Source organism: Urocitellus parryii, chromosome 3 (assembly GCF_045843805.1).
Source record: "Urocitellus parryii isolate mUroPar1 chromosome 3, mUroPar1.hap1, whole genome shotgun sequence".
Lineage (NCBI taxonomy): Eukaryota > Metazoa > Chordata > Mammalia > Rodentia > Sciuridae > Urocitellus > Urocitellus parryii.
In genome coordinates, this window is record NC_135533.1 from 141,001,156 (window position 1) to 141,072,334 (window position 71,179).

The 71,179-nt window shown below is 51.4% G+C and overlaps 1 protein-coding gene across 1 annotated transcript; it reads left to right on the forward strand.

Annotated features, from left to right (window-relative positions):
• Nucleotides 1-2,746: 2,746 nt before the first annotated feature.
• Nucleotides 2,747-44,828, forward strand: Tbx5 (T-box transcription factor 5). Its single transcript, XM_077795562.1, has 9 exons — nucleotides 2,747-2,800; nucleotides 4,460-4,639; nucleotides 6,420-6,514; nucleotides 8,608-8,727; nucleotides 9,495-9,642; nucleotides 12,935-13,087; nucleotides 20,265-20,356; nucleotides 34,559-34,785; nucleotides 44,254-44,828. Exons 2-9 carry the CDS (start codon nucleotides 4,493-4,495, stop codon nucleotides 44,826-44,828), a joined length of 1,557 nt encoding a protein of 518 aa, XP_077651688.1. The 5' UTR covers nucleotides 2,747-2,800; nucleotides 4,460-4,492.
• The last annotated feature ends 26,351 nt before the right edge of the window (nucleotides 44,829-71,179 follow it).

Sequence of the window (71,179 nt, forward strand, 5' to 3'; positions counted from 1 at the left end):
TCTTGGTTCTATTCGTGTCTTATGGTCACCACCCCCATTGCCCCGGAGAGCACGGGATTTGTTTATTTCTTTATTTATTCCCCGGGGCCGAGGCGTCCGGGACTGGTGGCCGCAAAGATCCAGGACTGAGAGACGAAGATGGAGAGAAATTAACCTCCCGCCGCTGCCCCCCAGTCAAGCGTGACAGTGCGCGGGCCGGTTGCGTGACTCATGACGTCTCTGAGTCCTATAGGTGCAGCGGCTGGTGAGATAGTCCGTATCGCCTGGTTGCCTCTTTATTTTATTGGGGTATGCCTGGTAATAAACAGTAATATTTAATTTGTCGGAGACCACAAACCAACTACGAGCTAGGAGGTGCCGTGTTCCTCTTGACAGAACCTAGAAGAAGGCCTGGCCTTAAAAGATTTCTTTTTTCGGGGTGCTTTCAAAGTTCTTCACCTGAGCCCCTGCCTCAGGGAGGCGTCCCTGCTGCTTTCTGGAAAGAAGAGGTGGGATTTTTGGAGGTAAGTGTGGACCTGGCGACTTGGGATGGGGGGATAGATAATTTCCTCTGCTGGCGGATCTCTGCTTCTCACCCAATTTCTGTCTTGTTGGGTGCCCCCACCCAGCTCTGCTGCTGTTCCTGAGCAAGATAGGAAGGCACCCTCTTGCATTTTGCCTCGGTGTGTCACCTGGCAAGAATGGATTTCCCCCCCACCGGGTTTAAAAATCCGATTTTGCCCAGTGGCGGGCTATAGCTAAGCTCCAGGAACGAAGTGAATCTGGCTGGGCTATTACTTGGGGGAGTCCAGATTTTTTCCCTCTTGGGAAGGGCCTACAGATTATTTATGGGAATTAATTTCATCCGCAAATCTCTACGAATTTAAAGGGATTGGAGAGATCTTTCTGGATTTCCCCTTCCTTCCAGCAGAGATGTAGAAACTCAGGCTCATTCTGATAGCATCGCTGGTGTCCACCCTTGGCCCGAGGTTGCCTCCTTAGCCTCTGAGCTGACATTCTGGGAGAGCGAAGGTGTTTGCACAAATAAACAAATTGCCTTAGCCAAGGTCTATTTGAAAACAAACCCCGAAGGTGGAGAGTTGCTTTACTCCCAAGTTGCCCCACATCTAGGGTTGGACAGTCCACTTTGGAATTTTGCAGTGGTGACCTGACCTGGGAAATTGGCAGAGCAGTCACAGAGGGCCATACTACTGCTGGTCTCTGGGTCATTTCTGCTCCCTACATCCTTCTCTCCAGATCTGGATTTTTCTGGACCTGAGCCCCTAATTAGAGCCCCAAACAAGAAGAGGGCAGGCACACTATGGGAAAACAGAGGAACTGCTGACATTTCTTCCAAGCACCCAGACTTGGTGCCCCAATCTGGGTCTGCTCACACGGAGACCTCTTGTGTTTACGCTTCTATTGGCCTCTTCAACTGAACCTCAAAATACTGCATTTTAGAGAGGGGCAGGGAGAGGAGCGCACGGAGATGCAGACCCAGCCAGTTTCCAATGACGGCTTGATTATGTTAATAAAACCGGGCACTGCCTTGTGTACATGTCCAGCCAGGGCAGCCTGCTGACCCTGGCAGAAGTGGGGGGGATGGAGGCTGGGGACTGATGGCGATTTCTTGGCATCTGTGATCTTGGCCCCCATCCCAGTGCACCTTCACTCTGCCTCACCCACAGTCATTTAGAGTGGGGGTGAGGAGTGGGGGGTGGGGGAGAGATGTCAGGGCAGCCACCCTGGCCCTGTCCAGCTAGGTGGGGGTCACACAGTTCTCCCTCTGAGACCAACTCTGGAGACAGGATGCAGGCTTCAGAGGCCCATCCATGGTGTGTGTGTGTGTGTGTGTGTGTGTGTGTGTGTATGTATGTATGTGCAAGTGCGCACACTTCTGGTGTGTTCAGACTCAGTTCTGTGCAGGGCCAGTCGCTGAAATTACTGTACTTCCCGGATAGAAGCGGGGCTGGGTTTACCAGGATTTGTGAAGACTTTTTTCTTTTCTTTCTTTTCTTGTGCAGCCACTGCTGGTCTAGAGCAACGGAGATGGATGAAGGTTGGGGAGGGGGCAAAGAAGAGGGGACCATTGCCAGGTCTGAGGTTGAGAGTCCTGTTGTGATTTGAATGTTCGGGAAATCTGGTGGAAAAGTGGAAAAGGTGGTGGAGGAGGGTGGAGGGTGGGGGGAGAGGGAGAGAGAGAGAGAAGGGGCAGGCAGTGTGTGGTGGGAGCTAGTTGGATAGGCAATTTCAGTACTTTGTTAGCATCAAGGCAATTCAACGTCACTGAACTCAGCAAAGTTGGCTTGTATTTCTGAGAGAGAGAGAGAGAGAGAGAGAGAGAGAGAGAGAGAGAGAGAGAGACTGACTCTGATTCTCTGAGACTCTTACCTCAAATTCCGGAACTTTAACCCTGAAAGCGGTGCTCAGAGAAGGACTTGGACAATTCCCCGCGGCTTTCTCTTGTCTCCCAACTTTCCCTCCCTGGGGGTGCAAGGGAGGACTTGGCGCTGAGGTTCTAAGGTTGCTGGCACTCCCAGAGCTGCTGTTTTGTATTTTTCGGAGCCCTTGTGGCGCCTGACAAGTCGGAGCCCTTTAGGAGAGCAAGAGCACACCGAGGAGGTGTGTGTTGGAGGTGGGCAGGCGCCGCAGAGACTCCAGCGGTGGGTGCTCCTTTGTAGGCAGCAGTAGACGCTAGGCTGGGCAAGCAGTCCCCAGCGTAAACCTCGGAGTCACCATGCCTGCACCCCCACCTCGCCGCCGGCTTGCCTGCTAGGAGCCAGGAGGGAATGTGGTGAACGCACCGGCTCCGCCGAGCGAGGTAATGGTCCCCGCAGATGGCCCGGGAGACTCGGGAGGGAGCCTGCTGGCGCGGAATCCGCTTGCAGAGGCGCGAATGGCGGACTGCAGCCTTCCCTGCGTCTTGCAGCGCCCAGCTCGCAGAGGGTTTGCGCGGCCGGAGATGCCGGGCGAGTGCAGCCCGGGAGGAGAGGCGTTGAGGCTTGCAGGACGCGCGGCCTGGTTCTGTCAAACCGCATCTTGTTCGTCTCCGCCAGCCCCGAGCTCCCCCGGACCCTGGCAAGGGCTCGCGGTGGGATTCTCTCCTGGATCCGCAGTGAATGGGAGCGTGGGGGTGGGGGGCGCCGGCCCTGCGTTCTTTTGTTGTAAGCAGGCTGCCGGAGCTCCTAGGACTGCCTCCCCCAAATCCCCAAGGCCGAGGGGAAGGAAGCTGCTTGGAGGTCTGGCCTCAGAAGCTGTCCTTCTCGGTCCCCTGTTTAGGTCTGAGCCATTACAGACCAGGGAAATTCAACCGCTTGCCTATGCTTATGCTGCGGGGACCGTCGTTTGCACTCCTTTCCCAAAATCTTGCCCTGCTTCGAGGCAGGGTGGTGGTGACGGTGGTGGGAATCCCTCCTTGGAAATGTGGAGGAGATTGGAAGCAGACAGACCCATCCCGGCTCCAACGGCCTTGTGGCTGCGATTTTGCGGGTTCCATCCTCTTACGCCTGCGACCCCGGGCCGCTCTCCCCACCGCGGCAGAACGCGAGACCCATTCAACGCCTGGAGCCCAGGATTTATGCGGGACCAATTTTGTCCCCGCCAACCCCGAGCCAGTCCTGCCTGCCGTTTCAGCGAGCCAGGCCAGGCTGCAGCTTGGAGACGCTCCTCTCGGCCTGGACGCTTGAAAAAATACCCAGCGCGGAGAGCCGAGCAAGCCGGGAGAACACGCACCCCCCGCCGGCCGCGGAGCGCTGGCGGCCGGCACCGGGTGCTCCTCTCTCTCCGACCTGCAGAGCCGCCGCTTTCCTTCGGGAGCCTTCCGTATGGCTACGTTTTAGTTTTTAAAATAAGTCTTGCTTAGGGTTGGAGCTAAGGGATGACTTTTTTCCTTTTCTTAGAGGACTTTTCATCTTAGGGCCTGTAGCTGATAAAGATGCACACGAATTCTCTTTTGAACCTGGTCTCTCAGTTTGGACATCCTTCCTCGGTTTGGGGGTTTTGCTAGAGGCGGGTTATTGCAAGCATTCTGCTTGCTGCAGATAACTATTCCTCTCTTGAGGTTTAATAAAAAAAAAATTCCGATGGCCTCCTGCAGTTTGACAAAGAAAAGAAATTCTCTAAAGGAGACTGAGTTTTTGTTTTGTTTTGTATTTGGTTGGTACCCAATGGCTTCCAAAAATACCGACCCTTATCTTTATTGGCTCTTTCAGGAGTTCAGACAAATTTGACGGGCAGCTCGCTTATCGTGGAGAGCCTGCGCAGGGGAGATGGGGGCCTCTCCTCCTCCGGGTCTGACGCGGGTCTTTCGCAAGAGATTGTGCGTGGTCAGAAAGTAATAGTAATAATAATAATAGGACTTTCTGCCGTTTCCTTCAGCTGGGAACCGAGGGGCTGGTAGCTGGAAACGGGGTCAAACTGCTCCCTCCTGTCGCTGAAGCTGTATTCTCCACTCCCCAACTCTCTCTCTCTCTCAGAGCAGAACCTCAAACGGGCACAGGGCCCTGGGCACACCATGGCTGACACAGACGAGGGCTTTGGCCTGGCGCACACGCCTTTGGAGCCTGACTCAAAAGACCTGTCCTGCGATTCAAAACCGGAGACTACACTAGGGGTTCCCAGCAAGTCCCCGTCGTCTCCGCAGGCCGCCTTCACCCAGCAGGTAAGCAGACCCTGCACCTGAAGGCCCTTTGCAGACACCAAAGCCGACTGGAGTCCCGCTGGTTTGCTGGATTCCTTCTGCGGGCGCAGGGGAGGGGTGCGGAGCCTAAGGCTTATTACGGACCCTTTTCCTTGTTATTCCCACTCAGTCCCACCGCTCTCTGCCCTGTCTCCCCAAATACCAGGGTATTCCTATGCATTTTATGATGAGATTATCTTTATGGCCTGAGGATTTTTGAAAGCTAGTTAAATTTTAGAGAAATCTCAATTATCTGGCTATTTGAGGTCAGCAAACAATAGCCCAGAGAATTCCTGGCCTGCTGCATTAGGTGTAGAATTGGCCCTGAGCGCTTTATTAAGAGCCGGGTCAGCGGCTGCTTCAGGCCGGCATGAGCGATGGCTTGACCCTTCTTTAGATCTCCCGTAGCCTTCCCCGCTGCCTAGACCCGCGCATCGCACCATTTGTCTTGCGGTCGGGGCCTGGCGGGCTAGCGCGCCCTCGCAGGCCGAGGGGAGCGCAGGAGGCCGGCCCGAGAGGGCACAGGAAGTCTCGGGCTCGCCTGGCTTGAAGCTGGGCCCCAGCAGAGGGAGGAGCCCTGCTTGCGCTCCGCGCCCTAACCCTCGGCTCACTGGGTGCACCAGGCGGCCACAAGACCGATGACGGTTTTAAAATAGATGTCACAGACCGCAAAGCGGTTGACTTGACCAGAAGAGATTCGTACACATAGCTTCAGCCTTCCTTAAATTTCGATGCCCTTCCAGACTTTCTCTTTTGTCTTCCTATTTCAGGAAAACAGGCGTAATATTTACACAGCCTGCAAGCACAGTTAGGGAAACTTAGACTCATCATCATCCTTAGTATTTTGGTACTGGGGATTGAACCCAGGGCCTTAGACAGGCTTTTAAATTAATTTATTATTATTTTAAAACTTTGGGACAGGGTCTTGCTAAATTGCCTAGGTTGGTCTGGAACTCACCACCCTGAGTTGCTGGGATGATGGAAGTATACCCAGGGCTCAGGGCTCAGAATTTTTTCTTTTCTGGAAAAGTAAATCCACTTTTTAGACAATTATCCATTGTTTCTAAAGAAAGACTTCATATCTATTTTTTTGCGTTGATTTTGTAAAATAACTTTTCGTCGAAAGTGAAAACATCGGTTTCGGCTGTTCCCCATATTCCAAGTTGCTGAAAGTGAACAGAGGGCCCGGGAAGGTTATTAAGATAGAATTTGTGTTCTCGACTGTAGCAACATATCATATAATCATAATAAATTTTTTATATTTAAAATTCCTTGTATGTTCTACCATGATAGAGGGTAAACATTTACAGGCACATGAGTTGCATATTCATAAGTTTTGCGAGTGGACATATGGGTGTCTACAAAGAATGTCCTCGGTGTTTTATTTTTTTCTAGATTGAGGCCCCCTGTTTCCCAGCTGGAAGTGAATTGAAATTGGCCCGTGGGTCCTCCCCACAGTCCTGGAGACCCCTAATATTGGTGATGACTCTCAAACTTTGTGTTGAGGACATTAGGGGGGCTGTATGACACTGGAGAATCAAGTAGTCGTTGGTTGCCCCCTCACGGCTGAGCCGGCACAGGGATTCCTGGGCGAGGCTGTAGGGTGCTCCAGAGCCCAGACAACTCTGCAGCTGACTGAGGCACTTTTCACCCTCTGAGTCCACAGGCACCAAGGCGGTGGGAGAAGCCTTCTTGCAGTTTGGGAAGAAATGTCCACTGCCACCCAAGCTTCTCACTTGCCATCTTTCTCTCATGCCTGCAGGGCATGGAAGGAATCAAGGTGTTTCTCCACGAAAGAGAACTGTGGCTGAAATTTCACGAAGTGGGCACAGAAATGATCATAACGAAGGCTGGAAGGTGAGTTGGCTGAGGGTCTGGAGGGAGCACAGGGGCACAGAGGGAGGAAAGAAGAAGAAGAAAAAATGTGGCCGGGGAGCAGGAGAGAATGGAGAGGGAGAGAGGATTGGGGTCTAGAGAAAGAATTAGCTGGGGGAGGGGGGATAAAATATTTGACTCAATTCTGGTTAAAGAGGCACATTGAGAATCCTTCCACTGGCCCTCAGAAGGATGGGGATACACCCCAAACCCTCAACTCTGGAAGCTGGGTGTTTCTTCCAGCTCATATTTAGGAAGAATAAAAAGCATGGAAGCCATGCTCTCTGGACGGATTTGTAGTGAGAGAAAGAAGAGGAAGAATGGAGCGAAGAGAGAAAGGGAAAACAGAGCAGGGCTTTGGGTTTCCTAGGTTTCGGACTGGATCCCTCGCCCCCACCCGCATCCCCACCCTCCCTGACCTTGGAGTGGTTCCAGCGTCCCACCCGATGGCCAAACTCTGAATTGTTGGATGTCTTCGCTACCTCTTCCATTGTTTATAGAACGCAGGCGAAGCCTTTGAAACTGAATCGGGGCTCGGTGGAGCTCTATACGCAGACACCGATAAACACGGCCTCTTGGCCAAGACTGGCCCCAGAGTTCCCCTTCAAAGCTCGCGGAGTTGGAGCTGGAAAAGCCAGACTCATGGGGGAGGGGACGGCAGAGTCGTGCCGCTAGCTCTGTGCCTCCCTGTGTGAGAGGGCTCCTGCCCAGGCCTGAGGACATCCCCGCCGCAAGCATCCCCGGGCTGGATGGGTCCTCCGCGCCGGGAAGTGCGGAAGGCCTCGGGTCTGTGCAGAGCGCGCGCGTGGAGCGAGGGAGGCCGGCAGGCCCACGCCGCCGGGGTGTGCGAAGGCGGAGGGTGCAGCCGATTCTGCAGACGCCGCGGTTCTCCTGCTCCAAGCCTCCCACAATAAACTGACAACCGTGACATTTATTATTATTTGAAATTAAACAATGTCGGCTCCTCCGCTCGGCCCAAGGCCGGAGTGAACTGGGAGGCGCGCGATCTGTTTATACCAGGGCACTGAGGTCCTCTTCCCAGTCCGCCGGGGAAGGAAAGCCCGGGCTGGGATCCTTTCCCCCCTAGCCCGAGCCGAGGATGTAACTATAAAAGGCCTGCGAAGTCTCCTGCGCCCCCGCCTCCAGCCAGCCGCGCTGCTCGGCCAGATAAACACCGAGGCTTAGGGAGAGGCCTCGGCTCACCCTGCCCGCCAGCGCGGAGCCAGCCCAGGTCCAGCATCTGGTCCTTTCGCCCCAGTTCAGCCGGGAGGAGCCTTGCTTCCCAGGGCGTACAACTCACGAGGCGGGATGGGAGCGTGGAGTGCGCCCCGCGCCCAGAAGTAGCCGGCACCAGGCTGCTGCGCGCAGCGGCTTTCCGCCCACCGACCCCAGGTCAGGCCCCAGCTCTTGCTGCAACCAAATCTGGATAGATTTGGAATTTCTTTGCCAAGGGCCAAGGAACGTAGACTGCCCCAGGCGCCTTGGGGAAGTGTGGCGTTTAAGAATGAATTCCCGCTGAAGATCCCGTGGGGGTCACCCACCGAGTTAAACTGGGAACCGCCCCTGAGGGCGGACAACAAAAGCCAGGACCCGGGGCAGATGCATACCCACGGGCTGCGCGTCCCTAGGGCGCACACCTCGGTGTCTATTGACGCTGCAGTCATGCAGAGATGGACCAGAGCACCTGGGCAGATAGAAGGGGGCTAGGTTTGACCCCAGTCCTTTCCTCCAGAGTAGGTGGCTGGCTCTGAGAGGAGCATTTAGTTGGATTTGAAAGGGGTCCCTTTCAAGCCTTCTTTAAAACCATTTCTCTCTAAGCAGCCACTGGTTGCTGTTTCCCCCAGGTCCCCACAGGTACCCAGGTGCCTCCTCTTTTCCCATCCCTTTGCTTTCCCCCTCCCCACACCAGAACTTCAAGGGAAACCCGGGATGGATCTCAGGGAGAGTGGAGTGGAGCCAGTTTTTCCTCCGTTTTACTTGTTTCAAGGAATTGCATTTTCCATTAAAATCTGCAGACATGCTTCTCAGAATATTGACATCAATTCCCTCTCCCCACCTCCACCTCTCTCTCCTAGGCGGATGTTTCCCAGTTATAAAGTCAAGGTGACTGGGCTTAATCCCAAAACGAAGTATATCCTCCTCATGGACATTGTTCCTGCGGATGACCACAGATATAAGTTTGCAGATAATAAATGGTAGGCACCGGACAGGAGGAGGGCAGGGAGGGAATTGGAATCCCCCACCTTGAACGAGTAAACATTTTTTAGCTCCCACTGTGTGCTCCTAGGCTTGCTCATGACTATTCTATTGCAGCCGGCTGACCCCCCCCCCCCCCCCGCAGCCATTAGTTCCCATTTGATAGACCAGAAAACTGAGGCTCAGAGGAAATGGGGCCCTCTATTGCTGCACACATGGGCTCCGGATTTTTTAAAAAAGAGTATTGTTACCAAGCCCTGAATGTATTTCTGGGGGGCATAAAACCATTTACAGTTATTTTTTATGAGTTACCTGCTTTGAACATGGCTTTTTTATGAAATTACAAAATCGGCCCGTGGCATTTTAGTTTAAAAAGGCAAGAGAGGAGAGGCCCATTCCTTGGCTCCCTGGCTTCCAGGAGTGCAGGGGCTTCAAGAGGAGGAGGCCCTCTTTGAAAGCACTTAAGGAGTTTTCAAGATTTCTTTTGCACATTCAGGCTTCCAGAACCAGCCTGGTTGTGTGCCCTGAGACACCACAGGGTCCCAGGCACGCCTGGTGCTAGGGGAACTTTGAGGTGGTTGAAGAAAGAGTCGGGCCAGGGGATTGGCCTGGATGCCTGCGCCAGGCACTCAGGGGCACCTGGGAGCCTAAAGGAGACGGGAGGGTCAGAGTGATCCCAGATGTCCCCGGCCAGTGCTTGGCAGCCCTTGCCTGGTGCAGTACCTCTGCTACCGCAGCCCCCAGGTCATGCCTCTCCTTGGTTTAGGTCTGTGACCGGCAAAGCAGAGCCTGCCATGCCTGGCCGCCTCTATGTGCACCCTGACTCGCCAGCCACAGGGGCGCATTGGATGCGACAGCTCGTCTCGTTCCAGAAACTCAAGCTCACCAACAACCACCTGGACCCCTTTGGGCACGTAAGTACCCCAGCCCTCTCCGTCCTCAGCCTCCCCGCTGGCTCTTCTCAGCTTCACGTGTCCATGATTCTCCATTTCTTTCCTCCATTTCCCCCCCTTCCCAGGTCCCTTTTTGATCTGGCTTTTGGTCTTTCATTTTCTTCTTTTTCCTCCCTCTCTCGCCTCCTCTTTCCTTCTCCTGTAGTTCTCACCTCCTCATTCAGGTTTCCCCTTGCTTTCTTTTCCTCGTTACCACTTCCTCCTCTGTCTCCACCACCCTCCTGCTCAGAGGGCCCACCCTCAGCTGTCCTTCCTGGGGGACGGTCTCCTGGGTCTGTATTTTCCTGTTGGCTGGAGCCTGGGTTCCCGGTTCTCCTGGCTGCTTCTGTGCCGCCAACCCCCGATCTTCTGCCTTTATTGAGGGTCCAGAGTCTTGGGGCTGCTCATCCCAGGCCTGGACAGTGGGGTCAGCCTGTGCCTTAGGTGCAGCGAGAGGTGGGGGCCTTCAGTTATGCAAACAACACGGACACTGGGGCTCAGCAGGGACCCAGTACAGAAGAGGCCTCACAGGGGAGCATATATTTTCCCTGTCCCCTTCCAGGTTCGGTCTCATTTTTTAAATGTCCTGGGTGAGAGGGAGGTGGTCTGCCCCTTCTCTACAGGTGGCCAGTGAAGCCATCAGAGGAGTCTAGGTTGGTTCCAAGAGGGGGACCTGGTGAATTCCCTGACAGCATATGCTGGATATTGAGTGTGCAGCCGCCCCCCTCCTGCCCAGTCAGCAGGTAGCTTTTAGGGGATTCTCAGCAGGGTGTTACCCCCTCTTCCTCAAAAGAAAACAAAGAACAAAACACTGATTCTTTTTTGGGGGGGGGGATGTCCCTAAATCTCTTTGTATTATTTCTAATGATAGAAATAATTAGATAGAACAGTCTAGGAATTCAGTGAGGAGGTCCCTGTTTGACAATTTCATAATGGGCTCCTTCACCCTGGGGCATTTGATCCTCACTGTAACCTAGAGAGGAAGACAAAAGGCACCGGGGAGTGGAGGTGACTTGTCCAAGGTCACACAGCTTGCATTTGGGATCAGGGATTTGAGGGTAGCTCTAACTCCATAGAGACTCTTTGTCCCACCAGGTTGTCTCTCCCGAGTACAGCAACTGAGGGACACGTGGTCTCCAGATTAGGGAAAGGAGGGGGTGGGGTGGGAATGGATTTGGCCATGAGGGAGCACAGTAGTGAAAGTTCAGATGAGGAATCTCCTCCTGCCAGGTCTTAGGACTCCGCACAAACCCACCCCAGAGAGATGCAGCGGCCCCCCGAGGCAGCCACAGCCCCTGGGGTGGGAAGAGGCTGAACTGCTGGCCAGAGAGGAGAAAGTCCCCTGCCCTTTCTCTGTCCCCGGGAGGGCTCCAAGGGATGCAGAAAGCGTCCAGCCAAACAGCAGAGCCTCCTTTCTGTTGAGCCTTGCTTTCTATGCACCCAGTGCAGAAATCAACTCTGTCTTTCCTGGGTGGGGTGATGGCCCAGGGTAAAGGAGTCACTCTGCTGATTCCAAACAGACATTTTATATTTCAAGGGATTCTGAGGAAGGGGGGACCATTTTGTAAAGGTCTCATGTGCATCTCCTGGCTGGGTAGTCAGGGGGTTTGGTCCGGGGAGGGGATGGAATCATGCTGGGAAGTGAGGGCTCCCCCAACCCCAGGCCACCTCCTAACTTTCCCCTCTGATTTTCTGCTGTGCCTTTGGGGTCACTCTGGGGTGGACATCTGGGGAAGGTACACAGCCCTGCCCCAAGTTTGGGGGTTCAGGTCCCTCTGAGCAGCCCCGGGGAAGCGGGAGAGGTGCTCTATCCCAAACTCTGGACTTTTAATCCAGAGCCTCCCTAATGAAATTAGGAGCCATTAGATCGCCCTGGCGTTGACGTTTCCACACTGTCCCCAGCCGTCAAGGCAATTTGGCTAAGCCGGGAGGATGGCCGCGCCGGGCCGGGGGCTGTGGCTGCCCTCGGGGGCCGCTGCGTCTCTCTGTCGCCACGCTGCCCCGGTCGGCCGGCGTCGCTATCGGCCAGGGAGGCGGCCGGGCCCGGCGGCCGGAGATTAGAGCCCCGGCCGGGTCGCCAGCGCAGGGCCGCGAGCGGCCGCCCCTCCCCCTCCGCGCTGCGGGGCCTCCGGGTTTGTCCGAAAATCCTGCCCCAGGGTCATCGAAGCAAATAATCAAAGACATTGAGACAATCCCAGTCGCTCCAGATTGTGGTCCTGGGGAAAAAAGCAGGCCAGATTTGGGGGCCGTTAAAGGCCAGCGATTCGCCCATTCAGTGGGCATGGACCAGGACAGTTTTGGTAAATATTAGTGTTAATGGTCCGGGAGCATCCAAATCCGGGCGTCATCAGGACAACAAACCCGGTTTTATTAGAAGCGATGCTCCTCGCTTGTGAATAGTCCTGGCTCCAGCAAGAACGTGCATCCAGCGGAGGTCCTCCAAGCAGGGAGACCTTCCCCTGGAAGCACCCTACGATGGGGGAGGCGGGCAGGAGGGAGAGAGAAAAAGCACATACCCCCCCCCCAAGCAGATGCACCAGCTCCGAGCCTGGAGATGACGTTGGTTGTGGATGATGAGATAAAGTTGGAGAAGGGGAGTCTCCAGGGCAACCCGCCCAGCGCTTTGATGGGGTGGTTTGCCGGGTGCTTCCTGCCCATATCTGGCTCTCCTGAGAGTCCAGGCTGCACTTCCCACCCCTAAAAGTCTCTTTATTGACATTAGTTTGCCTGTTTCACAAAGGGCCAAGATGTGAGGTCCAAGTCTCAGGAAAAGTCTCATTTTCATTCCAGTTTTGCAAAAGCTTAGTGTCCTCCTTTACATGACTAGAGGGTTTGGCTGTCCTGGGGGGTGGGTGTTTGTTTGTTTGTTGACCCTAGTCATTCCCAAATTGCTGCCCAGCCTCCCCAGACTCATTTGCTCCCCAAAGCAGACTCCCTAAGCTCCCGTTGGGGGTGTGGGAAGTGCCCTATGCAGAGAGTTAATTTATTAAGCAAACTTTATTAAGAATTCTGATTTACTGCTGTGTGTGCCTTGGGTAGATTCCTGGAATATTACCTTGGCTTTTTTAGTTGGAAATTGTCATTTTTGAAATGTTTCTTTTTAATGAAATCATTGGCCCCTTTTCAAAACAGAAGGGAAAAAAATGACTATTTTTCCGAGAGAGCCTATAGCGCAGGAGGCTAATTGGGGGGGGGGAGGGAGGGAGCAGGGATTTATCTGGAAACAAAGGGAGTTTTGATTTTCTTACAATCTCATTCTCTTTATTATTTTTAGATTATTCTAAATTCCATGCACAAATACCAGCCCAGATTACACATCGTGAAAGCAGATGAAAATAATGGATTCGGTTCAAAAAATACAGCGTTCTGCACCCACGTCTTCCCGGAGACGGCATTTATTGCGGTGACTTCCTATCAGAATCACAAGGTGAGCCCCGCCCCCAGCAGGCAGCACCTGGGACTGTCTGCTGGCTTCGTGAATATGCAGTCTGGTCCTGGCTGCAACTTTGTGCTCTGAGGCAGGCTCTCTACCAGTGTGCGGTGTGCACCTGCACAACTTCTACCCCAAAGTGCGGGGCAGGGCAGAACTGCAGCCTAAGAGTGGGGTGGTTCCTACTGCTGGATGCAGCTGTCATGCACACACACACCTGTTTGACTGAGCTTGTCATGGCTTAGATGGCCACTCACTCAAATGCCACCAGAAGGCATCATTTTAGCATGGAGGGGAAGGTGGCTGGCACTACCCTCCGTGGAAGAACCTCTTCTGTTAGAGTCAGTGTCCTCCCTTTAGAGGCAGTTCAAGTGAGGGTGGCCAGGTTGGACGATGAGGGGGGGCAGTCCCTGTGGGATGAGTGAGGGCAGGTCACTCATCTTACCTGGATGGATGTGGGGATGGCTGTGACCCTCCCCCTCCCATAGCCCCTGTCCTGGAAACCGCAAAGGCTGTGGAGCCTAGCAAGAGAGGCCAGGGGAGGGTTAGCACTCTAAAGCCTCCAGTTACCCCATCGAGGTCATTCCAGAGCAGGCTGGGTGGCAGATAATCCCCCCACCGAGGCCAGGGCTGTTAGAACAGGCTTTGGGTAATCTCCAAATTCAGGTTGTCAGTGACCAGGCCAAGCTGTGATGGATGGCTCCTTCCTGATCTTAAGGGAGAGCCTCCTTCCCTTGAAAAAAAGCAACAGCTTTTTTAAAGGAGAAGGAAGATTTTTCTGAGTCCTCTCCTCCTGTTGACCCTCCAGCCAAGGGTGAGAAACAGTGAAGTCCAAATTCCCGAGAGCAGTAGAACTATTTCAGACCAGTTAGAATCTGGCTTCTTGAAAACTGTCTCCTCTAAGGCTGTGGCAAACCAGTGTGGTCACAGGAGAAATAGCAATCAAGAAGCTGAAGCCTCACCTACATGTATAGATGCTCAGGGGCTCCCAGATCTGACACAGAGTCCAGGAGTATATCAGATCTTTTTTTTTTTTTTTTTCCAATTCTCTCTCTCTCTGAAGAAAGGCCAGGTTCATAGGGGAAGGAGTGCACACTTGAAAGTGATCTTCTAAAAACCACATCAGACCTCGGGCCCTTGGGGGAAAGATTCTGGATTCTATATAGTTATGATCTTAGGTCCCATCAAGGTCTCCCTCTCCTCTTCTCTGTTTGCAGCATTATTTATATCATAACATCACTTGCAATATTTGAAGTACACATTTATTTATGTATTTGGGGGGCAGAGCTGGGGATTGAATTCAGGGCCTTAGACAAAGCTAAGCACCCATTCTTCCACTAAGCTACTCCCAGCCCCTTGAAGCATACATACAACTTCACACTTGACATACGTGCATGCCAGTAAAACTTTCGGTGGAACTCATGAAAATATCCAATACCTCCCAAATTTCTTTTCAAAATTTTCTTCTCTGCCCTGTATATATTTAATGATCTGTGCACGTGAATGGATGCCTGAGGAGGGGGGGTGCATAAGTGTGGATTTTGTGCTCTGTCTAAATGCTCACAGGTCTAAAATGTGCATCTTCAGCGGTACATTGAGATGTGTGTGCATTTGATGATCACAATCAGGGTTTGCATACAGGAATTCTTTTGTTGTTGTTGTTTATCTGGATCAGACAGCCCAGCTGAACTGCACATAGAGGTCTTTCTAGCCAGCCTGACATATTCTTTGGCAGGCAGAGAAAGGATTTCCTAGGAGACATCCAGGCTCACTGGGTTTTCCTTCCCTTCTAACTCTTAGAGTCTCAAAGGCATCTATTTGCTGTGTGAGGAGCAAGTCCACGGCTGTACACATTTCCAGTAGAGTCCAAGACCCTGCAAACATTTCCCCTATGGATATACGACGTGTGATTTAAATAAGCGGCCGGGGTTGCATATGATTTGTGGACTTGTTCTCATTACTTTATTGTCCCACCTGGAACGGGTATTGAGAATTCTGACTCCATGGGTGGAATCCAGCTGGGCTCTTACGCCGTGTAGGTTGCCAGGGAGACTCTGGGGGCGGCGGACTGTTTGGATTCACATCCATTCGACTCTGGACAATGGACTTGATCCATTTTTCCTATCTGTAAAATGGGGATAATAAGAACATCAACCCTGTAGGATCATCAGGACGATGACCCGAGATAGACCTGGAGAGGTGCAGGGCAGGGCTTGGCATCCAGTTAGCTCCAAATGCCCCTCCTGGTGATCCAGCCATTGGTGGAAGACTTCACTGATCTGTTAGGAGGGGCAACTCTGTTCCAAACGAACATTCTGGAATACTCAGCCTACTCAGTGTCACTCCCTGGCTATTTTAGAATCGGAAAGACGGGAGATTTTAAATAAGTTCTTATTACTGTGGTTGAAAAAGAACTACCAGTGTTCCTCTTTGTGGTTTCCTGGGTTCATTCCCTGATCATGTCGTCAATTCAAGGACCCTTCATCTTGTATTTTGCTTTGGACAAAGGATCAGGGCAAGAAAAGCAATCCACGCGATTCGATTGCCAGGACACTTTGGGAAAATACAAGTCCCTTTTTGTTTGGTCTGAGAGCTCCGTGCGTTGCTTTGGGGATGGTCTTTCTGGACGTGGGCGCAGGTACCAGGTGGGGGTAGGCAGGCGACAAGAGCTCATTTCTTGGGCTGCAGTCACATGCCTGAGCCCACAAGGGCTCCTAATGACGAGACATATTTCCTCAGCCCAGCTGTGATCCCAAGCTGGATTTGGGAATTATTTCCCCAGATGGTTGACAGCTTGAGAAAGATATTTAAACACTCGAATCTTCCCCGGCGACGTTCACCCTGTGAAACATGTTTTTGTAAGGTTTTCACTGCAGTTTTCGGCAGCCATGCCCAGAAATATTTAGGTGTTAAAAAAAGGTCACGTGGGCATTTCATTTCCCTGCTCTTGCGACCATGGCTGTGTATGCCAGCGGCTCTATCCCCCAATATTAACTCACTTTTCCATCAAAAAGCATTTTCCTCCTGCTTAAATCATTGTGTACGCAGCCTGTATTTATGAGGTACGAGCTTTCTGGTTGGGACCAGGAAATGAATCCCTAATAGAGAGACATAATTAAGATTTTTGGCTCTCATGAGTTTTTTTTTTTCCTCCCCTATTTTTTTTTTCAAAAGCAAGAATTCACAACAATTATTCTCATTAATTTTTACAACCTCTGTCTCACCAGTTGGAGCTGGTATTTATATTTGCCCTCCCCCTCCCCCCACGGCCAGCCCTCCCCCGGATATCCGGTTTTATGCGGATTTTGGAGGGAGCACCTCTGTATGGCAAATGGGAGGGAGTTTCAGGGGAGACTTTTGGCAGAACTGGAGCATCCAGGTGGATGGGCTTGAGTACCCCTGAGCCAGCACACACAGCCTCTTGACAAGGGGACTTTACAGACACGGTTGTCGTTCAAGTGGACGGGGACACGTGGAGACAGGTATTCTCATTTGCAGACAAGCTCATCTATCAGTGTTTCCCAAAGGCATTTCTTAGGTCCTCAGGGTACCTACACTCCGTCTCCAAAAGTCTCTATTTAGCAAATTGTGCTATTTCTCGTAAGATGTGGTGATAAAGCATAAGAATCAGGGAGTAAGTGACCTTGTTTGGGGTATAAGGAATGGATTGGAGCAAAAGTCTTTTGCAGATAAAATAAAACTCCCCCATTTTTTTTCCCTTGTGCAACTTTTGGCTCTGAATTCTTGGTGGGGCAGTAACTATGGGTTGGCCACACTATGCAGCCCCAAGTCCCCATCCTCCCTGTCCTCAACGTTTGCAGGGACCAGCTTCTGTGGCTGCGGTGGGTTGGCCTGGGGGAAAGGATTCCCTCCTCCTCCTTTTTCTTCTCTTCTCTCCCTCCCCACCCACACACCCACATCTCTCTCTCTCTCTCTTCCTTTGGACTAGGGATTGACCCAGGGGCACGTACCCACTGAGCTACATCCCCAGCCCTTGTTACTTTTAGATTTGGAGACAGGGTCTCACTCAGTCACTTAGGGCCTCGCTAACTTGCTGAGGCTGGCCTCAAACTTGCCATCCTCCCACCTCAGCCTCATACGCCACTGAGATCTTCCTGTTTAAATGATCTAATTTCATTTTTATGAGTTTTTAAAAAATGATTTATTATTCATGGAGTTGCAATTCATTGTGATGAAATCTGAGTGGGAAGGAAAGCCCCATAGGTGATGGAATCTTAGACTCCTAAAATGAGCTGTCCAAGAGTGTACATGTTGAAGATTCTTTTGTGAAAGGATTTTTGTAGAGTTTTTCTTTTTCTTTTCTTTTCTTTTTTTTTTTTAAACTCACAGTGAAGAGTTAAAAAATCTGCAGGAATGAGCCCAGTTTAAAAAAAAAAAATGAAGCCAGGTGCAGTGGCATATGCCTATAATCCCAGCAACTCAGGAGGCTGAGCAGGAGGATCACAATTTCAAGACCAGCCTGGGCGTCTTAGTGAGACCCTGTGTCAAAATTAAAAAAATCAATCAAAAGACCAGGATGTAGCTTAGTGGCAAAGCGGGATTCAATTCCCAGAAAAAAAAAAAAACAAAAACAAATAAATAAAGAAGGTGGAAGGGAATGTGTATACACATGTGTGCAAACACATGGATGTGTGTCTATACATGGATTTCAAAAATATTTTTTTTTCTTTTTGGGTACCTCTGATGGAACTCAGGGGCACCCGACCACTGAGCCCCATCCCCAACCATATTTTGTATTTTATTCAGAGACAGGGTCTCACTGAGTTGCTTAGCATCTTGCTAATTTGCCGATGCTGGTTTTGAACTCATGATCCTCCTGCCTCCACCTCCTGAGCCGCTGGGATAACAGGTGTGCGCCAGCACTCCCGGCTTCCAAAATATTTTTAAATGGATGTAAAAGAGCACTTTGTGGTTCCAGAAAGTACAGATTTTCCACGCACCTCCCTCCCCCCCCCCCATGTGCTTGGCTTTCCCCACAGTCAACACCCCCACAAGAGTGGTCCGTCTGTTACGTGGAGGACCCCACATTGACACATCATTATCACCCCAAACCTGCTGTGACCTCAGCGTTCCTATCTGTCATAGGGTGCTATGGGTCTGGACAAACCATATAGTGACAGGTACCCACCATGGCCGGGTTCCACAGAGGATCTTTACTGCCCTAAAAATTCTCCGAGTTCTGCCTCGTCATCCCCCTGCTTCAACCCCTAGCAATTGCTGACCTTTTGAAATTTTTTCACCATAGTTTTCTTTTTTTCTGGATGTCAGATTATTGGAGTCAGATATTAAAAATGTGAGATTTTTTTGTTGTTATGCATTCAGGTATCATACATAGAGCAAGTAAGTGAGTCGGTTTGTTTGGTTGTTTGAGTGCAGTGCTGGGGGTGCAACCCAGAGCCTTCTGCAATGCTGGACCAAAGCTCTACCACTGAGCTACCCCGCAGCCCTCAGACAGTGATTTCAGGTTCATTATAGAGTCTTGGAGCTAGAAGGGAACTATGTAGGCTGTTTCTTCTAGAGGCAGGATGTATCAGAACAACTCAGGGGATCAATTTAGAAGTGTGCATTCATTAATGATTCCTGGCCCAGAGTTTCTTGAAGTCCATGTTCTGCTGGGGTAAGGGGAGGCGTTTTGCAGGGGCACTCGAGTAGGATCCAAGTCAGGGGGAGAAAGTTCCCTTCCCAGTTATCTTTCTAGACTTCTCTTGGAGGAAGACAGACAGCCCTTCCTTCAGTACACGTTGGTGTGTGGTGTTCCAAACGTCTTCTGAAGCGCCTAATCTCTTCCTGCCACCAGGGGAAGGCAGAGTTTGGATGTAGAACTTTCTGTGAGTCCAGGTACAGAGATCTTGATACAGTGGCTTTCTCCTTATTGAATAGCAAGGGATTCTAGTTTGTCAGAGACAGGGTCTCACTGAGTTGCTTAGTGCCTTGGTAAGTTGCCGAGGCTGGCTTTGAACTCACCATCCTCCTGCCTCAGCCTCCTGAGCCGCTGGGATAACAGGTGTGCGCCAGGATATCCTATTTCTGGGTAAAATAGATTTCAATAAAAAGGGGTTCAATTTAAATATAAATATCAAGCAAACCAGTATACAGGTGATCTATGATATGACAGTGATCGTGATGGGGTCCCCCCCCAGGACTGAAGCTAGAGTCTTGATGTCCTGGTGCCTATACTGTGACTGTCTATGAGAATTCTGGGCTGGGGTGTAGTTCTTGGTTAGCGCTTACCTAGCATGTGCAAGGCCCTGGGTTCGATTCCCAGCTCTGAAAAACAAAATCGAAAAAGAAAGAAAAATCAATTCGCACATAACTTTTAGGAACTACTTCTAGCAAATGCCATATGTATGCACTCTGTCACCTGGATGGGCTACTAAACATTCACACTCCCCTAATACGCGTTGATGGTTTAAATTAAAGTTCCAGGCCAAGACGTTCAGAAAGACCCTCTTTCTGTTGCTCAGCTCCCTATCCTGAAGATCACTAGGACAGACAGAGCTCGGGAAGCCACCTCGGCCCAGAGCTGTGTGGTCGCTGTCATAGATGGGATCCGCACTCGTGTCCGTGTTTATTTTACTGGCCACTGTTTCCCACCTGGGCCAGTGAAGTCTGTGAAACCATGAAATGACTTGATTGTTGGAAACTCACCATCAAGACAAGTTTTCTCCAAACGGGGGATTGCCACACTGTCGGATATACAACCCCCCCCCCCCCGCCCCCCGTGCCAACATGCAAGACTTCCCAGGGCAGGGGCTTCAGGGGCCAGGGAAGGGGGACCAAATGTTGAGGCCTTCACTGTGCTGGAAATACAAAGTGCCCAGACTAGACACATGCACGCACGCATGCACACACACATGCACTCACACACACACTCACACTCATGACTCTGGCTGTAAGGATGGCAGAATGTGACTCCAATTAATGTGCAAACTGAATCCAGCCCAACACCCCCTCTCCCCAAAAAGCAGTCTGAGGACATGTTTCAAAAGCCTCCACTCCAATGAAGTGGTGGGTCCCGGTGACGTGACTGGCTTAATTTGCTTCTTTGGGTTGCCCGAGGCCATGTTTCCATGGCACTGTTAGGAGCTCGGGTCCCTGAGGTAGTCTTGTGGCAATAAAGTGTAAAATGGCCGGTTCTCCCTCCTTCCCTCAGATCACGCAATTAAAGATCGAGAACAATCCCTTCGCCAAAGGATTCCGGGGGAGTGACGACATGGAGCTGCACAGAATGTCCAGGATGCAGAGGTAGGAAAGCGGATCCCTGTGCCCCACCTGTGCCTGGCGGAGCCGGGGGGCCACTCAGCTCTGTGCCATGGCCACCCTGCCCATGAGCACCAGGTGCCCAGAGATGGGGAGGAAAGACTCGTTCCCCTTTCTGATAAGTGTCCCATGCGACCGAGGCCATCAGCAACCTGAGGGTGATGCTCCCAGGCGGGAGAAGAACCAGGGGAGCTGGGCTTTGTGCATCACTTCCCTCTGCAATCTCTCTCCCGAGCGAGTCCCTTTCCCTTTTTCTTCCCATAAGTCACAGCCGAGGAAGGCTTTTCTCTTTGGCATGGGCTCGCGGTAAATGAGAGAGAAGTTAATGACTTGATTTCCTGGGGGTGAAGTACAAAATTTGACACCATGTGGTGTCCAGGGCGCTGGGGGATTGGAAGCTGGTGCTAAAAATTGCTTGGTATTTTTACATATCCTGTGGTCACAGCCGCTGATATGACAAATAGAAGAGTCTGGAGCGAATGCACAGAGTGGGGATGGGGTCTGATTTGAAAAGACGGAACAGGCATGGTGGATGTCGTCAATGTTCTCTGTGCTCGGGAGAGGCTTCCAGACGAACTTGCCATATGGCAAGAGAATCAGAAATCACATCTTGAGCTGTTTTGACCTAGAGGGTTTTTTTTTTTTTTTTTGGTTTTTTTCTTCCTTCCCCTCTTTTGGTGGGTTTAGTGTTTCAAAATAAAATGAAGTCATTTGGGAATTTTTTTCCTTCTCTTTTTTGGAAGATGTGACAGGAAGAGTCAGGCAGGGAGACAGACATATGCCTTCAGAGACTGAGGGAAGAAAGATGAGGAAGCCGGTGGCTTTAGCTTTGGATTTAAAACTGCCTTCTGGGGAATTATTTTTAGGCAGCAGGCTTACCAGATCCGATTGTACAGGCTTCTAAAAACTCAAGGACATTACCTTCAGCTGTGTCCGGGGACAGCACACGCCTGTACGTCCCTGTCTTCCTGACTGGCTTCCTTCCCATCGGTAGACTCCTAAGGTGCCTTTGGTGGTGGCTACGAGAGCCAACTTCCTGAGTCATCTACATTTTGAAATCGGTGTTTAATTTAGTCCCAGGATCAGTGGAAACCGTGTGGACAGGAATCCCATCTTAGCAGAGAGAGGTCCAATTATCTGTGCCTTGGAGCGCCACGGGTCACACTGCTCCTCCAGTGTTCAGAATTCAGGGGACAACGAAGCAGCTCTGTCCTGCCCAGGTCCTCCCAGGGCTACGTGTGAAGGTCCGGGCCGCACAGGTAGGGGCCGCCCTGCCCCACCGCCCTGACCAAGCTGGCTGTGGTGGGGGGACTTCCCTCCTTCCCACGAGGTCAAGAGCAGGGTAGCAGGTTGAAGGTGTCGCGGGCACCTCTCCAGGTGAACTAGTCACCATGTCCTGCGGATGCTCCTTCTTTCTGGGGAAGGGGTGGACCCCGGGGCCTCGTGCATGCTAGGCTCACACCGTGCCACCAAACTCCACCGGGCCTGGATTCTACCTTCTTATGGGGTCTCGGCCTCCCTCCCTCTCTCCTGGCAGGCCGCTCATTCCAGCCAGCACCCTCCTGGCTGCCTTGGACCTGCCTGTGGTCCTGTCCCCGCTGGGGGCTTCTCCAAGCAGCCACCAGATGGATCTCTGTAAAGCACAAGTCACGCAAAGGGACATCCACCTCTTACTGCCCCTCAGTGTAAGGCTCAGGCTTCTCCTGGATGCCCCCCTCGTCCCCCCAGGCCTGGCCCTGGCTTTGGCTCCTGCCCTCTGTCTTGGTCACTGCACGGCATGCTCCCACCCTGGAGTCTTCTTTCTGTTTAGCCTCCAGGTCTCTCCGACCTCTCCCACTGGCCACCTCCCAACTCTCCCTGGGTCTCCCGTGGCTCTTCCTTTCTCTGGGAAATCTCCTATGGCCGCAGATGGTGTGGGCAGCATTTTTTTCTTTTTTCCTGCGGGGCCGGGGACGGAACCCAGGCCTCGTGCACTCCAGGCAAGCGCCGCACCCCTGAGCTGAAACCCGGCCTGGCGCGTGTGTCTCTTCCCGACTCCGCGTGGCTTCCCTGTGTCAGATCGGGTCCCTGCAGTTTGGAAGGTGCTGGGACAGATATCAGACACCAAAGGGGAGCCAGGTGCAGTGTTCGAGATCCGGAGCAGCAGGCTTTGAACCACAGCTGTTTGGCTATTCAGGCAGGGACTCTAGGTTGGTCTGCTTGGCTGTCCTGGCCACTCCCCAGATGGACCAGGCCTTCTCCCCAGGTGGGGACTATGCACATGGACCAGAGGGAAGGGGTGACATGTTGGATTTAGTCTCTCCAAGAGCCCCATGTGTCTCTGTGGCCTTGTTAGGAGCAGCGTGGCAGAACCCAAGGGCTGTGCTGACTCCTGACCAGTCCATAAGGTCATCTCCTGCTCAGTTCTTTGGTGACATTCTTGGGGCAGGCGAGGGAGGGAAGCAGATTGACTCCATTGGAACCCTTCAATGTCTGCCGGACATGGGTCCAACCTGGCCGTGATTATCAGCAGGTGAAGCCGGGCAAGTGATGTCACCTGGCAGAGCCCCAGAGCCCTCGTCTGTGAAATGGGCCTGAATAGATGGAGCTTCCACTTCCCAGGGTTCTCACGGGACCCTCGTGGGAAAGTCTCTAGAAAGCGCGATGGACACACTCAGGAAAACCGACCTGATGGTGGGGGAAGCTCCCAGTCGGTTTTGTCCTTGTTCGGGATTTATTTTGGGTGCGAGTCCCAACCCCCAGGTTGCCGTAGGTAGTGACAAGTGGGCACTGTGGCTCTCCTCCGGAGTCAGCCCTGATAACAGCCAGGCAGGCTCCGCAGGCGCACTGTTAATCTTGTAATCCTGTTTCCCGTCCCCCACACACCCGGTGACAGCTGGCTCAGGCAGAAAAGCAGGAGGGATGAAGTTCCCTCTCTTCCAACAATTGGAAGCCGGAGCGAGAGGTGGGGTCTGGGAGGCTGAGCGCACTTATTCCACAGAACTCGCTCTTGGCCTCGCTCGCCAGCCTCTGGGCACCCGCCCCACACTCTCTCCTCACCCGACTCTCTGTGTTTGGAAAACGCAGATGATGTCTTAGTTATTTTCCAACATTCATTTACGGTTTCTGGTTACAGAGGCCCGATCCCCGCTTATTATAAAAAAACGGGAGGGCCGTAGATGGGCGCAGAGAAGAAAATAAAACCATTTGAACGTCCTGTCTCCAGCTACCGATGATGAAATACACACCAGGGTTCTTTTTTTTTTTTTTTTTTTTTTTTTTTAGAGAATTTTTTTAATATTTATTTTTTAGTTCTCGGCGGACACAACATCTTTGTTTGTATGTGGTGCTGAGGATCGAACCCAGGCCGCACGCATGCCAGGCGAGCGCGCTACCGCTGAGCCACATCTCCAGCCCCTACACCAGGGTTCTTCAGAAAGGCTCCTCTGGGCCCGAAAACCAGTGTTTCCCAGATTGCAGCCCCCAGATGGGCGACAGAAGAGATGGTAGATGGTGCTCAGAGCTCGGGCACGTGGCATTGTGATTTCATAGATGTGCTGCTTAGGATGAGTCTGAGGAGTCCAAGAGGCGGGGTTGAGGCCATGGGAGGCCTCTGGGGAGGCCCAGCCTCATGGGGAGACTAGGCTTTGAGAGGGGGCTGCGGCATGGAGGCATGGGCAGGGGTCTAGAAGAGTCTAGGGACCTCGGGTAGGGCCCAGATTCCAGAGACCTCAGGAAACCAGCTGGGGAGACTGTGATAGAGCAGCCTGGCTTCTGGTAACTGTAAGCAAATACCTGAGGTATTCTCTCTTAAAAAGAAGAAAGTTTACTTTGGCTCATGATTTTAGAGATTTCAGCCCATGATCCATCAGCACCTGTGCTCGGGGCCTGTAGAAGGTAGGGCCGCTCACCTCATGGTCCTTGGGAAGCCCAGAGAGAAGAAAGGGCTGGGGGCCCTTGTCCCCTTCAAGGACACTCTTCCAGTGACCAAACTTCTGCCTGTTAGGCCCCTCTTTTTAAAGGTCCCACCTCCTCTTAATAGGGCCTCAGGCTGGGGACCAAGCCTTTAATAATATGGGCCTTTGAGGGACTCTTATCCAGATCATTGAGTGACCCAGCAAGCCAGCTTCGAGGCCCTGGCCTCAAGCCTATCCTGTCCTGCTCTCCATGTGTGACGCCAGATCAAGGCCAGACAAAGCAGGGCCTCGGGGTCCCCCAGCTTCCTCCAGTGCATCTGCAGCCTACTAAAGGGACAGAGGTTCAGGCTGATGCTGCCCAGGTACCATAAAGTGGCAGTCTGTGGGCCCCATGGTGCCCCTTACATATGTGCTGAGCACGGCCGTGTGAGGGGCCAGCAGCCCCAGGAGACCAGGGCTGTGGATTAGCTGGGCAGGGCTCGCGGGCTGGGCGTTGGTGGACACAGAGCTGGAGGGGGGACAAGGCCAAGGCCAGCCCATGTGGTCTCCTGTTGGGGCTCACATTCCCTGCTGGCCCTCTGTGGGAACCACAGCTGGCTGGTCACTAGAGCCGGTGCACGTGGCTTCTCCAGCACGTGGACCCAGGGTGCGCAGACTTCTTCCATGATGGCGGAAGCCGAATGTCCTTTGCTGGCCTCACTTCCAAAGCCACTTTGTGTCACTCCAGGTACATTCTGTTAATGGAGGATGGCTCACTCAGGTGGCCCGTATTCAAGGAGGAGGGACAAGGGACGAGGATTCTTCCTCTGTCTAGAGGGGACTGTCCAAGAATGAGCCGGGCCAGCAGCACAGGGCCGAGGCGGCCCAGAGGGACTCCCAATTGCTGTCAGGTCCCCTTTTCATGATGCCAGGGACCACTTAGATCCTCACAATGACAAACCAAACCCAGAGTGCTGCCCCTTGGTCCTTCTCGCTGCCTTCACAAGGAGTCCAAGCAGCACGGCTTAGCATCCCTTATCCGAAGTGCCGAGGGCCAGCAGGGCTCCAGGTTTGGGGTTTTGATGGATTTTGGAATATCCGATTATGCATAATGAGCCATCTTGGGGACGAGGCCAAGTCTCAATGTGATCTTCATTTGTGTTCTGTGCGCGTCTCGTCCACAGAGCCTGGTGCTGAGTTTAGGCAGTATTTGGGTGCACCGGTAGCTTCATTGTGTCAGGGCTGGGGATGAAACTCGGGCCCTTGCACATGCAAGGCCACTGGGCCACACTCCCTGCCCCTGCACCTTGTTTTGACTGAAGCCTGTCACACGAGGTCAGGTGTGGAATTTTCCATTTGTGGAATCATGTCAGCATGTTGGATTTTGAGGCAGAGGTGGGGGTAGTAAGCAGTGCATGCCTATAATCCTGGGGACTTGAGAGGCTGAGGTAGGAGGATCGCATGTTAAGGCCAGCCTCAGCCACTGAGTGAGACCCTGTCTCAAAATTTAAAACAATAAAAAAGAAAAAAGGCTGAGCTGGGGATGTAGCTCAGTGATAGAGCACCCCTGAGTTCAACCCCTAGTACCAAAAAAAAATTCTAGATTTTGGAGCATTTGGGGGTATTGGGATTAGAATTCTCATCCTATGTTTTTGGAGCATTCCAGGAAGTGGGGAATGAGATTGAGGTGATGTCACCTTTGGGGAACTTGGATGGCCTCAGATTTTCATGGAAGGAATAAAGCTATCTGAACCTCCTTATTCTTTTCCTGAGCTGCCAATGCATTGGGGGGAGCAGTCCTCAAAGCGGGGTACCTGAGGGCTCCCCCTTATCTTGTTGGATTTCGAGCTAGCCAATCAGAGAGTCATGGAGGAGTCTGGCGTCCAGAACCTCTCCGCTAAACCAGTGCCCTGTTGCTCAGTCCAGCCTCTAGACAAGGCCACCTTGGAAACAGACCTTTCTCACCCACTGTGGGGCCCTATCACCCCCTCTGGTTCCTCTAGGGAGGCTTCCTGGTCTGGATATGAGACCCCTTTTGAAAATCCAGTTAAAGCAAAAGACCCTCTAAAAAGTTCACAAGATATAAATAGAAAAAAAAATTCAAACAATTTCCAGGGATTCATGGGCCCGGGACCCCTCAAAGGTAAAAGCCCCTCCCTAGGACCCTCCCTCCTTGATTCTTTTCTTCTTCATCTAAATCTTCAGGTTCTGACCACAAACGATCAGTTTTCCAATCCAGGGCTTTGCACTCTAGTGTTGTCATGCTTGTGGTGACCAGCAGTTCCAGATGCCCGCCCCCCCCACCCCCCATGCAAAGCCATCTCCAGGGCTGGGTTCTGGAGACTCCATTCACGCCCGAGGTGGCTGCGATTGTGCTGAGCCGCCCAGCTCAGGGAGGTGTGCGGTTTTGCAAGGCAAGAGAAGCCCAGCCCAAGCAAGGGACTTTGGACAGCTGGGGTCTGTCGGAGGGATTCCACCATGTGAGGGTCCAGGGTAAGGATGCTCAGAATAGCCACCACCTGCAATAGGGACCCTTCTATGAATGGCTCGATCACTCCCATAGCCACATCTTCCACCTTTATTGAGATATCATTAACAAAATGGTATTTATTTAAGGTATACGACTTAATATTTTGATAAACAGACACATTGTGAAAAAAGTCACCACAATCAAGCTAATTATCTCCCCATCACTCACCTAGTTAGCAGTTTGTGTGTGTGTGTGTGTGTGTGTGTGTGTGTGTGTGTGTGTACAGTCAGAACTTGGTGTCTCTAGACCACCTTCTCCCCATTTCCCTCTTCCCCCAGCCCCTGGAAACCACCATCCTTCTCTCTGCGGCTTGGAGTTGGGCTATTTTACATTTCCACAGGGGAGTGAGATCCCACAATGTGGATCTTTCTGGCTTGTTTGCTCATGCTATCTCAGTGAGGGGATTTCTTTCTTTTTTTAAGGCTATATTGTATTCCACCCTGTCTGCGTACCCCGTTTTCCTTCTCTACTCATCTGATGATGGGCATCGAGGTTGTTTCCCCTTCTTGGCTATTGTGAACAGTGTTGCAATGAATGCGGGAGGTGGAGAAGTCACTTTAACATGCTGATTTCATTTCCTCTGGATGTAGACCCAGCACAGAGATTACTGGTCACATGGTTGCTCTATTTTTAGATTTTTGAGGAATCTCCATGATGTTTTTTATAATGGCCATGCCAAGCTCACATTCCCACCAGCAGTGCACAAGGGTTCCCTTTTCCCACATCCTTGCCAACACTAGTTATCTTCCTTTGTTTTGACAGTAGCTATCCGAACAGGTGTGAGGTGACATCTCCTTGAGGGTTTGATCTGCATTTCCCTGATGAACAGTGAAGCTGAGTATTTTTTTTTTTCATATACGTTGACTATTTGTATGTCTTCTTTGGAGAAGGTCCTTGCCCATTTTAAATTTCTTCTTCTTCTATTATTATTATTATTATTATTATTATTTGCAGTGCTGGGGATTGATCCCAAGGCTTCGAGCATGCTAAACATTTCTCAAACTTTTGGTGACATCACGCTTACCTGGGGAGCTAGTTAGAAAGCAGATTTCTGCAATCTCCCCTTAGAGGTGCAGTGTCAGTGGCTCTGGGGACAGGTTGGAAGCTGCCCTTCAACAAGTGCTTTCTGATGTTTTATTCTGAAACATTTAAGACACCTAGAAAATGTGGAAAAATCAGACACACTGCTTGGATTCTACAATTAACATTTTGCTACAGATTTATCTGTCACATATGGATGTCTCCCGCCATCCATTCACCCCTTCATCCCTCTGTCCATCTGTCCGCCCATCCTTTTGATTTTTATTGATGCATTTCAAGCTGAGTTGCAAACTTGATTACATTTCCTCCCTAAACACTTCAGCATGTGCCTCATTAGCAGTTTGTTTGTGTGTGTGTGTGTGTGTGTGTGTGTGTGTGTGTGTAGTGGGACCTGGCTTTTATTCACGATTCATTATTTTAGGTTGACACAAAGAGACACACACAGAAATCTTAAGTGCACTCGTCACTTTGTGACAAATGTCCATCCTTGTGAAACCCAAGGTGCAACCAGAATATAGACCCCTCCCTTCTCCCCACAATGTTCCCTTCCTGTTCACTCCGGGCTGCTCCTCCTCACCCAGGGCACGTTCTGACCTTTCTTCACTATGGGGTAGTTTTGTCTGTGACCGAATTTCATATGCACAGAGTCATACAAAGTGCGTACTTTTTTTCCTCCTGGGGAATTTCAAAATGTAGTGTCCAGGCTGCATCCCAGAACAATGACCTCAGACCCTTTGGGGAGCAAACTTGGGTGTCTGTGTTTTTAATTCCTTATGTGAATGCCTTGTGCAGCCAAATTTGAGACATAATCTCCTGGAGAGATTTCCCCACTTCGTCCTTCCCGATTCTCCCCTCTGCATCCTGACCCCCGCCCCCCGGGCCCCCTCAGCCAACACCCTCACGTTAACATTTTATTTTTCAAGAGATCCATTCCATTGTAGGGTCCTTTCTTTTGAGGGGTGATGGATTTCTGCAGGAATCCCCAGAACATTTGACATCAGTCCAAAGTGCTGTTTGGGTGCTGTTTCCAAGGTCATCTTTTGAAGCAGACATTCTCAGCATGACCAAGGGGCCCCCACATGATCTCCCCCCCCCCCACTCCCCAAAACAAAGAAAGGCTTCAGACAATCCTTTTGGATACAAGAAGGAGTTTGGGAAAGGTCACTTAGGCCAGCCTCTTCCAGCCATCTAGCTTCCAGAAGGTGCCTGTCCACCACTGTCCACCACCATCGGACCATCCTTCCAAAACTATACAAATAACAAAAAAGGAATAAAATGAAGACACAGTTAAATTTGGTAGAACTGTTAAAAAGAGACTCTATAAAGTACTGAGCGGCTCTGTGGGGAGCTAGAGAGCTGGCAAGGGCTAGTGGATGAACTCTTACTCTCAACTCATCAAAAATTCAGCTAAAAAAAAATAATATATATATATATATATCTCCAATTGACCTTTTCTGTCTACAGTTTCCCATCCAGCTTTAAACCCAGGGGCTCGCCCGGTTGTGTGAGATGATGCTTGTTTCCTCCATTCTGCAAATGGAGACGCTGAGACCAAGGGAGATGTCATGGACCATCCAAACAGCTTGGTCCAGGATCTCAGAGCTGCCTCGGTTGTGTTTGCAAAAATCATTTTTGAAATTGCAGACGCCCTTTGAATAGTTGATGCGAAAATGAACCCCTGACAAGCTGACCATGTTTGCTCTTTGAGGGTCTTTCTAGAACATTTGAAGTCCTCCAAAGGTAAGAGCCGCTCACTGCCTGAACATAGTGCAATGGGATTTCCCAGCGGGTGAGGATAAAGCCAATGTGTCCTTCCTTCCGTGCTAATCCTCCTGGCCCACTGCCCCCAGACCCATTTTATAGACATAAGACTAAGGCTTAGAGAAAAAGAATCTATCCAGCCAGTGGCCATATCTGACCAGTGTGACCTTGAAGCTCCCACCCTGATGGATGTTATTTAGAGATCTAACTACAGGGTCCCAAAGTTGTCACAAGCGGTGGCAGAGGGGGTGCCTTGGCGTTTCTTGGCAACCCTCACAAAATATGTGCCTGGTGGAATCAACGCTGGGGAAATCCATCCGCCCTTTCTGTGCCGCCTGGTTCTGGGAGGGGGCGGCCAGAGGGTCCCCTGCTCCGCGCAGCCTGCTGGACGTGGGGTGCAGAACTGTGCGGTGAAGTAATGGGAGGCGCTTTGCAGGCGCGAAAGAAGGAGCTGATTTTTAATTGCACAGGGTTAAATCCAGCCCCGGGGTGCGCTCTCCCGGGTCCCTGCGGTGTCCAGGCGTCCATGCGTGTGCAATGGGACTCGTGTCCCCCCCAGCCCATAGGAAGCGGTTAATAAATCAGGGAGGCTCTCAGGGGCTGCAGGTCCCGCCCCCCTTTGCCCCCCTTTAATTGGAGCCCCCGATGAGAGCGCAGGGTGGAGGAGGCTCCCGAGAACAGGGCTTGCACAGTCCTCGGGCTCGCGCTGCCAGCAGTTTTGGGAAAAGCAAAACAAAACAGAAACCCCCAACTCGCTAGCACCCCGCCACCTGCTCCCGTGAAAAGGCCATTCAGGCGGCGGCGGGACCGCGCTCGGGGGTGTTCGTTAGCGCGCAGGCCGAGGGAGCCTGCTGGCCCAAGATTTCAATCTTCCCTTGTAACGTTTTACAACCCAGACCCGGCGACAATGGCGTCATTCAGGGAACCCGCTCACGTGGAGCAGAATGTGAAGGGGCGGGGGCCAGAGGCTGGTCTTCGGTGTTGATACCCAGGGAGAGTTCAGGGAGGGCCTGGGGACCCGGATCAGCGCTGGTCCGTGGGATGTGGGTGCAGCTGGTTGACACACAGAGGGCCTGGGATTTGACACGGGTGAACCCAAGTTTCCACTCACACAGAAGGAACCAGCGGGTGTAGCTGGTCTCCAGCTCCCTTATCACGGAGGGCTTCGTGCAGCAGGGTGGTTGTGTTTGGCACACAATTGGTGTGTGCAAGCAGGGTTACTTTATTATCAAGTGTAAGTGAGTTGGCAGGAGCTTTGGAACAAGACTGATCTGGGTGACATTCTGCTTTCCCTTGCCTCAGCTGTGTGATTGCTGAACCTCTCTGAGCTTGCATTTCCTTATCTCTCAAGTAAGCTTAACCATATGCATGGAATGAGGTTCTTTCCAGGATCAGATGAGGGAAAGCACTTAAGTCCAGCAGTCCAAGCTTCTGAAGGAGGAGGAAGGAGACAGTGGTGACAATGATGTGAAACTGTCCCTGGGGCTGCCTGTGTCCCCAGACCCACCAAGACTTTTTGACTCCCCATTTAACTCTCTGTGTGCTTGCTTCTGCGCGGATGCTCTGAAGCCGTAGAGGTGCATCCCAAGGTCTTGAGAGGTTTCCGCTGTTCTGGTACTAATGTGGTCCCTTGGACTTGTCCATCGATGGACTCGGCCAAAATCCCTTCACTCCTGTCCCTTGGGATATCTCCTTCCCTTTGTTTCTATCATCAACTCCAGGCTGCCATTTTGACATCTGCCAGGTGAACTTGGAACAACGGCACTGTAGGCATTTGAGAAAGATGCTCTTGATTGACAGGCGGGATGATGTTTCAAGCTCCTTAGAGGGGAGCAAGCTGCTAGGGGCAAGTGGTTGCCGTGTGACCTCCTCTCTCACTTCTGGGAGTGTTCGTAATCAAAAGCAGGGTTTGGCCGTTCAGCGAGGGGATTTGCCATTTGGCAGCATTGGACTGGAGAATTCCACGGAATCCATTGATACATTCTCTTGTAAATTCCCTCAGCCAACATAGTTTCCCCCCCCCACCCTGGGGGTTATTTTCTTTAATTAAAAAAAAATAACCATCCTCATTAAAAATAAAAAACCCAAAGAGATTTCCCTCCTTCCTCCTGGAGCCCTGACAGCCCAGCGCTTGACCTCAGCTCACCCAAATAGAATTGCCCGAGAGATTTGACAACTTTTGTAGTGTTTTATTATGAGGGTAATTTTTCTTCTTCTTCTTATTCTTTTTCCATTACGTAGCTGAAACCACAAAGTCAGGGCTAGAAAGCTAATTTCATTCCTTTTAGCCTCTTGGCCCCCCTGGCTGGATTCTGATGAGTGGCCGCTCAGGATGGCTCCAACTTTGGGTCTGTGATGGCACAAGCCCCCCCGGGAAGCTCAGCTGGGAGACCCCTGGGTGTTGTGAGGAGCCTGTTGTCTCATGGAAACTTGGAAGGCTCACCCGTGTTCCCGCCTGGATGCTCTGAGCTTTCCCATGACAAACAAAGGCACGGGCACAGGGGGGGCATGGTGACAACCCCCAGGGGCAGGAGCAGGGAGCCTGGAGCCCTGAGCTAAGCTTTAAATACTGAAAGAAGTAATTAGGAGACCATAGAGAAATTCTTAGGGGCGACTGGGTTGGAATGCTGGTTGTGTCTGCCATTAGCTCTGTGACCTTGGACAAAGTGTCTCATCTTCCTGGTCCTCGGTTTTTGACTCTATGATATGGGGACAGAAATGAGACCAGCTTCACGGGATTGCAGCATGAAATGGGCTGCACACCACCCTAGAGACTGTTTTCCGTGTAGGTCTTTGCACATGAGGCCGTGTCAAGTGTACTCTTCAATTTCAATTAAAGGCAGCATTTGTTATAATTGCATTAGAGGAACTGTAAGTACCATAAGCCCATAATTTAATTTCACAGATATTAATTGCTTATAGTAAGTCTAAACTTTGAATGTAGGTTGATTTAATGATTTTTTTTTATTTGGTACTGGAGATGGAACCCAGGGCTGCCACTGAGCTATGCCCCAGTCCTTTTTATTTCTCATTTTAAGAAAGAGTCCTGCCGAGTTGCTGAGGCTGGCTTCAAACTTGTGATCCTCCTGCCTCAGCCTCTTGAGTCACTGGGATGATAGGCATGTGCCACTGTGCCCAGCAAAAAATTAATTTAAAAAAATGTTTTAGTTGAACAATGTCTGGTTTGAGGTCGTGGCAAACATCGTGATTGACTGAGGATTGGGATTTCCTGAGGTGAATTCCTGGGGCAGACTTCTTAACCTGCTCAGTGCCATGGGCCTTGGGGATGGCTTCTTAGGATGATGCAGTTAAGTGCACAGAATAAAACACACAGGTTGCAAAGGAAGCCAATTATGTTGAAATACAGCTATCAAAATATTTTTGAGTGTGTTTACATAGGAATATATGCACATTATAAATGCTCTGCCTAGATGCTAGTAGACCCCAGTCCCTATGAGTGTGAGAACGTGGGGGGTCAGGATGTTTTCTTTTTACACACTTGGATGATTCTCTCCATTGTCTTTTTTTTTTTCCTCTTGGTACTGGGGATTGTATCCAGGGGTGCTTAACCACTGAGCCACATCCCCAGCCCTTTTTTTATATTTTATTTAGAGACAGGGTCTCGCTGAGTTGCTTAGGGCCTCAGTAAGCTGCTGAGGCTGGTTTTGAACTCACAATCCTCCTGCCTCAGCCTCCTGAGCTGCTGGGATTACGGGCGTGTTCCCTATTTTCTTTTAACTTAATTTTTAAAAACTTATTTGACACACACTTGTATGACGGTATAGGACACAGTATGATATATTTCAAAACAACTAGAAAAGAAGCGAAGGAAGAATCTGTGTCTCCTTTGTCTGTCCCCTCCTCCCACCTCTCCTACAACCCACCTCCCCCAGTTCATCCCCCACCTGCTTCATTCCCGACAGGGCTCCTGGTGTTGCTTAGCACCCCCTCTTCCTTCCCAGAGGGGATGTTTATTGAAGTTTCCTAGGGACATGCCTGATTGGAAGGCTGGAGGTGGGGGAAGATGGAGGACCGGGTTTGAGTACCTTGCAGGATGCTGTACATATAATGTCACTAGGTTTTTATGACATTCAGCTTCCTGTGGACGCTGCTGCTGAGAGGGGTTGTGACTTGCAGGGTGCCCAGTCCATGAGTGACTCAGAAGACACCTGGATCTGACTCCATCTCATCCTGGACCCTGTGCTATTTCTCATTGTCCTCACTCTCTCTCTCTTTCTTCTCTCTCCCTCTCCTCTTTCCACCTAAAACAAGGGCGATCGTGATGAAGGTGACCACTTGCTCAGCTCCTCCTGTATGCCGTGGACATTTCTGAATCTTTTTCACTCTCAGCTCACTTCTTCCTTCAACCACCCTTTGAACCGGGGATGCTTATCTTCCCTACTTTGCAGATGCCACGGAGAGCTTTGATACACCAGAGGGGACAGAGGGACAGTAGCTCAAAAGGAAATCCTAAGATGCAAGTGGGACTGTGTCCAGATTAGAGTAACCTAAGGTCACACCTGGCCATCCTTAACTCACTCCGGGCAAAGAAAGACCTCAGTCCCATTTTAAAGGTGGACACCCCGAGGTGGAGTGTAGGCCACTGCTCAGTTCATCTGGCTCTTGAATTAGGGAGTTCAAAGATGATAGACTAGATGAGAATATTTCAAAAGGCTTTGTGTGCTTATTGATGGTGAAGAGGGGTTCTTAACCTGGGGTTGCCCATTGGCCTTTTTGATACATAGAGAACTCCTCCCAAATTTACTTGCCTAATGTATAAGACATGAAAAATTAGTGCCCAGGTGTGGCTTTTCAGAATACAATGCACACGAACATAATTCGGCTGCTTTGCTCATGAGAGACCCTTTTGCTTATTTTCTCAATGACTTTTCAGGTGGATTCTTTACTCTGTGGCTTAGCTGGCAGGGGACTCTGTATCAACGCACTGATAAACATTATTTCCCGTCTTCTCTCTTTCAGTAAAGAATACCCCGTGGTTCCCAGGAGCACCGTGAGGCAGAAAGTGGCCTCCAACCACAGTCCCTTCAGCAGCGAACCTCGAGCTCTCTCCACCTCGTCCAACTTAGGGTCCCAGTACCAGTGTGAGAATGGGATCTCCGGCCCCTCCCAGGACCTTCTGCCCCCACCCAACCCGTACCCGCTGCCTCAGGAGCACAGCCAAATTTACCATTGCACCAAGAGGAAAGGTGAGCACAAAGCCCCCCCACCTTCGCCCCCGGCCGCCTCTTCCTTCCTTTTGGGGGTTGGGTGGGGGTGGGGGCATGCACGCTCACACTGATTGATTAGAAAGGTGCAAGCAACACACAAATACATGGAGATGATCAGAAATTCAGATCATGCAAGTAAAACTAGTCTCCCTGGACCTGAGTTTCTCCGATCTAGCCCTTTCCTTGAAGAAGACGTATTTGGAATGTCCAGATCTATTTTATCCACTTACTCAAGCTTACATGCGTGACACATACACACAGATAAATAGTCTTCAAAAGACACTTCCAACACAGGTGACATTAGAGTACATGTCTTTTGCAACATCCATTTGTTTTTTTTAAAAAAACAAAAACCTTTAGGGTGTGTATGTGTATGTGTTTGGTGCTGGGTGTGATCCAGGGCCTTGTGCATGATAAGGACTTCTCTGCCACCAAGCTGTGTCCCGGCCCCTAGGTTGTGCTTCAGATACCCTTTTGCGGCCCCAGACCCGTCCATTTTTGCTAACTGCTGAAGAGATGTGGTCTGCTGGGGCGAGCGGGGTTCGTGTGTCCCTCCCCCCTGGTGGGCAGAGAGGTTGCTTCCGGTGTTCCTTGGATGGGTTCCCAGCTGTGCTCCCGGGGAACCTTCTAGAAGTTCTGGAGTCCTCCTCTGTGTCTCCCAGGTGGACTCTCTCTCTCTCACACACACACAGCCACAACTGACTTCAGCTGGTGTCTGAAACCCTCCGTGTTTTTCTTTGTCGTATGAGAAGTAATGGCTTCTCCCTGAGTCAGCTGAGACCACAAGGGCTCACCTACAAGCAGCAACAAAGAAAATCTCTTGGGAGCCAGAATCAAAGTGGCCGACCTAGGTAGCATGGCCGCATGGGGCTTCCGTACACATTGGCTCGGTGTGAGCCACAGACAGGTGCAGGCAGCCAAGCCAGAGAGACGCGGGTTCGAGTCTCCCTTCTGCTTCTGGCTTCTTGTGTGACTTCAGGAAGGTGTCTGAACCTCCCTGAGCCTGAGTTTCCCACTTCGTGAAGGAGGAATAAGTCTCCCAGAGCACCCTGTAGATGGTAACCGTGATGAACTAAGGGCAGATAATCACCCCAGAAACTGAGTCCCAGGAGGAAGCCAAGAGATGGTGGCCCGCTGAGGTGACGGCGTGAGGGAAGGCTACACGGGACAGTGTACCCTAGGGCTTGCAACCTGTGGTCTTCAGAACCAATCGGGGTGAACCCACATTTGGTATCTGGAAGTTTGTGTGCATATGGACCTACTTAACTGCATCTCTCTTAAAAAAAAAAAATGAGACCATCTGCTGGAGCTCGTGGAAGGCCTTGTCGGATCGGAGCTCGTGGAAGGCCTTGTCGGATCGGCTTCGTATGAAGACATCGGACAATCCTGCGTGTCTTGTGTGGGCTCACCATCGGCCCGGGGAGTAGCAGCCCTTTTGCTCTTCGTCCTTAGCAAGGCCTGTTGTCACCCCAGAGCCTCAGTAGCCCACTTTGGAAGTCCAACCACCAGGGCCTGAGCTTTTAGAAAAGAAAGAAAAAAAAAAAAGCTCACCCGTGAGCCCCGATAGAAATGGGTGCTTTGGCAGATGTCTGTCCCTGCAGCTGGGATTCTGTGAGGAAAGCACCAGGCTCTCTGACATTCACCGTCTTGCATTTGGAAGGAGGGGAGAACAACCATCGATCCTCGTGTGGGGGCCTGGAGAGCTGACCTGGGGGAGGCCTGACTTCCCGATTTGCCTGAGCCCACCCACATCCTTGCATCTTGAAGGCCTGAACAGTACCACCCCAGCAGCCCCTGGCCCAACTCCCAGCACGTCGGCCACTGGACGCCCTGGAAACAGATGCCTGCAGACGCCTCTGCCTCTCAAGGCCCGGGACAGGGCTTAGGAATGTCCCCCGCAACTTGGGACCTGCACGGAGGTCCTGTCTGTGTTTTCCTGAAGGGCGTCCTCTCTTGATCCCAGGACAAGCCTTTGAACACTAGGAACACAAGCCTTTGCTGGGATTAGCTGGGAAGCGGAGGCTCAGGTCGGGAAGGTGGGAAGATGTGCCGGCCAGTTCCTGAAGGCAGAATTCGAACCCAGGCCTAGACTGAAATCTGGAGCCTGCGTGCTTCGCCCCGGCTCCCTCCTGTTTCTCTTCCCACTCCTCGTCGGGACACTCTCCAGATTTCCTCTTCCGCCCGAGGCCTGCTTTGGGACTGGGTCCCACGGTGCGGATTCAAGCTCACCAGGTTTGAATTAGGGAGTTCTGTCGATTAAATGAATGCCAGTCCAGAGGAAGGGGAGGAAGAAGTTAAAAAGAACCAATACCCATTTTAGATTCAATATTTACAGCAGTGTCCTTATGAAGGCATCCCGGGGAGTGGAGCGAGAGCCTTTGAAAGCAAGGACCGTAGCCCTCTTTGATTATGGGAGCATTTGATTTTCCTGGGGTATTTGCAGGCGCCTCAGATAAAAGCTTCTCGTGGCCAGTGGGTTCATTGCAGAAATCATCCAAGTAGCTGACCCTTTGAAGCTGTGTGACTGAGGGCAAGTGGCTTCCCCTTTCTGGGCCTGCGTGCAAGATGAGGATCGCAGAGGCACCCACTGTACGGGGCCCTGTCCCAGCGTTCACGCCGGTACATGTGGCTTAAACGTTATGCAAGTCATTGTTGAATTAAAACTGTTGTCGGGTGCTCTCAAGGAGATGCCCTCGGTGCTAATGGATGTCAGATTGAAGCGTCATGCGGGGAGGGCGATCGGAGAGTGAGCCCCAAAGGGAGTGGGCTGGGAGCAGGTGAGGGGGTGTCCCCAGGTACTCCCCTTGGGCAGGAAGCCTGCCCTCTCTGGGGAGTGACCAAAAATCTGTGACTCTGGAGAAAGTGGTAGGAAATGTCAAAAAGGAAGGGCAGGGACCGGCTCTGTGCCAGTGTCACCGGTCATTTGAATCAGGGGCTTCAGCTGCTCCCCTTGCCCGTGGGTGGGTGAGTGAGTGGCCCTCGAGAGCCGTGACTAGGGTTTTCTTTGCGTTCGGAAGCAGTCACTTTTCATTGACAAGAATTGATACCAGGGACCTGCGGCGGGCTCAGAGGCGTGAGATGGTGGCCCAGAGCAGGGTGTGGGAGAAGCTGGAGGTGTGGGTGGGATCAGGCCTCGGTGACTGGCTGCAGATAACGCGGTGAAGGATTGTCGCCTTTGCCCCGATTAGGAGATTTGGAATCTGGAGCTCAGAGAACTTGCCCCAGTCACCCAGCTAGTGAGGGGCCCAGCCTGCGATGCCCACCTAGGCCTGTGGACTCGGAATGCACCCGGTGTGCACCCTGGAGGGGACCGTCACCTTTCTAGGAACCTCTGCCCTCTCACCTACCGCTCCCCCGAAGAGGGAGCTCCCGGTGACAGAGAACATTCCAGATGAACTCTGTCTGTCCTGCCCGGGAGACAACAAATAGCAATTCATCATCGGCGTCCACATGGGCCCGTGATAAGGAATCAGCCGAGGTTTCCTTCCAGTTTGGGATTCCCGCTAAGTGATGGCTCCATGGGTGGCTCCCCGCCCCCGCTGGCCGCTATCTGACTTCCCCCCATTGTCTGTCTCCTCTCCAACCAGCCCAGGAGCCGGGCCCAGGGAGATGTCAAAGGGCCCGCCAGGCCAGAGGCCATCCTCGTGTGTGGACCCTGCTGTCTCCAAACTATCTCTCCCTGTGGGTTGAGTCGAAAAAAAAAGAAAGAAAGAAAAAGAAAAGAAAAGCTGGGAAGGTCCTTTATCAATGCCACTCAGACAAATCCAGGACCCGGGCCTGGGAGAGCCCTCGTCCTTCCCCCCTCCCACCTTGATCCTCGGCCCCCTCCCATTAGCAACCCAACACGACCCTAATGAAGATCTTGGCACAGCAAATGACAGAAGAGGGTATTCCAAGGGTAGCCGGGGATTGAGAGAGGGAGGGGAGCCGGCTATTGGAGAGGGTTTGGCAGGGTCCCTTTCCCCAGTGGTGTGTGTTTTAGAAAGCATTTCCACAGCCATTCCTTCACTGGACCCTCGGAGCCAGAGGGGCCAAACAGAGGTTGAGAGCCAGGGTTAGATTCTAGGGTCATGTGGTTGATGAGTGGTAGATCTGAGGCAGAAATTCATCAGACAAATATTTATTGAGCACTTGCTATGGACTGGGCACGGCGCTGGGTACTTGCGATAAGCCAAGGGCCAGGAGAAAGGGCCCCTGCTCTCAGGAAACTTGTATTCTCACTGGGGGAGAGAGTTACTAAGCCAACAGATGAATTGAATGATTTCAGATGGTGACCAGGTGACATTTGAACTTGAGTCTTTGGATCATTAGTTGAGGATTTTCCTGTAGTTCCATTCTAGTCCTTTCCATTTTAACCCAAATGCTAAGAGCATGGGAAAACACACACACACACACACACACACACAATTTCTTCTTCCATCCATCCATCCACCTGTCCATCCATCCATCCGACCATCCACCCATCCATCTACCCGTCCATCTATCTACCTGTCCATCCATCCATCCATCCATCCGTCCATTCCTGTCCACCCATCCATTCACCTGTCCATCCATCCATCCATTCATTCCTCTGACCACCCATCCATCTACCTGTCCATCCATCCACCTGTCCATCCATCCATCCACCCATCCACCCATCCATTCACCTGTCTATCCATCCATTCATCCATCCACCCATCCATCTACCTGTCCATCCATTCATTCCTCTGTCCACTCATCCATCCACCTGTCCACCCATCCATTCATTCCTCTGTCCACTCATCCATCCACCTGTCCATCCATCCACCCATTCATTCATTCCTCTGTCCACTCATCCATCCACCTGTCCATCCATCCATCCATCCATTCATTCCTCTGTCCACTCATCCATCCACCTGTTCATCCATCCATCCGTTCATCCACAGCCTGCCCGTCAGTCAGGGTTCAAGGTTGCTGCTCTTCACATTGGCAGAGCATGGCGAGTTGCATGAAGACAGAAAGCCCCCCGTGTCAGGAAGAGCACTGTTTTGTGAGCCAGAAGTCTTGACTTATAGGTGCCCTGAGGGCCAGACAAAGGTCTTCCAAGTGAATGAGCCCGATCAGGAAGGGGAATGCCCCAGTTGGACACTGCGACCAGATTCGCTCCACGGGATTAGTGATTGAAAAAGCAGCTTTGTGAGTCTTCAGCTCTGGAATCTGCCCAGATACCTCCAGGTAGTGGCTGACCTTCAGAGAACCATCTGTCCAGCCTTCTGAGAGGGAAAAGAGGAAAAAGGTGCAAAACTGGTTATTTGAACACACAAGAGATTTCAACGCTCTCTGCTGACTTCTTGTGCAAGGAAAACAGAAACTACATTAGCCCAATTATTTTTTTTTTATATATTTTTCTTAATTGTAGATGGACACGCAATATCTTTATTTTGTTTATTGATTTTTATGTGGTGCTGGGGATGGAACCCAGTACCTCACACATGCTAGACATGTGCTCTACCACTGAGCCACAACCCCAGCACAGCCCAAGTATTATCTCAATTAAACCTCACAAGAAGCTCAGGTATTATCCCATTTACAGTCAAGAACTGAAATTGGAATGGTCCAGTGGTTCAACCATGACCACATAGCCATGGTTCTGTGCCTTAAAATCTGTGTTCTGCATTCATCACTAAAGCCACTCTACCAAAACCATCTAGAAAAATCCAAAGAACTAGGTTTTTCACCATGAATGCTGTACTGGATGGTCAGAACCAGAAAGAACTTCCCTGTTATCCAAGAGAGTCGGTTGGGGCCAGGAGAGTTGCGATATAACTGACCACACAATATATATTTTCTGGAGCTGAGCAGTAGCTTCACCTCATCAGAAGAACTCGGTGCTTGATGACAGCCAAGTCCCCAACCCTGGAAGCCCAACAGGATTTGGTCAATAGAAGGAGAGGCACCAAATCATAACCCAAATAAACACAAGAGACTCTGCCCATTGATCACCACTGACCTGAAATTTGGACCCTGGCTTTGGAATTTCTGTAAATTCTGATGAGGATGGAGAGGAATGGGGGGCGTGCCCGGGACCTGCTTTCATCAAGAAGCCAACCCAGTGTTCCTTAGGGCCCTGCATCGGATCACGGGGATATTAAAGACTGGAATGTATGATTTTACGATTTTCCAAAATGTGTTCCGGCCTTTTGCTTATGATCCCCATCCCCCCTGCCCCCGGTTTTTTTTTTTTTTTCTTTTGACTTATTACAAATCTGGAAAAGGATCAGAAACTTGAGATGGTTAGTTAGGCTTGTTTTTTCTTTTTTTTTTTTTTCTCTTGCCAAGGGTACCCTGCAGCTGCACTTTCTATTATTGAAATGGGGAACGCCCCGGCTTAGTGAGAAAAACCAAAGGTTACGGGCCCAGCAGCGATGGAAAAACATGCAGAATTTATGGATCTGGTGGGTGGAGGAGGAAGGAGAGCAAGGGGGGAGAGAAGGCAGGCGGGAGCAAGGACCCCAACAAGCTGGGTGCCTCGGTGGCTTCGAGACTCCAAAAGAACACCGGGTTGAAAGGCAATGGATGTCATCTGGATGTCTTCAGACATCTGGGTGGTTGGCACCATACCGTCAGAGCACCTGGAAGAGTGACCGCAGTTTTCTTTCTTTTTTTTTTTTCTTTTCATTTTGTGCAATTTGTTGGGCACCCTATGGGTCCCAGATGTGTTCCAGAACGACGTTAGCTGAAAAAATAAACCTGCTTGTCATTCAGCGGGTACAGACGACCCTATCTGTGGGTCTCACGTGGGGGGTCGTTGCAAATGGAGGCGTACAGTGGAACCCAGGCCCGAGCTTCTCAACCCGGGGTTGGGGGCTGTTTTATGTATCCGTCCAAAGCCCAGGGAGTTTCTGTCCAGTGAGTGACATTTGGAGTCTCAGAGAGCCAGGCCTCCCCACTCAGCTCCTCCAGGAGGCTGAGTGAGGCCAGGCGGGCATGTGCCCCGGGACCAGGATGGCATCTCCCCTCTCCAGAACCTGGCAGCCGACCTGGCACTTGGTAGGAGCTCAGTAAACATCTGTCGCATGCCTGGGTGACCTGGAGGCAAGGTGTGCAGGCAGAGGAAGTCGGACCTGGCCTCTGCTCCTTCCCAGCTGGCTGACCTTGGACAGGTCCCTTCTCTGAGCGTCAGTGTCTGCCTCTGAGGAATAGGAATGATGCTGATGTGTTGAGGGGGATATGAGAATAGCTCTACGGCGAGGCTGATGGGCACATCACCCAGTGACCAGAGCTGCCCTTGATGATGCCCACCAGGGAAACCCGTGCTCCTTCTTATTCGTTCCTGATCACCCAGTGAGGTGAGGGTCGCTGGTGCTCCCTCAGGAATGACAACATTCCTGAGGGTGGCCGCCCTGCTGGGCTCAGGCAGGTACCAAGTACAAGAGTCAGAGGCAAGTCCGAGGCCCCTTCTCCTGGAGGCTGGAAGGGGTCCTTGAACCTCCTGAGGTCGTGTGCAGAACTCTGTGTCCCTTCCACTGTCATATTTCAGTGTATTTTTCTCAGCGACAGCCTGGCCTCTCATATTTTAAAATTGGTGCACCATAATGACACACGACCGTGGGACAGTTGTGAATTTGTTGTGTACGCACACAATATATAATAATAATCAATGACCCTCCCGGCCTCCTTCCTCTGTCCTGTGGTCTCTATTTGCAGGAGACCCCCCACCACCACCACCACCACCTTATCTTCCCTCTCACTTCCACACAGGAGAGAAAACCCATGGTCCTTAACCTTCCGGGTCGGCTTGTTTGTCTGACATAATGCTCTCAAGTGCCGTTCTTCTTTGTGGCTAAATCAAATTCCGTCGTGTGTGGAGAGCACAGTTTCTCATCCAGTCATCTGTGGGCAGACACCCAGGCTGGTTCTGCAACTTTGCCATTGTGAACGGTGCTGCTTGGTGGTTGGCAGGCCTGTGTGGTGACAGTAGGCTGGCTTCTGTTCTTTAGGATGACACCCAGGAGCGGCACAGCTAGCCCAGTGCTTGTGTCCATTCCCAGGGACGGACTGGTGCATAGAGAAGGGAAGTGAGCTGTTTTGTAAAGACACAGCAGCACTTTAACTTGTACCAACTCAACAAATACTAACTGGGGACCTCCTTACAGAGGGTGTCTGGAAAGGAAATTCATCAGGTACCCATCCTTTTATCCATTAGTCCATCCATCCCCTCATCCAACCATCCATTGGGCCATCTGCCCGTCCATACATCCATCCATCTGTCCATCCATACATCTGTCCATTCATCCGTCCACCCACTTACCCATCTATCCATCTACCCATTCATCTGTCCAGTGACCCCTCAGTCTGTCCATCCATCCATCCATCCACCCACCCATCCATCCACCTACCCATTTATCCACCCACCTATCCATCCATTCATCCATTCCTCATCCATCCATCCATCTGTCCATCCATACGTCCATCCATCCACCTACCCATCCATCTGTCCATTGATTCCTCAGTCTGCCCATCCATCCATCCATCCATCCATCCATCCATCCATCCATGTGTCCATCCATATATCCATCTATTCATCCTCCCATCCATCTGTCCACTGACCCCTCAGTCTGTCCATCCATCCATCCATCTACCCACCTACCCATCCATCCATTCATTCATCCTTCTGTCTATCCATACATCCATACATCCTTTTATTCATGACCTACCTATTCATCCATCCATCTATCTATCCACCTGTCCATTGACCCATCCATCCATCCATCCATCCATCCATCCATCCATCCATCCATCCACTGCACAAATATTGACTGCATGTCTTCTTCATGGAGCAGGGACCGGGGACTTGGTAGTCAGATTACTTTGGGTCTAGCACCATTTATCAGCCATATGAGACCCTGAGCAAGTTTTTTTAACCTCCGTTTATTTTCCATCATCTAAAGAGTAAGATTAACAGTGCAAGCACCTCACAGGTTGTTGGGAGGATTAAATGGGTCACCTCCTAGAGGACGCTTAGGCAGGACAGGCACTGAATGTGTTCTTGTTGTTACATTGATACTGTCGATGGCATTATTCCTGAGCGGGTATCCGTCTGGGTGCATGGTGATGGAGAGGTCAGACAATGTCCCATCTTTGTGGAGTTGACAGGCTGGGGAGCAGAGAAGAGGATAGTGACACTGTACCGAACATCTCCTCACGCCAATGCCTAACCCACATTTTCCCAAGGGTCCCCTCCGCCCCCTGCGTAGGAAGAGCTGCTTGTACCTTTCCATCTTCCAGATGCAGACACGGAGCTGAGAAGGGCCAGGCTGCTCACTTAGAGCATCACAGCTGAGCGCTGGACCAGCCAGCTCCCTCTTCTCTTCAGAACGGAGGTTGGGGCTGACCTTCTCCAGTCCTGTCGCCAAGTGGCCCTCTGTGCTCCTGGCTGTCGGGCCACTGGCCCCTGTCTCACAGGTCCCTGTCCCCCTGTCTCCGCAGATGAGGAATGCTCCACTGCAGACCACCCCTACAAGAAGCCATACATGGAGACACCCCCCAGCGAAGAGGACCCCTTCTACCGCCCCAGCTACCCGCAGCAGCAGGGCCTGAGCGCCTCCTACAGGACAGAGTCGGCCCAGCGACAGGCCTGCATGTACGCCAGCTCCGCCCCGCCCAGCGAGCCCGTGCCCAGCCTGGAGGACATCAGCTGCAACACGTGGCCCAGCATGCCCTCCTACAGCAGCTGCACAGTCACCACGGTGCAGCCCATGGACAGAATCCCCTACCAGCATTTCTCGGCTCACTTCACCTCGGGGCCCCTGGTCCCCAGGCTGGCCGGCATGGCCAACCACGGCTCCCCGCAGCTCGGAGAGGGGATGTTTCAGCACCAGACCTCCGTGGCCCACCAGCCTGTGGTCAGGCAGTGTGGGCCTCAGACTGGCCTCCAGTCCCCCGGCAGCCTGCAGCCCCCCGAGTTCCTGTACTCTCATGGGGTGCCCAGGACCCTGTCCCCCCAGCACTACCACTCTGTGCACGGGGTCGGCATGGTGCCAGAGTGGAGCGAGAACAGCTGAAGCCGGGTGGCCCTGACGCAGGCATTTGCTGAGAGAGAGAGGAGAGGGGCGAGGGAGAGAGATGGGCGCAAGGAGGACCCCCCCACGAGTTTTCCACTCTGCATCCGCGCACTCGAGGCCCCCGGGCGCTGATCCGATCAATAGTTTGCAAACCAACCACCATCCAAAAAAAAAAAAAAAATCTGACTCTGTCGTTTTGATTCCAAACTTCAAAAACCAAGAGAAGACGGCATCGCATGCCCGAAGGACTCCCCGCTCCTCACCAGCCGCCTCGGCCCCCTCGTGTCTCCCGATGCCTTCTTTTAGGTTCCAGAACATCCTGCTCAGTGAGTGTCTCATCCTGGTGGATCTTGGGAACCTCGCGCTGTCTCGGTGTTAATGTCGACTTTGTTATATAATAAATAATAATATATTTTTTTTCTTCTGATTTTCTTAACGGGACCCAGTCCCTTATTGGAGGGAGATTCCAAATAGACACTTGCGGGATTCCCTGGGCAAAAACCAGCCCTAAAACTTAACCTTGGCCTTCCTCTTCTGTCTGAGAGAAGCACCTACCTCTGCCGCGTGATGTCTCCCAGAAGATCCCCACGTCCCCGGCTGGTCTCTGCCTCTGCCAGCTCGTTGGTGCCCAATTTTGCCTTTGACTTGCACAGATGGACTTGGGATCAGGCCGATCTCCGCCCCACCGACCCCCAGCTCCAGGTCTCTCCCGCCATCTGTCGCTAAAAAAGTGGCCTATGGTTTCCCCGTCCGGAAATCTTGCTTTGAAAAAAAAAAAAACTTAAAAAAGCCCTGGTTGACCTGCGGGCAGGACTCTGATAAGCAGAGAGCAAGCTCTGTACCGACAAGAAAAAAAAAAAAACACATAAATATTCTTTGCGATTAAAACAAACAAAGCCAGCCCCAGGCGTCCTGCCCACCCACAGGATGCAAAGCAGAATCTTCAGGTCCTCAAGAGGCCACATCTGCTCACCGTTGAGCTCCAAAGAATCCGCACCAGCACCAAAGGCCGACACTCAATTGTGTGTATCGACAGCAGAAAACAGTATTAAAAAAAAAAATGTGTGTGTAAGTAAGACGTTATTGTAGGGGTCCCCAGATGTAATATTTTACTGGTACTATTTATTTATAAATAGGAATTCTAATTAAGTAATAACAGGAAATCCAGCATGGGAGCTGACCAAGAGCTTTTAATTTTATTGATACTCAAAAACCAAGTTTGTGTTTTTTAATTTTTTCCCCCTTTTTTTCTTCTGAATGATCTTTGCTTTCTCGATTTTGAAAAAAAGAAGAAAAAAAAACTTTTTTTTTTTTAACTGACCCTAATAAAGAGAACAGGGTAATATGTGAGACTGAGTATGTCCCAGGTCCTGAGAGCTTGGGTATGTTTGTACGTGAGTGTCTCCGCGATTTCATCTTTCTATGTGGCTGAGGGAGGGAGGGGAGAATAAGTACTTGTTCCTTATATTTGTGTGCCAATTAAGCCTAATAAATGCTATGTGCTTAAGGAAGTACAAGGGACTTGGAGCACCCTCTTCTTTCTGCTACTGGGTAGAGGGGACAATAAGAATGTCACCTTTCCTAGGCCAGGAGCTACTGAGAAGAGTGAATTAATTATAAAGAAATGACAATCAAGCTTCTCTCACATGCAAGGGAGAACTAGGTCAATGGCTTTTCTGTCCCCCAGGGACAGAATGAGTACAGTTGTACTGGGTAGGTTCTGACCCAACTCTAAATAGGTATTTAATTCTGATGGGTTTAATTTTTTTAAAAAGTTTGCCTTGGAAGAAATGTCCTTCCAAACTAGTTTTACCAACTCTACAGTCAGTCAGTCTTATTTGATTTCTGAAGAAAACCATCTGAAGACAGGATGATTATTTCTTATTCAGAGTGCTTGGGACCAGATTTGGGAATTTTTATTTTTATTTTTCAATTTTGAAGTATCTGCCCATATACAATGAGCCACCTTGGGGGAAGCAAGTCCAGCCTAAGCATGACATTCATTTATGTTTTATTCATGACTTATCTGCAACTAATTGTACACAGTAGTTGTAGGGCACTTGCACGTCGTCGGTGGGGTTAGTGTAGAATTTTCCATTTGTAGTGGTAGGTCTGTATCCAGAAAGATTCCGATTCGGGAGCTTTCGGATTTCAGACTTTTGGACGAAGGATGCTCCGTCTTCGCAGAAGAGAACCACCCACCACACTCCTCAGAGTCTTGCCACTGTTAAAAAAAAAAAAATCATTAAAAACACGTCCACAGCAGGTTTCATAAATTACACAAGGAACACTGTATCCACGACCTTCGCGGGTTGACCTCTCTGGATCCCACATCATAGTTCTAGTGGATCTTCTCACTGTGTGGGTAGGATTGAGGGTGGAGTACCCCCAGATCCGTGAAGTTTCATCCTGGTGTTGATGTCAAGAGGCGCACAGATATCATTATGTTCCTTTAATATATTTAGGGGGTGCTGGCTCTAGCCTGGGCACATGGTGGGTACTGGGAACATAAAGATGAACAGGGTGATAGGGGCTCTGTCCTCCGGGGCTTGTGGTTTAATGAGAGAAACTGCCCTTGAGCAGTGGTCTCTACTATCAATGAATTGTAGTGTCTGAAAGAACTGCTGGGTGCTGTATGCCCAGGGCCATCCAAGGGAAGACGAGGGCCCTAACACAGTCTGGGTGAGGTGACTTTTGTGCTGAGCCCTAGTGAGGAGTAGCAATGATCCAGGTAAGAATTTGGGAGGAGAAGCATTTCAGGCAGAGGAAATCATTTATGCAAAGGCCCTGAGGCAGAAATTGTGGTGGAAAACAGAGATGTAGGTTAATATGTGGGTAGAAATCACCGAGTCCACATTGGCTCATTTGTTCAACAAACCTATATTAAGGTCCTGTCATATATGGTAGAGACTCTGCCTTTTCGAGGATCTGCTAATTGTGTTAGGTTCTTTTCTAGTTAGTCCCCAGAGCTGCCAAGGACAGGTTCTGGTTATGAAATGTTAGGCTTCTTTGAAGCTAGAAATATTATAGCATCCATTCTAGCTTCTTGGTCCACTTGAGTGTAAGACTTAAAATTATGAAACAGAGAGGAACTTTCTAAGCCAGATTATTGATATTCTTGAGTTCAGAGAGGTTAGGAGTCTTCTGCAGATCACACAGCAGAGCTCAGCTTGGAACCTACATTTATGCAAGACTTGACTTCCTCCTTTATTAAGAGGAGGTATTCTACCTGACTCAAAGGGCTATTGTGAATTAAAGTGAGATAACATCTGTGAAAATGCCCAGGAAGTTATTTAACACAGTAAATGTTCTATAAGTGTTTGAAAAAAAAAGACTTTAATACACAAAAAGCATTTTTTATTCATGGACTTCATAAATATATATTTTTATAAACAGTGATGCCTATTGCTAATGAGAAAATAGGAAATCTCAGAAACTGCTGGTTGGAATGAAAATAAGATAAACATCCTGGGTGCGGTGGTGCATGCCTGTAATCCCTGTGGTTCAGGAGGCTGGGGCAGGAGGATCACGAGTTCAAACTCAGCAACTTAGTGAGGCCCTAAGCAACTCAGTGAGACCCTGTCTCCAAACGAAGGATAAAAAGGGCTGGGGTGTGGCTCAGTGGTTAAGTGCCTCTGGGTTCAATCCCCAGAACAACAACAACAACAAAAAAAAATGAGATAAACATTTTGAGAGGAGGGCTTGGGAAAATATACCAAAAGTTTCAACAAGTTTGCTAATGATTGAATCTGATTATTCTGGTTTGAGGAATGGATCCTAAGATGTGTACAAATACTTTCTGGAAATATCAACATAAATTCTTTAATCTGTGCAAAATTGGAGGGAGTCCTAATCTCCACTAATAGAGGGCCAGTAGGTTAGTAGGTGACCATCTAATGGAATGTTGCATAGCAGTAAAAACACACTTGCAAAGAAAGTGTGCATCGAGATGCTCGGTGAGGGGAAGAAGCAGCTCCGCCTGGTGATGCCACATCACTGACCCCTGCCCAGGAGAGAGACCCCAGAAGCAGCAGGGGAGGGTTGTGGGTGGCTTAAGTTCTCTTTCTGCTTTGGGTGGTTTCCTCTTTTTTTCCTTCCTCTCTCTCTCTCTCTCTCTCTCTCTCTCTCTCTCTCTCTCTCTTCTTTCTTTCTTTCTTTCTTTCTTTCTTTCTTTCTTTCTTTCTTTCTTTCTTTCTTTCTTTCTTTCTTTCTCTTCTTCTTTCTTTCTTTCTTTCTTTCTTTCTTTCTTTCTTTCTTTCTTTCTTTCATGAAGATGGATCATCTTGGTTCTAAGGAATAGATTTAGTAAAATACCATCTAGCTTATGTTTTGGTCGTTGACCCCATGAGTGGGTGGAGAAGGTGGGATACTTCTGTCTATGTGGAACGTGAAGGGACGGAGGTCCATCATGGGTGGACGTGACCTGGGCAGGCACAGAGCTGGCCCCAGTGCCAGTTGGCCGGCTGCTAGTCACAGAGTGTCCTGCCTCAGTAACAAGGGGACGTCTGGGTATCTCGGTCCCTGCTTCCTGTGCTGCTGCTTGCTGCTCTGGCCAGGTGAGGCTGCTGCTCCGGGTGCACCATGGATTCCTTGTTAGTAAATGCAGCACACACTCACACTCACATGCACACTCACACACTCACACTTTCACACTCTCACACATTCATGCACACACTCTCACACTCACACACACACTCACACTCACAAACACTCACATACACTCACACATACATACTCACAAACACACACACTCTCACACACACTCTCACACTCACACACTCACACACTCACATACACTCTCTCACTCACACTCACATGCACGCAAACACACTCAAACTCACACACTCTCACACTCACATACACACTCACATACACTCTCATAAACACACACACACACTCATAATCTCTCACACTCACATACACATATACACACACATACTAACACACATACTCACACCCACACTCACACACAATCACACAAACGAGTGAATGCATATGCAGTCAGGCACTCATCTATCTCTCCTTTATCCTCTGCTCTGGGTTATTGAATTCACGTGGCCACTTTTTCCCTGTGACCTTGGTAAAGTTGCCCAACCTCTTGGACCTTCCTTTTAATCTCGTTGGAAGGCGATGCCTTGAGTCCTCATCCCAGAGGGCTCTGGGTATGGTGAGGTCCCGTGAGAACATGAGCACAGAGTGCTTCACACGGAGGCCGGGCTTGGAGAAAGGGCTCATGCTTGTTGGCCTATAAAAAGATGAGCTAGTACTCCTTCTTCTAGTCCTTCCCTCTTCCTCCTTCTCCTTCTGGGAAACTTGACCCTATGATCTTATTTACATTTTATAGTCTTAGCTCAGTGGGAGTCAGGAAAACATCACCTCCTCCACCATCACACCATCAGAACCATCACCACCACCATCACCACACAACCACCACTACCATCATAACCATCATCATAACCATCACCACTACCATCGCAACACCATCACCACCACCACCACCACCATCATCACCATCACCATCACCCCTATCATAACCATCACTTCCATTATCACCATACCACCATCATAACCATCATCACCACCATCATCATAACTACTATCATAACCACCACCATCACCATCACTATCACTTACCATCATCACCATCACCATCACCACCATCACTATCATCCCTATCATAACCATCACTTCCATTTTCACCACCACCACCATCACCATAACCACTATCATAACCACTACCATCACCATCACCATAACCACTATCATAACCACCACCATCACCATCACCATCATCATCATCATCATCACTATCACTTACCATCATCACCATCACCATCACCACCACCACCACCACCATCACCATCACCACCATCACCATCACCATCATCACCATCACCATCATCATCATCACCATCACCATCACCATCATCACCATCACCACCACCACCACCACCACCATCACCATCATCACCATCACCATCATCATCATCACCATCACCACCATCACCATCACCACCATCACCATCACCATCACCACCATCACCACCATCACCATCATCACCACCATCACCATCACCACCATCACCATCACCACCACCATCACCATCACCATCACCATCACCACCATCACCACCACCATCACCATCACCATCACCACCATTACCATCACCACCATCATCACCACCATCACCACCATCACCACCATCATCACCACCATCACCACCATCACCACCACCATCACCATCACCATCACCACCATTACCATCACCACCATCACCACCACCATCACCACCATCACCACCACCACCATCACCACCATCATCAGCACCACCACCACCACCATCACCACCATCACCATCACCACCACCACCACCACCATCACCACCACCACCATCACCACCACCACCACCACCACCATCACCACCATCACTACCACCACCACCATCACCACCATTACCATCACCACCATCACCACCACCATCACCACCATCACCACCACCATCACCATCACCACCATCACCATCACCACCACCATCACCACCATCACTACCACCACCACCATCACCATCACCACCATTACCATCACCACCATCACCACCACCATCACCACCATCACCACCACCATCACCATCACCACCACCATCACCACCATCACCACCACCACCACCACCATCACCACCACCATCACCACCATCACCACCACCATCACCACCACCACCACCATCACCATCACCACCACCATCACCATCATCACCACCACCATCATCACCATCACCACCACTATCACCTTCAACAATAATTAAAGCAGCTTCTCCACATAAGTATCTCCTTAAATATGATTTAAATAGTGACTTTGTGCGTAACTAACGACCCTTCTTGGCAATGAGGAGGGGACAATAATTTCTACACCCCCAGCAGCTGACCACCCAGCTCCCTTGCTGTTCTGACCAAGGATGCATTTTCATTGCCCTTAACAGAGGCTTCCTGTGTGCCACCTCACAGTGGAGGTGATTTCAGCATCCTTGGTCCCTGTAACTGAACTGTGGGGGTGGGGCTGGGGAGCCAGGAGTCAAGCTGACCATTATTCCTGGCGTTTGATGTTTGACTGACACCCCCTGTTATCCACGTGAGCCCTGGAGTGGTGATGGTAGCCTTCACTCACTGGCTTTCTGCGCTGTCCCTACAGTGGGTCGCTGCCCACACAGCCCCATCCCGGGAAGGAGGGATCACCCTGTTGTGCACGGTGTAGACAAGGGAGCACCTAAGCGGAGACCCCAGCAGACATGTCAGCCTGCTCATCTGCCCTTGGACACTGCCCAGACTCCCTTAGGTGGGGGCCAGTTTATCCCTGTCCTCTCCCACCGGCCCAGCAGCAGGCAGGGCAGAGTGGGGATCCCGGGTCTGGAGGGCACCACGCAGCATTCTGAGCCTTCGGTGGCCTGTCCTCAGAGCCTTCAGCGGCCTGTCCTCAGAGCCTTCAGCCTCAGGAAAACCGAAGGAGGCTCCCTGACCGGAGGCTGAAGACCAGCGGCCTCTAAGGGAAGGCCTCCTGGTCTCGGGAGACCAGCTTGCTTTCTGGCATGTGAGAAATTCATCCACCTCCCGAAGCCCCCATGTCCAGCTCTGTGAAATGGGGGTACTGAGATCTGCCTTGTGGACCTGAGGGGGCAACAAAGGAGAGAGTGATGGGGAGTATGCAGCAGACGCTGGGCCCTCTGTGCAGCCAATAACCAGGGCTCACAAGCCCACTTCTGCTCCGGTGTGACCCCTTCTGGAGGGCAGCGAGGTCCTCCAGGCAGTTAGGACAATGGTCTTCCTCCCTTACACTCCAGTTGACCCTTGTCCCTCTCCCTCCCAAGCCAGCGGGGCTTCAGGAGGGCAGGTGCCCCGGACTCCCTGGTGCCTGCTCCCGAAAGGGGTCCGGCAACGGTCACCTGTGCAAAGGGCTTGGTCAGCGACACTGTGACGTGCTGCTTGCTGGGAGGCAGGGCGCTGGTGTGGAGTCCTTGGGCCACCTCTGGCCTCCCCTTGGCCGGCCTCTAACTGCAGCCATAGTAGAGTGGACACCCCACCTCCAGCGTCGGGGTTCCGCAGCAGTGTTTCCTCGGCATGGGAGTTGGTGGACGGAGCCAGTCCTCCTGTCTTCTAGAGGCCCAGGAGGGAGGCTCGTTCTGCACCTCACCAGCTGGTCCAGTCGCCCAGGGAGCACTGGGCTTGGGAACTGAATCCTTGATTTTTCCTCTTTCCATCCCCCCCGACCCCCGTCACCTTCTGCTTCCTCCCAGTCCTGAGCCCAAACTGAGTCGGGGTCTTTCCCTTTCCAAACAGACCTGCCCTCCCCAGCCTCCCCCCAGCCTCTATTCTGCTTTCAAGATAAGTGGAGACGCACTGGCACAACACAGAGCCATCCCGGAAACCCTAGACACCAGCCACAGACAGGGTCACAGCCAGGGACAGCCAAGCCGTCCACCACGGCTGTGCAGATGGCTCAGTGCACCCTGCTGGGCTGTCTGTGTACGTGGTCCCAGGCAATTTTATCACCTGGGTAGGTCTGCGTGGCTCCCACCACACCCACACAGGGGAGGAGGGGGACACAGGACCATTTCCAGAACCATCAACACCCCGTGTTGCTCTTTCATAACGACGTGAACCCCAGCCTCGACCCCAGCCACCCATAGCTCTGATCTTTCCTCCATATCTGTGATGTCTCCATCTCCAGGATGTCGTATAAAAGGAAGCCCACAGTGGGTCACCTCCTGGGCACTGGCTTTTTTCCTTTTGGTGTAATTCACTGAGATTCAGCCCAGTTGTTGAGTACCTCAGTGACCTCTTTTTAATCACGGAGTGGTGTCCCCTGGTGTCTATGGGCCACCGTTTTGACAGGTCTTTCTCTTACTAGAGGACATCCAGCTTGTCTCCGGCTCTGGCTCGGGACGTTGGTGTACAGGTGTCTGTGCAAGCGTGAGTTCTGTTTCTCTGGGACAAATGCCCTGTGCGGCGATGGCTGGGCCGTATGGGGATGGCACGTTTGGTTTCTGTTGAGCGATTGCCAGCCTCTTTTTCAGAGCCGCTGTAGCATTTGACGCTTTTCAACAGCGGCCTAGGAGAGGTCCAGTGTCCCCCCATCATCACCGACACCTTTGTCAAAACTATTTTTTTGTTGTTATTTTAAGCTTTCAGCCATGGTGACACATGAGTATGGACAGTGTTCTCTTTTGCAAGGGGACGCTTCTCAGGAGGGGGCCCCGTCAATAGGCTCATGACCCAGAGCCACCATGAGGCTGCGCATAACCATGGTGGCCCAGCTCGGCGGCATGTGTCAATAACCATGAGCCTGCGAGTCAACCTCGTGGTCCTGTTGATCTGAGTGGAGCACAGCTGGTCTCAGCCGTGGTCAGCTGGGGACTGGCTGTGGAGGATGCCCTGGGGTGGGCGGCTTGGCTCTCCTCCGTACAGCTTCTCATTACCCACCCGGGCATTCAAGGCCGAGATGTGTGTGGCTGCAGATGGAGTCAGGGCCACGGTGTTTACAGGAGGGTATCAGCCAGGTGCCCCAGAGAGCAGGACCAGCCAGAGATGACAGATAGATGGATGGATGGATAGATAGATAGATGATAATAGATGGATGGATGGATACATAGATGATAGATGGATGGATACATAGATGATAGATGGATGGATAGATAGATATAGATAGATGGATAGATAGATGATTGATGGATGGATGGATGGATAGATAGATGATAGATGTTAGATGCTAGATAGATGGTACACAGTATATGATACATAATAGATAAATGCTAGATGCTGGATAGTGATAGATGTTAGATGTTAGATGGATGATTGATGATAAATAGATCATAGAAGATAGATGATAGGTATAGATAGATGAGAGATAATAGATGATAGCTAGATGATACATACCTACATACTAAGATATTTATTTTAAGGACTGACTTCTGCAGTAGTGGGGGCTGGTTTGGTGAAGTCCACAGGGTGGGGCATCAGAAAGGGCAGTGGCAGCTCAGGCTACTGTAACAACACACCACAGGCTGGGTGGCTTAAACAACTGGATTTTTAAATTTTTTTGGTACTGGGGATTGAACCCAGGGGCATTTAACCACTCACTGAGCCATCTCCCCAGCCACCACCCCCCCCCAATTTTTTTTTTTTTTTGGTATTTTATTTAGAGACAGGGTCTCACTGAATTGCTTAGGGCCTCACTAAGTTGCTGAGGCTGGTCTTGAACTCGTAATCCTCCTGCCTCAGCCTCCGAAACGCTGAGATTACAGGTGTGCACCACCACACCTGGCAATTCATGGATTTTTATTGGTGCATTATATTTACACTTAATAGTGGGATTCATAGGGCTGGGGATATGGCTCAGTTGGTAAAGTACTTGCCTCACATGCACAAGGCCCTGGGTTCAATCCCCAGCACCACAAAAATATATCTCGTGGGTTCATTAGGCTACATCCACATAAGCACATAACAGAGCACCAGCCTCCTTCCCCAGCCCCTCCCCCTCCCTCCCCCGATCTACTTGCTCTTCTGCACTCACCTTTCTTTTCCATGATTATCATGATCATTTTAATGAGTGCATCATGATCACATATGTGCACACACAGGATCCATTGTGCTATAGTGTAAGGGATGTAGCATGATCCGTCGATTTCACTCCCGGGCACTCCCCCACGTCCACCTGCCTCCTTCCTCTCCGTCCCTTCCTCAGCTCCTTGGTCTTCCTGGAAGTTTATTTCCTCCTGGTTACAGAAGCTGGAGGGCCAAGATCAAGGAGCCGTGGGGGGTTGGTTTCTGGCCAGGCCTGTCCTCCTGGCTGTAGGTGGCTGCCTGCTCATGGTGTCCTGTGTGCTACTTCTCTGTGCATGGGGAGAGAGAGAGAACTCGATCCCGTGTCTCTCCCTGTGATGAGGACACCAGCCACAGCAGTCCTATTGAGCATCAGGTCTTCAATGTCTGAGTTTTGTTGGGAGCAGTGGGGAGCAAGTTCTACCCCTCACTGGGGGCTATGGAGCGGGCAGGCCGAAGCTGCTGCCCACAGACAGAATCTCCTCCTTTTGGGGGAAGCCTCTTCTGCGTTCCTACCCACCAGCTCCCCTGGGATATCCTCTTATAATGACATAAAGTCGACTGATTATGGACCTTAATCACATCTGCAAAACGCCTTCACCCAGGCACCTAGATTGGTGTTGGATTGGACACCAACACCCCGTAGCCCCACCAAGTAGGCACCCCAAGAAAGTGATCACACGGGTCCCTGCCTTCTTGAGAAGCCAGCAGCTGAGGTGCCTGCTATCACAGCTCATCAGAGACAAGTTTCGAGGTAAGCCAGGTAGGGGCCACCTGGCCAAGGTGGTCTGGATGAGCTTGACGGTCTTAGGCCAGCTGAGAGTCCCTGGCAGGGTCACAGGGGTGGGGACCACCGTCCCTAAGATGAAGGCCTGAGCCTGCACCCCAAGGCAGTGCAACTGTGCTTGCAGAGGAGGGAAGGCCGTGCCTGCAGGGTGGACATGCCCGTGTCCCCTGACCCCATGTGTCCTCCTGCATCCCGGCTCCTCCTTACACGTGACTTCTAAGCTCAGCGGTGGCCTGGAGGCTGGAGTCCTTTCTGACCAAGTCTGGCAGGTGCTCAGCGACACCAGGAGCAGTTCACCGAGCCTGTGTTTCTGTCACGGTCCTGAAACCAGATTCAACCCTGGGGCTGGAGGACCCTGGAGATGTGGGACTGTGGAGAAGGTGACACAAGGCCCAGCGTCTCCAGGGTGGGTCAGCGGCTTGACTGAGGCCAGAGATGAGCCGGGGTCCCGTTCTGGAGTCTTCGTGGGTGGCCTTGAGCATTTTGTGACCCCCTCGCATCCATCCCTCGTCTTTTTGAAGGTGGCATCCTAGATACTTTAAAGGACAGGAGGGAACTTATTCCTCCCTCATCACATGGGGTCTTGGTGGGGACGGCAGGACCAAGTCCTATGTCCTGTGCCCACCCATCAAGAAACTGCTCCCTCCGAATCCCTGTCTCAGAGTCTGCTGTGGGGAAGACCCCCAACTGGAGGGGACAGCTGTCAATCAAAAAGCTACCCACCCTTAGACAAGGGGTGGGGCCCTTGACCCACAAAGAGATTATCAACTTTCTCTCCCAGAAAGAGGATCTCCAGGGCTGGAGATATGGCTCAAGCGGTAGCGCGCTCACCTGGCATGCGTGCGGCCCGGGTTCGATCCTCAGCAGCACATACCAACAAAGATGTTGTGTCCGCCAAAAAAAAAAAAAACTAAAAAATAAATATTAAAAAAAAAATTCTCTCTCTCTCTCTCTCTCTCTCTCTCTCTCTCAAAAAAAAAAAAAAAAAAAAAAAAAAAAGAGGATCTCCAACGGAGAAATAAAGAGACCCAAACTGCTGGCTTCTCATTCCAACTCATTCTTCCTAGTTCCTAAAACAAACAAACAAAACACACCCCTGTTTTTGTTCCTTCCACCTAAGTCCCCAAGATTGTCCCTTCACTATAATTGTGGTTTTCCAAACTTCCCTTCCCCTCTGTGAGTTCCCTTTCCAACCTGCCAGCCACAGGGGTATGGATTGCATAGTCTCTGTGGCATCTCTTGAAGTTGTGCAGTGCACAGTCTTCCCGACCGTTCACAGCGGTCCTGGGCCACTCTACTTTCAAGACATTCTTTTCTTTCTGATTGAGATATGGAAATAACTTAGAGGTCTTCTGTCCAAGCCCTCTTTCTTCAAGCAATTGAACATCAAGGCCATGGGTATGAGAGAGTTGCAATGAATTTAATCCTGCTGAAATACAGCTCAGATGTTCTTTTTTTAAAATTGTTTTATAGTTGTAGAGGGACACAATACCTCAATTTAATTTATTAAATTTTATCTTTATATGATGTTGAGGATCCAACCCAGGACAAGTGAGATACATCCCCAGCCCAGCACAAGTATTTTCTAGGTTTAAGTTTGCTGATAAAACAATTGTTCAATGGAGAAAAAAACCCCAAAAACAAACAACCTCCCCCCCAAAACAAACAAACAAACAAAAAAACTAAAAAACAAAATAAAAAGTAGCTATCTCCATGAAAAACAAAAACAAAAAAAACAAAAACTCAGCTATCTCCAGGAAAAACAGGGGCAGAAGTTTTAATTTTGCTTTCTCAATACTGATGGAACACAGGGGTTGAGCCTTATCTTCCTGTTAATTGTATGCATTTGAAGTAATCAGGCAGAAGCTGTGTTTGTTACCTGCTGTGCAGTTGGAAGGGCGAGGAAAGAGAGAGAGAGAGAGAGAGAGAGAGAGAGAGAGAGAGAGAGAGAGAGAGAGAGAGAACCCAAGAAAAAAGCTTTTACATTGCTCTAATTTTTGAAACATAAAAGCTATTCTTTGAGAGTAAATCCATTTTTTCCCCGTGGCATTAAGATAGAGAAATTCCTCGGAAAATAATTTGTCAAGTTCCAACTGATCAAAGATCCATATGAAAGGACCCCACTTTTTTTTTTCTTCCCAGGGGAAAAAAAAAAAGAGCCCCCATCTAAGCCCAGAATGAATTGGCAATTTATTTACCGACTGTCAGATAAAGTAGCACAATCCCTGCCACATCTTTAACTGGGACAGGTCCAGAAGGAAGCAATTCTGTACCCACCGAGTGTACAAGCTGCGGGTATGTTAGTGATTAGAGCTCCTGGCCTGGGGGAGGCAGAGAGATGTGACTCAGATTCGCAAATGCACCATAAATCTCCCTCTTTTATTCAAAATGTGTGTTTTATAGTCGTTTCCTGGCCAATTGCTGCCTTGGATAAATATATAACATATCTGGATTTAGCTTTTTAGGCCCAGAACTGAGGTTTTGACTGGAGGGCCAAGTATTCTGGATGTTTCCAAGAGCTAGCAAAGACCCAATAATGAGCCTCTCTTTTCTTTCCTGACTCACCCACCACATCCTACATCAAAAATAGAACTAGACTAGGTGATAATTAGGCCAGGAGAGATAAAGCCACACCTGGCCGTGGGTGGGGGGCTGATGGCTCTTCCTCTGCAAATAGGCCTCTGCTCACCTCTGTCCCCTCAACACCCTGGGCACAGGAGTACAGAGGGGACGTCGCTCCCTTTGAGTGCCGTGGACTGTTTGGTTCGATCTGCTAACTCTGACATTCGGCCAGAAGACCTTGGCTTGGGGGATCAAAGTCTTACAAAAATAGTGTGCATGCGTGTGTGTGTGTGTGTGTGTGTGTGTGTGTGTGTGTGTTTAAAGGGTTTTCCATTCGTTCCTGAACACCAAATCCCCAACTTCCAGCCACTTGCATGGAGATTGCTGTTTTCAGAGGCAGGGGACGGGGAACCAGGGACCCCAGGGGCTCTTGCCTCTCCCTTGCCATCAATTTCGTTTACAGTTTGGGGCTCAAGGCCCAGGACGCGTCCAGAGTCTGGCTTTGGAGGGTGCCAAGCGTTTGATCTCCTTGTCACGCTTAAGCCCCAAACTTGCCTCTGAGCTCGGAGCTGAAGGGACAGCTGCTCAGATACGTGCCGCCCAGCCCACCCGAGATGCCACAGGAAGCCTCCTTGTCCCCGCCTCCGGGTGGGGCCACAGAGGCTCTGAGTCTCGTCTCCTCCCCAAGGTGCTGGAGTGGACACTCTGGGCTTCGGCATCCTCCCCTCTAGGCAGCTGCCACGGGGTGCATGGTCCCTGCCCTCAAGCAGATCCCGGTCCAGGGTGACCCTGGATGCCTGAGAGCTGACTCAGAGCCTGGCAGGAAGCGGGCGTTCAGAACCCTTCTGCCAAATTCCCGTCGGGCTGGCTGACCTCAGTTGCAGAGAATGTTCATCCTGATACATGCACAGAGGTCACCAAAGGCTCTCAGTCTTCCCAGGGACAGTTGCATCTAGGGATGCTGGGTAGTCGGAGGAGATGTTCGGGGGCCACGTGGGCAAGCCTTCATGTTACACAGGCAGCAAGGCCTCAAGGACCAGAACGTGGGTTTGTAAGATGACCCCGTTCACACAGAGCCCCATCAGATGGCCTGGAATTGAATCCCACCTCGGCCACTTCTCAGGGACACCGGGTCTGGTCAATGTCATTAGCTTCCAGGGCTCTGGTATGTCTCCTTGTAAAACATCAGCAAAAGGTAATTTGAATTAAGTGAGTGACATTGGAGAGAACCACTTGCACAGTGCCCAGCCCACTGTGAATGCTCAGGAGGTGGCACTGACCACAGTGGTCCACCTCCTGCCTGTTTCCGTGAAGAAATGGAGGTGGCGGGCAAAAATACATGCAATCCATGAAGACAACAGTTAGCAAGGCAGTAAAGGCAAGAAAAATGAACACCAACCAAAAGCATCCTGTTTGGGGATGGGGAAGAGGTTGCCTTCTCAGTCTAGAGACCTTCTGGGGCCAGCTCATCTAAGGCGCACCCATTCCTGCCTGGCCACCTCCCAACAGGGACGCTCACTCTTGAAACCCGGCCGCCATGTTGTAAGGAAGCCCAAGCCAGCCCAGCGGAGCACCCCCACGCCAAGGAGCAGAGCTTCCTGCCTCGAGCCACTCCCACCCCAGCCACTGGAGGGAGGAGCCTTCAGGCCATTCCAACTTCAGTTCTGCAGAGGTCAGGAGCAGAGTCCCGGAACAGAATGCACGGTCGTTTTATCGGCTATATTTGAGCATATTTTGCTTCTCAGTCTTTGGTGCTGGAACATTCTGTGTAGTTGTTAACAGAAATACATCTGGCCCCGAGCTTCCTAGCTGCCAAAACAATGGGAGAATTATAGTCGGTTGTAAGAGTCTGCAAGACCCTAAAAGACAAACAAATCGAGATGTTTGCTGAAAACCAGGAGGGGGACTTCTCCCTGGGGTTCTTGTAAAGATGATGTAGCGCTGCCTAATTTTGTGGTAATTTTTTTTTTTTCATTTTCTTTTGTGATGCTGGGGATGGAACCCAGGGCCTCATGCATGGTAGGTAAATGCTCTGCCCGTGATCTAGGTCCCCAGCCCTTTGGTGATATTCTTGAGGATGCCACGATGGTAAAACCAACAGCAAATGCAGGCCTGTTGGTCTTGGCTTCCCTGGATAAACCCCAAGTCAGGGTTTGGCCAGATCCAGTGTCCCGTAGACCAGAACGATGAGACCGGATCACCGAGGTCTCGGCGGGTCTGGCTTCAATCTTGGGAGATGTTTTATAGAAACCAGAAGGAAACTGGGGCCAGGACCATGTCCCCAGCACCCAGAGCAGAGATGGTGCAGAGGCCGCGCTCCGCTCAAGAAGGATCTGTTGAGTGAAAAAGGAGAAGTGACGGACGTGTTGAAGAAGAATTCTTCATGAGCCTTGTTCGAGGTGGAAAGACAGGCTCCGTCCAAGCTGCGGGGGGACCATGGTGACAGGTTTCAGGACAACAGTGATGGGGTCCTGCGGTGGGGCCTGAGCTCAACACTGAATCCAGCCTGGGCAGGTGGGACGTGGAGCCAAGGAGCAGGCTAGCATCGGTGGGTGGAAAGGACCAGGAACCTCAGGGCCAGGGGATACTGGGTAAACCCACCTACCAAGATTCCTGCTGACGGGTGGCCAGACCCCCAGAGGAATGGTGGAGGATGAGGAACACCAGCAGAGGTCCAGAGAGGTCAGACGCCGAGGGTGGGCTCTGGTTTGACCGCCTCAGCAGAGCTTTGGCCAGCACTGAGATTTCAAGGTAATGCAGAGAAGGACCCAGGAAGAAAGTTTGGGAGTTAGACTATAGTTTGGTCAAGCAAAGTGTCTTCGTCAACATCCTTCAGGCGTGAGCTCTCCTGACAGAGGACAAGCACCCGGCTAGAGTGGCCAGCAGAATGCCTTGGCACTTGGAGAGGTCCCGCTCTGATCCTGTGGACGCCTCTGAGTAGCTGTGTGACCCCAGGCAAGTTTCTTAACTTCTCTGAATCTTGGTTTCTTTATCTCCAAGGCAGGGGAAATGTTCATACCTATCTCAAACCCCCGGGGCAAGGTTGAAAAGATGGAGGAGGGAGAGGGCCGAGGGCTGGTGGAGGAGCTGCCAAAGCCCTGTCTTCCCTCTCGCTCATTCTCTCCTCTCTGGGTCTCACACTCACCCCCTCCCCAGCCACCACTTGAGAAAGACAAGTTGCAGTTTCAAGTGGCTCCGGTCCCCAGGGAGGGAGCTAGGGCAGGACCCTCTCTCCAGCTCTCGGGGCTAAGCTGGGGACAGGCCAGGCCCGGGGGGCGCAGAAGGGAGGGCAACCCCGCAGTCTGCAGATCGCCCCTGTTCTTGGGGGCAGTGGGCCAGCCCGGGGGGGGGGGCTTGTCCCAAGGGCCCCCTGCCTCCCCTCCCCCAGTGCTCCTGGCAGGCCCCCTCCCCCACCCCGGAGGGAACTGTAAGCTCTTCAGACCAGAGCGATAGTGTCAGGAGAGATGGATGGGCCCTTATCTCACTCAGTGACACCCCTGCCTGACCGTGGCTTCCCCCTCCTCCTGCCTAGCTGGTGAATGTCACCTCTGAGCACTCGTGGGTGCACACGCATGCACACCAGGAGGACCCTTCCCACTCACCTTCCTCCTCCCTCTCGTGACTTGTGAACCCGGGACGGTGACCCTGATTCCATGGTCCCTTCCAAGCCAGACCCCGAGGGCCCTATTCCAGGTTCCAAGGCAGGGCGGTCCTCCCAGGTGGGGGGACGGAGTAGCCGAGGGGAAGAGAAGACCAGGGCGATTGGTCCTCCAGGAGGTCCTGCAGAACCACAGGAAGAGTGACCAGAGACACCTGCAAGCTTCCTTTTTCTTCTCCCTTTCCTTGTCCTTCTCTTCCTCCTCCTCCTCTCCTTCTTTTTGAACCCAAGGGTGCTTAACCCCTGAGCCTCATCCCCAGCCCTATTTTGTATTTTATTTAGAGACAGAGTCTCACTGAGTTGCTGAGGGCCTCCCTGTTGCTGAGGCTGGCTTTGAACTCGCCATCCTCCTGCCTCAGCCTCCAGAGCTGCAGGGATGATAGGTGTGCACCCTGGCGCCTGGTGAGCAGAGACTTGGAACCGGCTAATGTGGACATCCCCAGGGGCCTGGCTAAGGTAGGTCCAACCCAATGTGCCTTCACCCCAGGTGCAGGGATACCGGGGCCCCCGGCAGAGTCCTGACAACCAGAGGGTCCTAGGCATCTACGTTTTCAGGTCCCCGACACCCCCCTGATGGCTGAGTTCGCTGCTAGGGCAGAGCAAACTGGGTTCTGCTCACCTTGGGGAGCAGCGGACCGGGGTGAGGTGTCACGTATGTGGCGAGACCCCCAGAGACACTGCTGAACAGAGGGGAGCAGCCGTGAAGCGCAATGTTCAAGACGGCGCCTTCCAGAAGAAACCAAGTGAGTCCAGGCGCCCTAGCCCAAAGGTCCTCCCCCAGACACACCTGCTGGGAACCAGGTGTCAGGCACCACCCGCTGAAGTGGCTTCTGGGAAGAGACAGAGTCCCAACCAGGGTCATAGCTTGGGGGACATTCAGGGTGCCAGGATGGGAACGGGGTCCCTGTGGCTTTGTTTGGAAGGTCATTTATTTATTTGAGTGACACTGGGGACGGAACCCAGGGCCTCGGCAAGCTCTCTGCCACTAACGACCCCCCAGCCCCTCTTTTTTTTTTAAGGAAGGAGGACACGTCCTTGTGTTAGCTGGATAACTAAAGCCCACTGCCAATAGGAAAGCAGGAGGAAATTGGGGATGTCAGTTTGTCACTTAAGGCTGTTGACATGCAAGGAGATTGGGGCAGGGGTGCCATGGGCCTTTCTGGTCTTTGTGGCCCTTCTTAGCCCAGTGGTCCTGGCTGGGATCCATGGGACCTGGGGGCGGGGGGCGGGCAGCCTCAGCCTCTCCCCACTTACCGCGCATCTGGAATTCACCAGGTGATGAGGACAAAGTCATGCAGAGGCCCGATTATCTCCATCTTAAGTGAGAAAAGCAAACTTATCTAACTAGGATTTGTTGTGTGCTTGCTTGTAGGTAATAATCCCAACGATACTAATGATTATTATTATATAACAGAACAGGCCAGGCACTGTGGGAGACTTTTAAGGTACATTGACTCTTTACAATGACCTTGTGATGTATCTTAATACAGATGAGGAAAGCGAGGCACAGAGAGGTCAAGGAACTTGCCCAACGTCACCCAGCTAGCTTTCGGCCCCTGAGGTTTAAACCCAAGCAACTGGGCTCCAAAGCCTCTGCTTTTAATTACTCCATGATGTTTCTGGCAAGGAATGTGGACACCAGCTCTGTCACCCTGGAGCCGAAAGGCAGATGCTCGGGAAGTTGGGGAAGTGTTGGGAACCGAGGCGAGCAGGCACAGATTCAGATTAGCCACCTGTAAATATGTGTGTCATCCCTTGAAGAGGCAGTGAGGGCTGCTCTGGCGGAATGTTCCTGAATCTGCAATTAGGAAGCTAAGTAGGAATTAGGTAGCAAAGATGGGAGGCAATTGTCAGGGCAGGGGAGACAGCCGTTGCAAAGGTCCTGTGGTGGGACCCCAGCATTATAGGGATAGGGAGAGGTCAGGGTGGGTGAAGGACAGGGCAGGCGCAGAGGCAGGGGGTTGGCAGAGGCAGGTCAGAGGGGGCCCAGGGACACTCATGGAATTTGCTTTTTATTTATGAGAACATGGAGAACCTCAGCAGGGCCAGGCAAGGGAGCGATGTACCAGGTGCTCACTGGCCGCGATCAGGCGGGTGCAGAGGGTTTCAGGGCAAAGGTGGGAAGGGAAGCCATGGCCCTAACCCAGGCAGGAAGAGCAGCCCCCTGTCTGCATGCTCCTTCCCATCCAGCGACACTTCCGGACCCTGCTCACCGCTCACCTGAATGTCCACACCCCTCAGTGGGTGTGCTGTTTCCGCCCTGCTCTGTGTGTATCTGGTGTGGCTTGAAGTCTGGCTCTGCTCCTCAGGGCTCGAGGTGAGGCAGAGCATCATGGCGGAGGAGGGTGGCGGAGGGCAGCAGCTCCCATGGTGGTCAGGAAGCAGAGAGACTCCAGCTCCAGATATACACCCATGGCCACGCCCCCAATGCCCACCTCCCCCAGCCACACCCACCACCTCCCTTACCACTCATTCACCGATTGGGTCAAGACTCTCCCAGCCCCAACATTTCTCCTCTGAACCTTCTTGCATTGTCTTACACGTGAGCTTTGGGGGGATGCCTCACATCCAAACCGCAACAAGGTCTCATGCTCCATGCTGCCGTGACTCAGAGGAAGTGGAAAGTCCCACCATGACTGTGCACACTAGCTAGGCCTATAGACTAGAGTTTGGGAAACATCTGGATAGAAAGACATCAGGAAGCAAAGCAATGTTGCCACCTACCTGTCCATCCCTCCGTCCACCAACCTATCCATCCATCCATCCATCCACCTATGCATTTGTCCATCCACCCATCTGTCCACCCATTCACCAACCCATCCATCCATCCATCCATCCATCCATCTATCCATCCATCCACCTATGCATCTGTCCATCCCCCCATATGTCCACCCATCCACCCACTTGTCCTTCCATCCATCCACCATCTATCTCTCCCTCCCCCTCTCCACCCATCTATCTGCACCCACTCATCCACCCATCCACCCATCTATCCAGCCACCCTCCCATCCATCCACCCATCTGTCCACCCACCCACCCATCCACCCACCCATCCATCCATCCATTCACCCACCCACCCATCCATCCACCCAACCACCCACCCACCCATCCACCCACCATCTATCTCTCCCCCCCTCTCTCCACCCATCTATCTGCACCCATTTATCCACCCATCTCCTTCGGATCCCCGGTCTGGGACCTGCCTCCCTGGAATTCTAGGACCATTTCAAGCAGAATCAAACAAACCAGGAGTTTAACAGCAAATCAGAAAAGGGACTAACAGAGGACTGAGATGTCACAGGTTGGGTTCTCTGAGAAGCAGACCCTGAGGTGCAGTTCTGCGTTGTGCTCTTGGGATCCATGACGGTGGACAGAGGGAGAGGGGGAGCTGTGTGTGGGGGTCCTAGTGAAGCTCTTGGGCCCACAGAGAGCCACCCATGAGATGTCTGTTTCTGTACAACAAGTTATAAACCTAGCAGGAAGATAGCGCCCAGTTAGCATTTCACAGTCTCTCAGGGCCAGATGCCCAGGCAAGGCCTTGCTGGTCCTAAGAAGCAGGATGTCTAGAAACTGAAATCAAAGTGTCCAGTGGGGATGGGGCTCATCCCCCGGTTGAACCTCCCTGCTGAGCCATCGCTGGACATGGACTACGCCAGGGAAAGTGTGTGACCTTGCAGCAGGTAGGTTTCTGTGGACTGGTGGTTGCTGACAGCCGAGGGGAGTCGTTCATTCCATGCTGGAGGAGGAATCTGGGGGTCAACCCCGTACCAGTTGCAGCCAGCTGTGTCCCTCTTTACAGATGAGGAAGCCCAAGTGAAATCTCAGCCTCTTGCACTGCAAGGGGATGATGGTGCTGCATTCAAACCAAGTCTGCCTGATCCCAGAGGCTTGCCTGCTTCACCACTGCTCTGGGATTCCCTGGTGGAATTTAAGTCTAATGTTGGGACAACTGGGCAGTCTGGTTTGCAATAAACTAAGCACAATCCCAGCAACTGATGTTTCCCGCCATGGGATTTCCTGCTAAGTGCTGTTGAAGATGGGCCGTGGCAGGTGAGTGGGAGTGGGCTGCCAGCCTTTCTCCCAAGTTGACAGACTTTTGGAACTCACTGTAGTAGTCAGGATGGGCTAGGTCATGCTGTAACAACAAAGCCCTAGAACTCAGTGGCTTAAAATGGCACTTTCATCAGAGTCCAGTAGGGGCTGGGTAATCTTTTGGGGCAGTTCTCCTCCAAGCAGTGACTCAGGGATCCAGACTCCTTCCAGCTTGAATACACAGCCTCCTATGTCATTAAGGGAAGGACAGAAGAAGATCCCAGGTGATCACACAGGGGGGATCTTGTGGCCAAACCTGGAAGTAGTGGACATGCCTCTGTCTGCCTCCCACTGCCCAGGACCAGGTTCCATGTATTCAGTCTAACGAGGGATTTTGGAAAATTTGCAAAATTTAATAAGCACATAGATTATCTCTGCTACACCCACCAAAGTGTCTGATGAAGGGGACAGTCAATGAGAAATGACGACTCTCTAGAAGGAGCTGAGCTCTGCAGTTGGACCCCAGCTACAGCACTGGCGTGCAGATCCCCCAGGGGGACTATTGCGCACATCTGCCAAGCCCCTGGGCGCTCAAAGATGGTCCTCTTGTACCTCTGGAGTCTGCTCCACCTTCTCCAAACTTTTCCAAAGCTCTCTGCAGCCTGTGAAGCCCCCCAGGGTCTCGAGTTTGAACCCCGAGCTGCAGAGGAGGAGGAAGAGCTATCATCTGGCTTTAGACTGCTCCCAGCCCGGGAGGCTCTGAGCGCCTAGGGCTGCTGGGAAAGGCAAGTCCTTGAGGGACGCCTGACCCACACCTGGAACAGATTGATTGAGAGACAGCTCACAGGGCCTCGTGATTTATGAGGAGGAGACATCACGGCCAAGGTGCGCGGCTGCTGGGGGAGGCGGGGGCGCAGGGCGATGTCAGGCACTTACTGCTGCCGCTGGGAGCTCTGGATGCGGGTCCCCCTGTGCGCTTCTCCGCGGATTGGGTTTCCACGCGATGGGGCTCAGGCTGGCTGCCTCCCATTCATCACGAGGACGAAGGGCCTCCGGTGCACCGCCACATCTGTCAGGAGCCCTGCAGCCTGCCGGAGCCCCTCGCCTGGGCTCAGCGCACGTCCTATCTCTGTCTATTTTGTTGCCAAGTGCTTGATGCACACACGTGTCTGAGGCCAGCCCACACCTTCCCCTCTCCCCCGAGTAACTGAGCACATTCTCTTGCAGAAGCTTAGCTGATTCTTGTGTCCACTGGGACCTGTTTGCGACTTCTTGTAAATTTCCTTTTGAATTCATCTATACCTGAGATCCCTTCTGTCCAATGGGGATAAGAAATCCTCTTGCTTCACCAGGATTTGCAAGGTTGGGATGTGGCACTGTGCCTTTAATGCTTAAGATTCAAGGTCTTGGAAACCTGGCTCCACCTCCTACTAGCTGTGTGTCCTTGAGCAGTTGCTTACCCTCTCTGCCTCCTTGTCTATGAAGTAAGTCACACCTACCCCTTCAGGGCATCAGGAATGGATACAAGATACAAGGAAAGCACTTGCTCTATGAACTCAACAAGTGAGACATGGAGTAATGACTTACTGGAGATAATAAGGCAGGAGAAAGGGTCCCACATAGGACAGTTTGCTCTATAAGTGACCATTGCCACGGACTATGTGCATACTCAGAAACTGTGGGCATCTCTGAGAAGGAGACAACTTCTAGAATCTTTGCAAGGGCTACTTTAGCAGTTTTCTTGGCTGCACTCCTACTGGCCTGCTGGAGAACAGAGGGCGGGCAAGTTCATAGTGAGCTTCTATTGTCTGGAGAATATTTCCTGGGGATTCAATTGTGTATATCTTCGCAGTGGTGGAGACATACGAATAAACACATGGATGAAAAATGGTGTCCTAGGGACACCTCGTGGCGTCCACAGAATGGGGACTGGAGGTAACCTTGTGGAGGATCACTTTCTGGAATGATCCAACAGAGAATTGTGGAAGGTTGTGACCCGAGAGCTGAGTTTACAAGGATTCTAGGGATTTGGCAGGTACCTTTTTAGGCTTCAGATTATTGAGTGCTTCCTGCCAGGTGTTGGGATGCAGTGCCTCTAAGTGTTCATGGCGGATAGGGTCATTCAGTTCTTCAGGGAAGCCTTGAAGGGGTCCAGAAGTAGCAGTTATAGTTTGGATATGAAGTATCCCCTAAAGACTCTGGCCCACCTCATTCCCCCTTCTTCTGGAAGAATCTCTCAGTTTCTCGCCTTCCATTGGGGTTCAGGTAGAGTTGAGACTCCTCTCTAGCTCCCAGAATGCAACCACCCCTCCAGCCTGCTCAATGGGGGAAATTCCACCCACCAGTAACAGTGATTGGTTTAGGGATAGTCATGTGACTGTAAACCCAGCCAATGAAATTCAGCTTTGATACTTTGGCTGGTATCATTGAGAAAGAGTCTTTTCTTTCTGCAGATCTTAAGGCTGGGTGGCCCAGACCTATTGCACGACCTGGTGGCTCGAGCTAGTGGATAATGTTCTTGAAAACCGCTTAAAGAATAGACTGTAGTGTTCTCACTGGGAGAATGTGAGGGGATGTGAGATAAAATGTATGGTGATTAACCCCTTGGAGTGATTCCACTTCGGTGCACATTCAAAACATCATGCCTAAAATAGAAACATTTTTAATTTGTTAATTAAAATAATAGATAAATTAATCAAAGTGGGGAAAAGTGAGCTGAAATCAAACCTGAAGTTTTAGGAGACCCCTGTAGGAAGAAAATCAGCCTGGTAATAAAGCCAATAGGGGAAAAGACCAAGCCCAGCAAAAGGCTGAGACGGGTCCTGCTGACATCCCATGCTCTGGCTGCTTGGGTCCTTGCTGGTCTTGTCCCTATTGCTTAAGCCAGTTTGAATTGGGTTTCTGCTGTTTGCCATTTAAAGAAGCCTAAATAATACACCAGTTTTCTGCAAACATTGATTGACCCCAATTCCATGCTGGGGTAGCTCTGGGAGGATGCCACAGGACTGCAGGCTGGGTTCACCCAGAGGCTGGAGAGGCTGACTCGGCTTTGGCTTCGGAGAATTCTGATGCAAGATGCTTGCCTCCAAGGGCCCCCCTGGGGACCCACAGCTGTGCCTAGAGAGGGGCAGGAGCAAGATTAGGGAGCAGCGCAAGTTTAGCCAGAGACGGGGCCTCGGCTAAGCTTCCAGTGGCTGCAGGAACTGGGGTGGCCCTTTGGCGTTGTCCTGAGTTGGAAGAAGAAGGTCAGTAGGGGACCAGTCCCTGGACGTTGGATGCCCCAACGGTGACGTGACCTTGAGAGGAAGGGTTTCTTGCAGCCAAGGGCAAGGCCAGGGAGGCTGTCAGCTGAGGACCATCAGCTCCAACACTCCCAGCAGGAGAGGGAACAGGTCTGTGAGTCCTAGGTGGGGACCCAGGAGTATCCACTGTGACTCGGACCCTCTTCTGTCACTTGCCCTCTGGTCACTCGCTCTCTGGACATGTTTTTTCCCCCCCATTTTTCTGCTTTTCTGTACTTTCTTTGCAAACTAAGGTCCTCCGTCTCGCTCCCTCCCAAATCCTTCCTTTAGAAACACTCTCCTGGGGTCTTCTGTGGCCTGTCTCAGGGGCAGTGAGATCCTCTTTATGAAAAAGAAAGTCCCAGGAAAAAAAAGAAAAACCAGGAAACAGCCCCAGCGTTTTGAATGTGGCCTGACGACAACCTCTTGCTCCTTCCAGAACAATATGCTCTCTATTGAGGCTGTGTCGTAAATATCCCACTTGCTTATCCCAAGGCTGGGGAGCAGTCTCTGGGGCTGCAAGATTGATTTCTTTTCATTTATTTACTGGGAACCCTTCCGAAAAACCCCACTCGGGATCTGTAGGGCCCATTACTGACATGGCAGATGGCGAGGTTTGACCAAATCAAGTTACCAAATTGCTCAGTGCCTTGGTTTCCTCATCTGGAAATGTGGCCTGACCTACGGTCACTAATCACGGTGACTAATAAGAATATCAAACCATCAGTAACAGCAGTTAGCCTAACAACAACCCCTCGTTGCTGGGTTTTGCTATATTCTAGACCCTGTGCCAAGGGCAGAATGCGCTCAAGCTACCACTAACCCTGTGACTACAATTATCATCCCCATTTCGGGGATGAAGAAACTGAGGTTCAGACAGGTTACACAAGCCTGATGAAGGTTCTGTGGTAACAGAAGGTGGTGCTAGGACTTGGAGTGAAGTCAATGGGACATCAGAGCTCAAAGCCTTAATCAGCTCCCAACAGACCGCCCGGCAGTACCTGTGGTGCCATGGTTACCACAGCAATCAAGAATGCAATCAGAGAAACCCCAAGACACTGGGCAGGATGGGGACGGAGTTGATTTTTCTTCTATTATTTTAGTTACAGTCCAGATCACCCTGGTAACTACCAGTCCCACAGCCCCAGCAGGCAAAAGCAGGGGCGAGGCATGTTTGGAGGCCAACCTCACCCTAGCGCTGGCTGTACTGTAGCATCTGCGCCTTCCTGTGACCCTCCAGGCCCTTGGGATCCATGAGCCAGCTTGTTCCCCTATAAAAACTCAGAAGCCGAATTAGTGTGGAAGCAGCTCTCTTTAGGATCCGGGGGCAGGGAAAACCTCTGGACAGCTTTCCTGGATGCCCAGCCTGTGTGAGAGACCCTGGGGGTGAGTTCACGCTCTTTGGCCCCAGGACAGTGGGTACAGCTGCCTCCTGGCCTTT

Bases quoted from the DNA above. Each gene is read 5' to 3' on its own strand.
- Tbx5 (XM_077795562.1), top strand. From the start codon at position 4,493: ATGGCTGACACAGACGAGGGCTTTGGCCTGGCGCACACGCCTTTGGAG. The intron at 6,515-8,607 runs GTGAGTTGGCTG...TCTCTCTCCTAG, and splicing joins ATCATAACGAAGGCTGGAAG to GCGGATGTTTCCCAGTTATA. The intron at 13,088-20,264 runs GTGAGCCCCGCC...TCCTTCCCTCAG, and splicing joins CTTCCTATCAGAATCACAAG to ATCACGCAATTAAAGATCGA.